Below are 72,089 nucleotides of genomic sequence, written 5' to 3'. Positions count from 1 at the left end.
AATCGACTAAGCAAACAGCTACTCTGGCAAGCTGATGGATTTACTGAGATATTTTATTCTTCCTATCCGCAACGTGAGAAACACTACCCATGGAGAGTCTAATGAGAGCATCGTCCACAACGTTGGCCTTGCTCGGATGATAAAGGATACTCATGTCATAATCTTTCAAGAGCTCTAAACACCTTCTCTGACGAAGATTGAGATCTTTCTGACAAAAGACATATTGGAGACTCTTATGATCTGTGAAGACGTCTACATAAACTCCGTAGAGATAATACCTCCAAATCTTTAAGGCAAATACTACAGCTGCTAACTCAAGATCATGAGTTGGATAATTCTTCTCATGGGGCTTTAACTACCTAGAGGTGTAGGCTATGACCGTACTATACTACATGAGGACACAACCCAAACCTACTCTAGATGTATCATAGTATACTACGAACCCATCTAAACCATCTGGAAGAGCTAGAACAGGGGCTGAGGTGAGTCAAGTCTTCAATTCCTGAAAACTCTTCTCGCAAGGATCTGACCATTGAAACTTGACCTTCTTCTGAGTCAATCTGGACATGGGGGATGCAGTAGAAGAAAATCCCTTAATAAACCATCTGTGATAGCCAGCCAAACCCAATAAACTCCTGATATCTGATGGAAAGACAGGGCGAGGCTAGTTTCTTACCACTTCGATCTTCTAAGGATCTACTCTAATGCCATCACTAGAAATAATATGGCCAAGGAAAGCTACTGACCTTATCCAAAACTCACACTTACTGAATTTGGCGAATAGCTGGTGATCTTTGAGAGTCTGAAGAACAATTCTGAGGTGGTCTGAATGATCACGCTCTATGCGGAAATAGACCAGGATATCATCTATGAAGACTATGACAAACATGTCTAAGTACTACTTGAACACATGGTTCATCAAGTCTATTAAAGTGGCTGGGACATTGGTAAGACCAAAGGACATAACTAGAAATTCAAAGTGACTATACCGAGTACGAAAAGCTTCCTTCGGGATATCAAATTCTCTAACTTTGAGCTGATGATAGTCTGATTTGAGGTCTATCTTAGAGAAATAACTAAGGCCCTAAAGTTGGTCAAACAAGTCATCTATTCTGGGAAGAGAATACTTGTTCTTGACTATAACTTTGTTGAGCTGACGGTAATCAATACACATCCTAAGAAAACCATCTTTCTTGTGCACAAATAAGATTGGTGTGCCCCACGAAGAAATGCTGGGTCTAATGAATCCATTATCTAAGAGATCCTTCAACTGATCCTTTAGTTATTTGAGTTCTACTGGTGCCATTCTGTATGGCGAAATAGAAATAGGCTGAGTATCTGGAATAAGGTCAATGTCGAAGTCTATTTTCCTTGTAGGAGGAATACCTGGAAGATCTTCAGGAAAAACATCTGAATATTTGTTAACCATTGGGATTGATTCAAAGCTAGGAGATTCAAAACTAGAGTCTTTAACATGAACGAGATGATAAACACATCCCTTAGAAATCATTTTCCTTGCCCAAAAGTAGGAAATAAGCTGACCCCTGAAAGATAAAGTACTACCCTTCCACTCAAGGACGGGCTCATTTAGGAACTGAAACTGAACTATCTTATTTCTGTAGTCGAATGTGGTATAGCAGGAATGAAGCAAATCCATGCTGAGAATGACATCAAAATCAGTTATCTCTAACTCGACTAAATCTGCTGACCTGGCTTTCTGAGATATCATAATCGGGCCATTTCTATATACCCGCCAAGCTATGATGGTTTTACCCACTGGAGTAGAGACTGAAAAGGGCTCTGCTAAAATTTCAGGACTAATTTTGAAATCGCCTGCTATATAAGGAGTAACAAAAGACAAGGATACACCTGGATCTAGCAAAGCATAAACATAAACATAAGAAATCTGTAACATACTAGTAATGATATCAGGAGAATTTTCCTAATCCTATCAGGTCTGAAGAGCATAAAGTCTATTTGGGTGTTGCCCACTAGTAGCACTAGAAGTGGCACCTTACTGATTTGGGTGACCGAACTGGGCTGTGGAACGATTCTGCTGACTTTGTAGACCTGACTACGGACATTCTCTAATCCTATGGACTGGCTTACCACAACCGAAACAAACATTGCTACCATCTCTACAGGTACCCTTGTGGTTCTTACCACAAGTCTGACATAGAGGATTAGTTTGGCCCAAAACTCCGCATGAGAAACATGTTTGCCCAAAGGATTTTGGGCTGAGAAGCGGGCTAGCTTCTTTTCTTTGGAGGCATATTCTAAAATAAGAGAAGAACGGATTAGACTGAGAGTTTAACTTGAGATTATGCTCACTAGCACGACATAAATACTGAAAGAAGGGAAACTGTTCTTAAAATATCTCATAGCCTCTTGCACATAAATATGGCACGCAACACACCCACGCACAAGACTTTACTAGATGTGGCTTTCAGACTTCCTAGGACTCTATTGAACCTTAGGCTTTGATACCAAGTTTGTGACACCCCGATTTTCTGAATCAGAATGCTACACAGTGCTTATGACCCTGAAAGACCACAAGCTAACCCATAACTGATATCGGTACTTATACACTACATAATATACATATAAAATACAGAAAACATGAACAATAGACCATAAGATTCAACTGAATAAAGTGTATAACAAAACATAACATTCATATGGGTGACAAATACCCTAAACAACTGAAGTCTGAATCAAATCTGAACTAAATCTGAAAGCCTCTAAATACTGTCTAAAATAAAGAGTTAAAGGAATATGTCTCCAACTAACTCCATCTAACAAAACTGAACTGAAATAATGAATTAAATAAAATAATATCATCCTCGGATGGATGAGAACTCACTTTCACTCTGGGTACTAGAATGCTACTGCTACTGCTGATCTGGAACTCGTGACTCTGAGCCTGTGGTGTAACATATAAGAAAGCACGATAGCAAAAATGCATCAGTACAACTAAAAGTACTGAGTATACGAGTAAGGTAGGCTAAATACAAAAGGGTTTACATGTATGAGCAATGCTAACTGACTGACTAAAATGAACGTGAGAGTGCAAGCATGCATACATAGTAATTGAGATCGTGAATACGTGAAATCTGGATCTGTACACTATTACATGGTTTACAGTTATCTAACATGACTGATACTGAAACTTTGATAACATGGATGACTGCGTGTAAAATTCCTGAATCTGATGGAACTACCTGAGTTCCGTACTGTAACTTAATTGACTGTAACTGATAGTCCTGGCATACTGAAATCTGAAAAACTATCTGAGTTCTTTTACTGAGACTGGGACTGAAACTCTGGGAGGTAGTTTCTTAACCGGCATGCCCTAATAACACATATATCTAGGTTGGGGTCCAATCTTTGCCCCGACTGGAAGGGTGTCAATACCGCGCCACTAGTAAGGACAGCTGTGAGTGACCCTTAGCTAGCAGGTACTTGAATGAGAATGGTGGGAACCATAAAATGATAGGTTAATCCAACTCATCAACCCTAATATGGCAGGTTAAGATATCTCAGCCTACGCTGGCTACGTAGTTCTGGAACACAAGGATGACTACTAAGAATTATACCCTAAACTGGCAGGTGAGTTCCTATCCTTGGGTCCACTCGGTGCTAACTTCTACTCCCATCTGAAGTGACTAAACATGATTTAACTGGTTGTACATGGACTGAATAACTGACTTCCGTTGACTAGTGAAATAGTACTACTATTTGAGAATTTATTGAGATCATGAGATTTCTGAGATTTCCTGAGTCACATGACTGACTGAGTTCTATAGATCATGGATTGACTGAGATTATCATGATAATGTGACATGACTCTAGTCACACAGCTATATTTTTTGGGTACTAGTACCCCCAGGACTTGATGGAAGGAAACTAACACACATAACTGACTTGATCATAAAATGGAGTCCACGATTCACCATATCATAAGTAGGGGATTTCAGACTAAAAATAGTTCTCAACATCTTACGTATGGAAGGGAAATTCATAAAACATGTGTATACTTGCATAGCTCTAATATCATTCTCAATCCATATCACAACAACGACGCATATCAATCACATGGAATTCATATGAAATCATAAAGCATAGAGCATGGACTTGTCATTTAAGAACTATTAAATCATGGGACATGAATTCTATCATCCTAGGCTTTTTATCAGACACTTTGCATGCATTCTTTTATCTTAGGTATGTTTTCATGAATTTCTCTATTTTAAACCACATAAAGTTCATGGATTTCAACTAACGAACACAGATACTTCATGAAGACACCTTTGGATATCATCTTGAAACTTAAACAATAATCATCAACATGTACATGGTCATATCACAACAAGAAAATCATAATATAATATTTAAAACATGGTTCTTGAGCTCTATGAAGGAAATGGATCCATAGATGAACACAACGCATACCTTAGATGAAAGATACTTGATGATTGACGGAGAAATTTTCTTGAACTTGAATCCCCAATTGAAAACCCTAATGTGTTCTTGAGAGGATTTTGAGAAAAAGAGTATGTTTTGGTGAAATAAGGGCTTAATTTTGTGTTTATGGAATATATATAGGGGTGGAAAGATGATCCAAATACCCCTCTAGATGCGTCATTTAATTTCTGTGAAAATTACCCGATTTGGGCCCCCAGCGAGATGCGAATATATCGCATTTCCCCTTGTTTGTGACCTAAAAACCCACCGCGATGTGGTGGAATCACGGAGAGACACTGGAAATTGACAAATGTTATTTTGGCTTATGGCGCGATGTGCCACTGACTGAAATGATGCTGCTGAAACTTTAAATCGCTATAACCTCTTTACCGGGTGTCCGTTTTAGGTGAATTCGGTATCGACGGAAAGATTATTCAATTATATACAATTTGGAGGGTATAAATATGCCAAAATATCACCTATAAACCAAGTTATTCTCGTTCAAAGATGACCTATATGAAATCACAGATGAAAACTTGGTGGATTCAAAAGTTCTTAGCTTAGCTTACTCTAAGTGACTCTTATGAACATGTTTAACACAACATAAGCTCTATTATCACTAGGATACTCATCCTAATTCATGTACTCCAATATGAATCACGGGATATGAGGTTTCATGTGTAGGAACAGCGGTTCATTTTCTAGCTTAGAAATATACGGGATATTACAGTGACATGGGAGTTTGAATCTTCAAGTATATAGGAGCATGAATCACATGGGTTAGAGCTATTTGCATGGATTGAATGTAAATTAATGAGGGAACATGTATAATTTTATAATTTCATTAAATATTACATGAGTACTTGAAATTCAAAGCATAAAATAACCTAATTTACATGGAACACACATTGATATATCTTGAATTTAGATTTACAAAAGTAAGCATAGATAACTTTATCCTGAACATGTATATTTTTATCAAAAGAAGAGAAATTCATACTTTAAACCAAAAAAGGAGATTTTTGGGCTCAATAGGTGGAAGGAACCCATTGATGAATACCCATATACCTTAATTATTCGAATCCATGAAGAAAAAGCTTGTAATTTGGACCTGGAATGCTTGAATCCTTGAGAGGAGGCTTGATTTTACGTTCTAGGAAAAGGGGATAGATTTTATGTATGATAACTGAAGATTTTTGTGGATAGATTTTTTGTTCTTAAAAAGATAGATTTTATGTATGATAACTGAAGATTTTTATGGATAGATTTTTCGTTCTTAAAAAAGGGGATTGATTTTTGTGGGTGAAACGATGTAGTTTTGGGGTTGAAAGAGTGGGAAAAGACCAAAAAACCCCTTAGGAACCTTCTGGAAAATGTCTGGAAGTCGTCCCGACGAGTTTACCCACTACTCATAAGGTCCGGGTATGAGTCGTGGCTTCAGTTATTATGAGGAACCCATATTTCGACCCCTACTTCTGTGACGATGACTCCACCTAAAAACTCATGGGGTCTGCTTACGAGTCATCATCAGGATTCATAACCACTGATAACAACTTTGACAGTGTTTCCATAATTTATTCATAACTTTTCACCCCGATATTGAATTAAGGCAAAATTGATATCATTGGAAATCTAATTCAATGATATATATTTTGGTAGGTCTTGAACTCATAAATTCTTAGTATAACAAAAGTTATGCTCGTTTGAAGAGGACTATAGTTATACGCATCCCAAGAATTTAATCACTAAAGGATAGTTTGACTTGTCTATAAGATAGGAGATATTTGGGGTCTTAATATATGTCTAAGTCACTTGTAAAACTATCAAAACATGAGGATTGATCCTTGTATCCTTTACTGGTAAGGATACGAGTCTTCATAATGACTTATATTAACTGGATACGAGTCGTATGCTGGACTCATAACCCTGGGTTGAAATTTTTCGGATTACATACTGTTGTGACTATGAATCCCTCCATATGACTCGTATCCACTGATTACGAGTTGTAGCGAGTAGTCGTAGACACTATAATTGAGTAGAAGGACTCACTTAAGTGGATAAGACTCACTCGTGATGACTCATGATGCCTTGTTATGACTCGTTACCTTGATTCGTAGCCATGGCAGTTTATCAGACCCTTAAGGGGAATCTTCCATAACTTTTTGACATAACCTCAGATTAAGACAAGACTTGAAGCATTGGAAAGCTAACTTAGTGGACTATTTTTAAGAGGTCTAGATTTTGAAATTTTTTGGGGGTATTAAAATATCTCCCCCTTGGGATCATTCATCCTCGAATGAAGACTAACTGATTTGAGGTACTAAGAAGTTGAGATCACAGATTGGAAACTTGTGAGCTAAATCATGATTAAATAACTAAATCTAAAACATGATACATGAACTAAACTACTTTCATAATTTCCATGGGCATGAATAAATTTCCTCATGGACTAGCCATGTTCATGAAACTTCAGATAGCAAGGCTATATGAAAAGATGTATAACTATAGGAACTTATCTGTCTTATTACTAAACTAAATTACTGGCTATACAGACTGGCTTTTACTAAAAGTTTTTACTTAACTTAAGTATTTCCTCAACATTCTTGGTAAGAAGTCCTGATAACATTAGGGAGCAAAGAATTTTAGAAATGGTCTAAGTGAGATATTTGAACAAGGGATCTCAATATGGCTATAACTTCTGTAACATGGAACATAGTCCTATAAAACATAAACTAGGATAGAATTACTAGGCCTTAGGCAATGCAACTGCCTACTTTAAGCTTAGCCATTCTTCTCACATACTTACATGTGTACATATAACTACTTCAGCTAAAGTGTGAATTGAGCTACATACTCTTACTATGTTCAAGCCTAAGTCAAAATTGAAAGGTTTTGCACATAACACCATAATACTAGTATGAACTACTGATTTAATACCCCATGCGTATTTCACAACCCTCAAGTCAAGAATGGTTCTTCTTACCACTTCAATAACTAACTTCAACCACTTGCTAGGAACTCACTAGCACACAATGCATTCATCCATTTATACACCAACATAACATTCAATCCTATTGTTATAACCGCATACGAACTTCTGGCAACTAACCCACTTAAGAAATTTTCTCATATTCTTAAGTATTTCTGTCTATAACAACTTCCATGCACTATCCCCGTGAAGACAAACATAGAATTCTCAACTAACCATGACATATACTAAAATTTTTGCCTCACTCTTTCTTCACACTTATAGCCTTTGATAAAACAAGCATACAACAATCTTTTCCTTAATAAGGAACATTTACTCTCTCCATTTAAATCATTGTTCATCTATCTTTATCACCACTATCTTTACATAAGAAAAGGCCACTGAAAGGTTAGAACATGAGGACCTAAAGCATAAAAGTATACTATACATAACTTTGACACCTAACTGAGGCCTGGGGAATAAGGTATCTACAACATGGATTTAGTAAAGAGATCTAAATTGAGGACATACATGACATAATCTGAATTTCAATGATCATTAAGAGGGTAGCATAAGTACCTAGAACTGAACATACTATAAAGCATGAGTATATGAGTCATGAGCTGCATGACCTGAGTTTTGAGTTCATGAATTCATAAAATATGATTTGTACTTTTGAGTGAACTAGAATTCCTCATACTAGGAATTAGAGCGTACATGATTTTATGGAAAATGCATGAATATGAGCTATGATCATGGAGATAACTTGTGAGGCTTGAGTAGATGTTGTGATGACTAAAGTATAAAAAATTGTACTGAGATAAGAATTGGTCGGGCATCTTCCTCCCCTGCTAATGTTCTATAATACACTAGCATCACTATTAGAATATGAGAGCCTAACTTGGTTCCTTATTCTATCATCTCCCTCTTAACTTTAAGCCATCATTCTAAGTCTGTGGAACCCTTTAATAAACTCTAAACTGAACTGCAACCACTTTACTCAAGAGTCCGAGATATAACAATACACATAAATAATAAACTCACCCTGAAAGACTAGACCTGAAAGTGTAAAACCTACTGCTAATACTTCATTTTGAGATACAACTCTTAACTTTCTATATACCCACTAGTCATCATATAATAACTTGAACTTTACTAACTTAGAATCTTCATGAGTATCACCATACCGTGAGTTCATACCATCTAGAATTTCAATTCTTCTTTCTATTAGTTCAATCATCCATGACTCAAACTTAGATTCAACATGGATATTCCCAAACTTTTTTTAATGAACTATACCAACTTTATTCTTGAACACTCCCATAATATATACTATCCTTAACTTTCTTTATCTTCAAAAATCGTAATCACATACTTATACTCTTATCGATAACATACTTGCCTCGCTAAACACGTAATCTACCTCTTTCCATTAATAGCCTACTAATATCAAGTCTCTAAACTTATATTTTTTTCTAAACCATGAGAATTACCATTACACTAACATACCCAACATCATCAACCTATATCCCATAACTTAGCTGGTAAGAACATCATATACTACATAGCCCCAGTTGCACTTAATAATTCAAAGGTACTATCTAAGGACACACACTATTAAAACTTAGAAAAAATACAATCCTATATCATGTTGGGTACACCTCTAGATCATACATACATCATCATACTTAATTTCAAATCAGTAAACTTAAACTCTTGCTTACATTATTTCAAGCCTACTGGTTCACTTTTCATACAACTAGCCCCATAGATACATAATCTACTAAATCCAGATAAACAATATCCCCACTTTACTACTGTTAAACTTCTAGGTTCTTGCTTCATAACTTTAGATCATACGTTTTAATAGGATTTTAAGAAGGGATCTGAGAGCACATTTGACTTTGGATCAATGCATGATTTTCATGAATAAGAATGAACATTTTCAAAGATCAGAACATAAGAGCACTGATGGGATCCTTTTAATCCTACATACAATCCCAAAACTGTCTATGAGGACTGTTTGAGAAAACTCTATCGGTAGGAATTTAAACTTGACTATTTTTTCTACCTAAAAAATAAGTCAGACTTGGCATGAATGGAGCAAGACAAGAATCTCTATAAGTTTCTTAGAGAACATATCTATAGCACGATCTGAGATATGAAAGAAGGGAAATATTTTATAAATGCCTTGAAGCCTCTCAAAGAAAAGTAAAGACGTCTTCGTACTATTCCATAACACTCTACTAGACACGGCTTCATAAATACCCTAGGACACTTGAATCTTATGCTCTGATACTAATTTTGTCATGACCCGAGACTACCTCCTAGTCATAACATGGTGCTTAGAACCATAAGTTATCCCAAGTTAACCCATGTACTGCCATGATACTTAAGCAACTGATTTAAAAATATATAATAGCTAAATTTGCTGAGCTGAGGCATACACATGAGATAATCTGAATGGATGTAATACTGATAAAGTTTGCAACCCGAAAAATCTAAAGAAAGAACTTAAATTACATATCATGACTATTGACTATCTATGAAGTCTATATTATACTGATTGTTGGTGGTTGGGACATGCCTCCAACTACTACAAATCAATACATAAGAATAATAACAATACAATACTTGAACTATAACTAACGGGAGTCCCCAAAACAAAAGAACTCATCACCTTCTGGCGAAAAGCTGAGAACTATCTGACTCTGGTGTGTGGACTACATCTGGTACCTATATCATGAAGGAGTATAGCCACAAATGCATATATGTGGTTAGTACTTTGGAATGTATTGAGCATATCGAGACATGCACTAAACCATGGAAATATTTAAAGCAAGCTTTAAAACTGAGGATATAAGTTGTTTGCTAAAACATACATTTGTAACATGGCTATATGTGAAAATTGTAAGTCCTAGTGAAGTTTATAAATCATGAGATAAAGACAATTTTATAAGCTGGGAAATGGTAGAAACATGAATGTTGTATGTAAATCTTATGTAAAGCTAGAAATGTTGTAAAATTGTATTGAGGATCATGTATGAATAATAAGCTTGAAAACATGAGCATGTAAAATTAATGCAAGATTGAGCAAAGCACGCACAGACATGATCTGAATACTAAATAATCTATAAAATTATCTGACTGAATAATTGGTAATCTGATTACTTGGTCAAGCAAACCTGAACTATATCAATTGAGTACTAACTAAAACTGTGGGAGCTAACATGTAACCGACATGCCCCAATTTGAGCTAATCGAGATCCAACCTGTAACTCCAGTTGGAAGGGTGTCAATACCTTGCCACGGATACTAATACATGGTTGTGTGGATCCACTAATATGGTGTCCTGAAGGACTAGGGTGTCACCCTCTATTGGTAGGTGCCTCAAAAAGAATACCAACTCTTTACCGGCAGGAAAACCTCTCAAAACCTATATTGGCTACGTAGTTCTGGAACTCAGGGACTGCTACTAAAGGTCACACCCTCTACTGGTAGGTGAACCCCCATCCTTGGGTTCACTCGGTGCTAAATCCTACTCCTAAGTGAACTGACCCAAAACATAACTGATACATTTACTGATAACTGATCTGCTCATATAAGGTGTTCTAGAAAAATACAGTTCGTGTATAATCTGAAGTAACCATGAACATGTAAACTGTGTATTTAACATGAAATAATACCGTTGATTTCATTATGAAAATGATGATCTGAATATGGTGATAAAATCATGATTCTGACTGACTTATTACTTGATACTCTAAAACAAAAGTAAACACATAGGTAGCGGGTGTTCATAACCCACTAGTACTGAATGATACAAAAATAAGATAATATCACTTAAATCATTGGTAGAAAGTCATAGTTTCAAAGTCCCAAAACATAATACATTTCATTAAACGAATAAGGTACATAAATTTGAACATGGGTATGAATTGAACTTGGGAGGATATGATGTTCACATAGTTTATGTCACAATCCAAGACTACCCCAGTCGTAACACGGTGCTTAGAACCACAAGTGATCTCAAGTTAACCCATGAACTGGCATGATACTTGAGCATCTGAATTAAATTAGTTATAATAAGATAAATTTGTTGAACGGAAGCATAATCATAAGAAACTTGGAATACATGTCATACTAAAAAGGTTTACAAAATGATAAATCTGAAAAACAAACTTGAATTACATGAGTGACTCTGACTAACTGTCTATGAAGCCTCTACTATACTGACTGTAGGTGGATGGGACATGCCTACAACTACCACAAATCAATACATTAGAATAATAGCAATATAGTACTTGAACTACAACTAACTGGAGTCCCCAAAACAAGAGAACTCATCACCTATTGGATGGAAGTTGCGAACTATCTGATTATGATTTGTGGGCTACAACTGATACCTATATTATGAGACAATGTATCACATAGACGTATATGTGGATCAATACTTCTGGAATATACTGAGTAAGTGGAGGTGATGCAATAAGTAAAACTGATTAGATACATAATCTTAAAACATGCATGCTAAGTACAAGTAGACTCACCAAGGGACTGAAATAAACTAAAAGTTGTAGTATCTTAAAACATGATTAACAAACATAATCTGATAATCTGGGTGAATCACTACACTTAGTTTCTTAAAATCTTTACTTTTGTAGAATAAGTAGAACTAAAGCTGGAAAGTGATAAAACATGAATACTGTATGTAAATCTCATGTAAAGCTGAACATGTTGTAAAACTGAACCGAGGATCATGTATAGATACTTAGCATGAAAACATAAACACGTAAAACTAAGAATACAATACCAAGTATAACATGTACTAATATGATCTGAATAACATGAATAATTTGTAAAACTGACTGGACAAGAAAACCTGAATTGAAACAAACTGAATACTGACTAAAATTGTGAGAGCTATCATGTAATCATCATGCCTTAATCTGAGTTAATTGAGGTCCAACATGTAACCCCCATTGGAAGGTTGTCAGTACCTTGCCATGGGTACTAACACATGGATGTATGGATCCACTAATCATGAGTCCCAAAGGACCATGGTATCAAGCCTAAACTAATGGGTGACCCCTGAGAGGAAGTTAAGCCTAAACTGATGGGTGACCACTGATATCCTGCGCTAGCTACGTAGTTTTGGAACTTAGAGACTGCTACTAACTGCTCTGCCTAAACTGATTGGGGAGTCGTCATCCCTGCATTCACTCAGTGCTAAATCCTACTCCCAACTGAATAACACTGGTATTATTAATGGTTTAACATGACATGGTACTGTACTGATAGGTGTTCAGCATGGACATGGTGATATGAATATAGTAATAAAAATCATGACTTGTTTGACTTGTAACTTGAAAATCTCCAGCACTGAATGATCATAAAATACGTAAACAACATTTAAAACAGTGGTATAAAATCATTGTTGAAAGACCCAAGACATAATACATTTTAATAATTGAGTGAAATACATGAACTTGAACATGAGGGTGAGTTAAACTTGAGAAAACAACATATTCACATGGATTAATGCATGAATTTAATAGCTAGCATGGAATCAATTAAGTATAATGTGGATTCTTCAAAGTTTAGAAGATAAAATAGATTAATTTTACATGGGCACACATATGGACATGGCTTGAATTCAAATTACAAATAAAAGCACAGATTAAATTTATCTTGAACATGTATGAATTCATACTTTAAACCAAAAGAGGTTTTTTGGGCTCAATGGGAGAAAGGAACCCATTGATAAATACCACACATACCTAAAGTTTCTTGATTTGTGAAGAAATTTTGAATCTTAGGACTTGAAGGATGAATTTTGGGTGAGGAACCATAATCTTGATGTTCTTTATATTCGTGAATTTGAATCTTGGGACTTAAAAGATGAATTTTGGGTGATGAACCCTAATCTTGATATTCTTGGAGATGAGAGAAAGAGAGAATGTGTTAAGTGATTGAGTATGGGGAATAAATAATGCCTCCTCAAGTTTTTAAGTGATGAGTTAGGAGTTTAGAGAGGATAAAAGTCTAAAAAAATCTTAGGAACCTTCTGGAAATCGTTTGGAAGCTGTCCCGACGTGTTTGGGTACGACTCGTATCTTCTGGGTATGGGTCATACCTTGAGTCGTCACCAATAACCTAAATTTCGACCCCTACTATTATGGGTAGGACTACCCCTGACGACTCATATGTTTTGGGTACGAGTCATACCCTACTGGCAGCTTTGATAGTGCTTCAGTAATTTGGCCATAACTTTTCACCCTGATATTGGATTAAGGCATAATTGAAATTATTGGAAAGCTAATTCAATTATATATCTATTGGTGGATAGTGAGATCAGAAATTCTTAGTAGAAAAGAATTTATGCTTATTTGAATATGACCATAGTTATATTCTTCATAAGAACTTAATCGCTAAGGGATATTTTAACTTGTTCATGGGCTAGGAGATATTTTGAGGACTTAATATATGTCTAAGTAACTTATAAAGCTATCAAAACATGAGGCTTGATTCTTGGATGCTTCACTGATCAGTCATACTTATGACTCGTAACAAGTCAATATGACTTGTAGCCACTACTCATAAACTGGACAGAGACTTAGGGAACCTTTATTGCTGACAATACAGCTTATATTTGTATGACTCGTACCTTACTTGACAACTTATAAGTTCAACTCATAATTTGAACAGAACTCAAATCATCCCATACTGACATGTATACAACTTGCTACATACGACTTACATCTAATGTGTACCACTCAATAGACTAAGTTGTGTGATGTACAGAAGCTTTCAGACATGGGGTATTACAATTTAATACATAAATTCAAGAATTTAATATGATATTGACTAAACATGATATGGGGGTTTGAAACTCCAAGTACATAGGAGCATGAATCATATGGGTTAGAGCCATTAGCATGGCTTGAATGTAAATTAATGAGGGGACATGTATAATTTCATAATTTCTTTAAATATTACATGAGTACTTGAAATTTAAAGCATAAAATAACTTAATTTACATGGAACACATATTGACATGGTTTTAATTTAGATTTACAAAGAAAAGCATGGATTAATTTATCTTGAACATGTATATTTTCATCAAAAGAGGAGAAATTCATACTTTAAACCAAAAAAAGAGAATTTTTAGGCTCAATGGATGGAAGGAACCCATTGATGAATACCCCACATACCTTAATTGTTTGAATCCTTGAATAAAAAACTTGTAATTTGGACCTTCAATGCTTGAATACTTGAGAGAAGGCTTGATTTTACATTCTTGGGAAAGGAGATGGGTTTTACGTATGATAACTAAACAGAAATGAGGAAAATAATGCCCCTGTTTGGGCTTTAACTCATGTATTGGGTGTTTGGTGATGAAATGACGTAGTTTTGTGGTTGAAAGAGTAGGAAAATACCAAAAAAACCCTTAGGAACCTCCTGGAAAACGTCTAGAAGCCGTCCCGAAGAGTTAGGCCAAGACTCGTAAGGTCTGGGTACGAGTCATGGATTGAGTCATTATCAAGAACCCATATTTTGACCCCTACTTTCGTGATGAATCCTCCTCCTGACAAAACTGATAGGGTCTAGTTACGGGTTGTCATTAGGAGTCATAACCACTAGCAGCTTTGAAAGTCCTTCAGTAATTTGTCCATAACCTTTCACTCCGATATCGGATTAAGGAAAAATCGATATAGTTGGAAAGATAATTCAATTATATATCTATTGATGGGCCTTGAGCTCAGAAATTCTTAGCAGAACAAAAGTTATACTTGTTTGAAGATAACTATAGTTATATACATCCCAAGAATTTAATTGCTAAGGGATGTTTTGACTTGTCTATAAGTTAAGAGATTTTATGGTCTTAATATATGTCTAAGTCACTTCTGAAACTATCAAAACATGAGGCTTGATCCTTGTATCCTTTACTGGTCAGGCTACGAGTCTTTATAACGACTCGTACTATCTGGATATGAGCCGTATGCTGGACTCGTAACCACTTGGTTGAATTTTTTTGGATTACATACTATTGTGACTACGAATCCCTCTATATGACTCGTAGCCACTGATTATGAGTCACAGTGAGTAGTCGTAGTCACTAGAATTGAGACGAGAAACTCACTTGAGTGGCTACGAATCACTGGTATGACTCATCACGAGTGGTTACGACTCATTACCTTGAGTCATATCCATGGCAGTTTATCAAACCCTTAAGGGAATCTTCCATAACTTTTTGACATAAACTCAGATTAAGACAAGACTTGAAGCGTTGGAAATCTAACTTCGTGGCCTATCATTTAAGAGGTCTAGAGATTGAAATTTTTTTGGGGTATTACAGTAATTTTTTTCTTTTGCTCTTGATTATTTGTAAGTTAGTGTTATTTCTATTTCATAGATATATAACTCAGATTTGTTCTTGATCACACTCACAAATTGTCTCGACTCACTTAGATTTGTTTGCTCTACTTACTTGCTCTGTTATGCTTGTAATTGACTGTTTCGTTTCATCATCTATATATATAGCTGCTAATAAATCGAATCTAAAACAAGGTTAAATCATAACGCTTGCTCTTGACTTACCTAAAATTTAATTGTACCAAATGATACAAGCTAAATTGATGTCAATATTTCTCGATTTGTATTTCAAGAAGAAATACAAAGGAACCAAGCCACAAGGATCATAAGGTCACAAGGATATGTGTAGAGGTTTCTTTTGAAGCTCCAAAAAGAACAAAATCACATATGAAAGATAGATTGAAGTCAAATGAGCCATTGAAGGGGTTGTCAGAAAGACAAGAGGAGCAAACAATGATCTGGAGCCATCTCCGTGGTGACCTAAGGCCACAAGTCACTCACCTGCGCCAGCATTTTACCACCTGCGTGGGAATATGGGCCTTGAGCGGCCAGCTTGCTCCCTTTTATAAAATTGAGCCACTTTTGAGCCTATATATGTAATAAATGACCCATGGATATAAATATTAGGAATTAGCTTTATTTTTACTTAGTTTATTTATATTATTGATTGAGAGACTCCTATGGATCTTGAGATCTTGGAAAATCTTTTGTTGATTACTTGTTAGAAACGTTGGTTGATCGGGTGACTTGACTACCCTTTTGGTCTTTATAAGAGGTAAGTGCTAGATTGTATTTTGAAAGGAATGTCTTAGAATTTAATACATTCTTTGGTTGTCCTTTCATCTATTCTCTTGTTTCTATCTATCCTTCTATCCTTTACTTTTCTTTATTTTTGCACTTTATTTCCCTCTTCCCATTATGTGGGTTATCATTTGGTGTCAGAGCTGCACTTGATTTTATTTTTATGAATTAAATCTTGAATTTTGTTATCTAAAAATCAAAAATAAAAATAGATCCAAAAGTATTTTTTCCAAAAGTTCCAAAAAGATTTTCATGTTTTTGAGTCATTTTTGTTGTTTCAACACTAGATTTATTCCCTCTAATGTTATTAGAGTCGGAATATTGAGTTTTTGAAATTGATTGAGTGTATTTGAGAAAACCCCATTGTTGACCCTGAATTTGAAGAAAGTGGGTTCTTATTGAACTTTGGTTTGGATTTAAGGATGAAAATGATGAAAAGGTGTATTCTACATTGAAGAGACAAATGTTGGTGCAATTTGGAGAGATTGAAAATTCTTCCATTTTTTGGGGTTTATAGGTTGAAGAAGATACAAGTGGGTTTGAAAAATATGGAATTTTTTGTGATGATTTGAGGATTAAAAGTTGTTGGAAAGTGTTCTCCATGATAAGGGGAAACTTGGTTTAAAATTTTGTGAAATTTTGAGTCAAAACGAAGAAGTTGTGCATTTTAAATCTTCAAAATTGTTCGTTGTTTTATTGGGTATATTCATATCTTCAAGGAAAATATTCATCAACAAGTGGTGTTAGATCCAAAATAAATAAAGATAAAAGAGTTTTGGTATTAGTACAAAAGGATATCCAAATAAAAAGAAATATTTCAGGAGAGAGAGAACCCAAAAGGACCCATACAAAGGTGAAAATTAAAGTTTTCAGGTGTTTTGTCTGGGCCACCTCCACATCCATCGGTGTGATAAGATGACCTTATCCGGTCATTCCAGTAGCTTCTGCTTTCACCTGCAAAGTCCACATGCATGGGTAGGTTACCAGATGCATCGATACACCTCCAAAATGCACTCAACCATCTCAAGTTCCATTTTACTCGGGTTCCAACTTCTTAGTTTCATTTCTTGATTATTTTCTTAAATTTTTTATTCATAAACTAATTAACAACAAGTAATTCACCTACTCAGTTGGTTAATTTGTTCTTGAGTCCATTTTCCTTCATAGTCCATTTCTTTTTATTTTTCTCTAGTTTTTATTTCTTAGTTATTTCTTCATTCAGGTCCTTATTTTCTTTTGAGTCATCCATCCTTCTAATGAAAATGAATCTATTTCGACCGAGAGTAGCATCAACACTTCATCTATCACCGCATATAACAAACCTTTAACATTAATTGCTCCAATTGTGAGGCATTCAAAGGTGAGATTTTTTTGAATGTTAGTGAGGAGTTTTGCTACTAACCTTGTTTGTTAGTTGTGTAGGTACTTGGAGTTATAAGGAGGTATTGTAGTTCCAAGGATTATAGCTATGATGGAGATGACCATTATGGAGGATATGAAAATAGCCATGATCGAGAGGCATGTGGGAATAAGATGTATTATTATGAAGGAGAAAATGATGGATATAACTCTTATGGTGAATATAGAGGGGATGAAGAGCCTTTTGATTGTTCTTATGAGGTTGATAAGGCATACAAAGAATCCTCCACTTCCTACTCCAAGCATAAAGATGATGAGAGTTATACCACCTGCTCCTATGCACCTTGTCCAACTTATAGAAGAAATAAAGGAAATCATAATCTCCTTAGAATACCCTTTCCTATTTTCAAAGGAGAGGGAGATCCCCAGGCTTACCTTGATTGGGAATGACAACGTGATCAATTTTTCAATGACTATAATGTGAGAGGATTCGAGCAAACCCCGTGTATCCTTAAACACCCTGGAAGGCTAGCAAAAAGTTATTTTTATGATATAGGCTACCCTCAAAGGCTTACAATTAATGGCTCCCTTCCACCATGGAATTCCTTGAAGAAGCTCATTAAAGACAATATGTTCCAAATAAATACTCTAAGATTTATAATGTTGATTCAAGAAGACAAGCTTGGACAAGATGAGTGGATATTTATGGAATTCCGAGATGCATTCTTGCCCTCGGTGATAGTTGCATGAAAAGTACATCATTTCTTTTATGATTAAATATTTAGGATACCTCGAGTGCGAAAACATCCTACATATTTCTTGGAAGGCTATAGAGTTACCAAAAGTGTGAAGATTTCTTTCACTCAGAAAGGATATTATGATGAGGTTTGGCCTAATATATTTCCCTTGGACTTTGAGCATTTTTATTTTAGAACCAATTGGTTTGATGAGCATGAAGTTCAAAATAAGGAAAATTGGCCCAAAATCATTATAGACCAATGGAGAAGTCATTTTTTTTATCTATCCTTCCTAATCATCAAGGAAATGACACTTACTCCACACCCAATAAAATAAGAGACAAAAAATTGAGAGGAGCAAGGGAGTGCAGAGTAGAAATCTAAGATAAGAAAAAGGAGAGGTTGAGATGAGTGAAGTAAGGGGTTTCCACAAACCCAATCTAGCTTTATTTATCCTTCTCTTAGTAAGGACATGTGTGTAGGTAAAATATGGCAAGCGGAAGGGAACAAGCACCCAAAAGGAGATTACCCTTGAATATTTGATGAGGATAATCCTAGATGTTTCCAAATCTTGCAAGGGATTTTCATCCCAAGGTTAAGAAGAATCTTCTTATGATCTTCAAGATAACAAAGCTAACTCTTGCACTTTAGTAAATGTGAATGATCATTATGAGGCTAGTATCCAATTAAGTGTGAGTAATAGCTTAACTTCATATGAGCCTAATAATTCTTTGCTTTGTAATAATACTATACAATTCGAGAGCGTGGATACACTAGTTGACTCTATTAATGACCGAATTGATTCTTCTTGTAAGATCAATTTGTGTCCACCTATGGTTGAAGCTGTTATGTTGAATGATAGTGCATTATCGTGTAAACATGGTATTGATTAACTTGCTTGTGAAATTAGCCTCCTACTTCAGGATGTTTATGATGTGGTTAATGTACCTCAAGTTAGTGATGTTGTTGATAATGTTGACCAATTGAATAGGAGTGAACCTTTGAGAAAGCCTTTAAATGAAGATCTTATTATTTGATTTGCTCATAGGGATGATCATATGTTTGAAATTCCTTCGAAACTTGATAGTTGTCTTTTTTACAATGAACTTACATATTCTAATCCTCCTTCTTAGATTGATCATTCTCTTTTTAAGTACAATATCTTGTTTGAAGATGATGAACCCATTATTTTGCCTAGTGGTGTGGATCATGTTAATTATGTGGCTTCTCTCAAAGGTTATACCCTATATGAGAACCCATTATGGTGTGACAATATTCTTCTTACAATAGAAATCTCTTCTTGGAAGATGACAGTACTCTTACGGGAAAAAAATATGAAGAAATGAAAGGTGATCTTTGTGTACCAATTTTTAATTCTTCTTTGAGTGTTCTAATTCTTGAGCATACTTTTGGAAATATTCATGTACATCAGAGTGAGCATGCACCTGAGGACATTTTAGATGAAATCAATTTGTGTGACACCTTTCTTTACTCTCAATTTTCCTTGGATAATATTATGCTAGTGTAAAGAGTATAAATTTTCTTATTGGTGGTGCCTTTGGGGAAGTAGAGTATTGTCTAGACCCTTTTCTATGGCCACTCTATCCGTTTGACTCCGATATTGATTTAGGAGTAATCCCTTTTCTCAAAGGTTGTTAGTGCATTGAGTGGCAATAAGGATTTTCATGTGTGGTTTCCTAATTATCATGATTCTCATAGTAAACCTATTTGTCAATATTTCTTTAGTAACCAAGTTATTTTTACTATGTGGGGTTGCAACTCTTTGATTGCTCATGTTGATCCTTGGTTATATGTTAAGTGTATGCCTTCTTGGCATGGTGATGCACCTGTTGTTACTAACTTCAACCCTCATTCCATGAGGATATTTTGGTTGATCATTTCCCTTTTGGTTTTGCGAGGTTCATATTCGATGTTGAATTCTTTTCAAGAATGAGAGGATGGTACAAGTCAAATTGACGTCAACCTTTCTCGGCTTGTATTTTAAGAGCAACTACAAAGGAACCAAGCCACAAGGATCATGAGGCCTCAAGGATATGTGTGGAGGTCTTTTTGAAGCTCCAAGAAGAACAAAATCACATGTGAAAGATAGCTTAGAGTTAAGGGAGTCACTGGAGGGATCATCGGAAAGACAAAAGGAGCAAAACAACGATATGGAGCCATATGTGTCGTATCCTGCAGTTGCAGGTCGCTCACCTACATTATCAAGTGCTCCACATATGCCAGCAGGTCATCACCTACGTGGGCATGTGGGCCTTGAGCTGCCAGCTTGCCCCCTTTCATGAAATTGGGTCACTTTTGGGCCAATATAGGTAATAAATGGCCCATGACTATGAATATTAGGACTTAGCTTTATTTTTACTTAATTTATTGATATTATTGATTGAGAAGACTCTTATAGAGCTTGAGAGCTTGGAAAATCTTTTGTTGATTGCTTGTTAGAAACGTTGGTTGATTAGGTGACTTGATTACCATTTCGATCTTCGTAAGAGATAGGTGCTAGATTGTATTTCAAAAGAAAGGTATTGGAATTCAATATATTTTCCAATTGTCCTTTCATCTATTCTCTTGTGTCTATCTCTATCCTTCTATCCTTTACTTTCATTTGATTTTGCACTTTATTTCTCTTTTTTCATTTTGTGGGTTATCACCAAATTCATACTAAACAATAATATTTGTTTGACAAAAAACTTTTTAAACACGTTTTAATGTTCAAGTACTCATACCACAGTAGTTAACTATTCACTTTTTCCTTACACTCTCTGAGAAATCATAAATAAGATGAGTTGTTTTACTAATTTACCCTTTATTCACTTTTTTTGAATTTTTTTTAGAACTTATTAACCTGTTTAAGCTATTAACTGTAGGGGATAAAATGAATTATTTTAAATTAATTTGTCTTGATTTAGTAAATGAATAAGTAATTAGAGATAACTATTTATAATAAAGTGGACAACTAATATGAAATGAAAGAGTAAACTCATACAATGGAAATGATGGAATAACTAATACTATATGAATAACTAAACCTTGCATGACGTAACTAATTCTTGCATAACTAATCTCTATATTAATAATAAATGTAACTAATTCCTGCATAACTAATGTCTATATTAATAATAAATGTATGTTTGATTTTAGTAACTAGTCATGTGCCCCATGTCTCCAATAAAATTGAAACAATACAGTGAAGATTGACATAACCCCGCACAAGGATAACACACAAATAGAATGACTAGTCATGTTGCAAACGAACTTGATACCACTGAAGGGAACCAACATCTCCATCAATTTCAAGTTCACATACAGATTTTACTAGGAATTCAACTGCATCATCAATATCTTCAAATCTTGCAAGATCTGGTGGCAGTGCTTTCCCTGGCCAATTTTCTAACCAACCCTTTAACTTGTCCCTTAATTCTTCCTCAGTAACAAACTCCTCTGACTTTCCAGGTTCCATTAGTACATAAGTGCCTGTCTCTATGTTTGATCTTCTCCTTCTTGTAGCCAATGTCTGATTTACTTACACAAATAAGCAGAAAAAGAGATAATAGATAATAGAAGCGAAGTTCTCAAAGAATTTTTACACTATCAGATCACATTGAGGGTGTGTGGGAACTTACTACATAATTTAGGCTTTGATTGAATCTAATGGAATTTGGTGGTTTAATGGAATGTAAAAATATTTTGTGGTTTGAAGCAAGGTAATGCATTATTAACATTATGTTTGCTACCCTAGAACTTCTAATTTAAATTGTTCAAAATGACACGTTAAGTTGTGTAAAAATGGCTTAGAATGTGATCTACGTGATGCCTTAAATTGGTGACAAAATTCATTACAATTTAACCAAGTTGCTTCTTAAATGCAACTTTAATTACAAGTTACTGCATAATTGAATTTAGGAACTAAATTGGACTGAATATGCTCTTAATGTGCATGTAATTTCAAATATGCCCTCATTTGTTTTCAAATTGTATTCTGTTTATAAATTTCGTTTAAGGATATTTCTTTCCCAATTAACGTTAGAGATATGATTAGACCTAACTATCAACAGAAGACAAATATTATGAATTTCGCGTACTTATCAATAGTAATACAAAGGGGGAAGACAAAGATACCTTTGTTCCATTGAGGTGGATGCGTCCACAGATCACACTGTGGGAAAATGAAGAATTAAAGGGCTGAAAAAGGGGTTGCTGCCAATTACTTGTATATAAAATTTGGAGTGGATGTTGAAGTCTCCATGTCTCTCGCCCTGCCATGAAATATAAGAGTAACTAAAACATTTTGAGTACTTTACTACAAGGTGCTTTTTCTTTTTTGGGATATTCACAAAGTGAAGAGTTATCTCAGATTATATGGTACGATAATAATTCATTTCATAAATTAAATTGGGGATTCTAGTACTCCAAACGGCATTCGAAGTATGAACAATTTAAAATGAATTTAATATTGGGTAACCAAGAATATATAGGAATGTGTCTGACATTAAAGAAAATGAATCTTAAGCCGAACTCAATTTTTAAAAGCTAACCATGAGCGAAGATCGCGCAAGAGACAATTAGTGGACCATGTACGTTGAATTTTTCTCAAGCGATATCAACATCGGAAGGAGTAAACAATTGAATAAATCATTACAATAACAAGGGTCATTTTTCATTTTATACTTGATGTTTTCATTTTATTTGTGATCTATAATCTATAAATGCCATATGTAGTAAAAAAATTGACGAGACAAGATCTATGACACAACTTGCACCAAGGCATATCTGTCTCTGGAGACAACCCCCATTTCCAAAATCAATGTGGACGTTCTAAGTTCTAACTTGTTGCATAATACAAAGTTACTCCACAGAAGAATTCACTGTTTAACTCGATAAAAACAACTACAAGGTATTTCAGTGGGAACTCACCTATACAATTGTATGTTTTATTGTACCACAATTGTGCTTCCATGCGTTGCTATTATTGATGTATAATAGGCAAATTAAACAACATATCAGAATGGTTGCATTTCTTAGATTTTGATGACAATGGTGGTGGATAAGATGATGGTTTTCAGCCTCATCTATATATATCCATACTTTTGCTGTGTGTACAGGCTTGGAAAATTCTGGGCCGTGTATTTAATCCGCATAACACAAATAACCACTTTTTGCTCATGTAATTGAAAATGTCACGAGCTCCAAATTTCACACGTCAAACTCCAACAAATTATCATGATATTTCACTAGTTGAATTTGAAACTCCATGCAGTGACTAATTTCCTAAGACATGACCAAAAAGTGGCCACTGGGTGCATTTTCTACTAAAACATGGAGTACACTTTATGTTAACCCGTCAATGGTTGGTTACATGAAAAAAAGAAAAATCAAAAAAATAAAAAATGCGCTGCTTCGCAAAAGATGAATTGAAGCAGACAAAAAAGAAGATACTTTGAAGTTGGATTGAAATTTTTTTTTTTGTTAAGGTTAAACTTATACTTCAATATTGTTTTTCTGCAACGCTGGTTCTTGCCGAAATTAAATGAGTCAGATTCAATGTGGTTGCATTATCAAAAATTAGGTTACATTCCTTTCAATTCAATAGCATTGACTAGGGGGTCACATGAGTAGGCTGGGCTAAACTGAACGAGTCAAAATAGGCCAAGTTTGGGTGACCATCCTTTTATCCGCTAATTTTGTCACCCTAGCATAGATAAATAAAAGAAATTGCAACAAAAAATGGTCCTATTCAACTCAACTGGTTGACCTGTCTTCCTTCTATGACGGTAATGATGAGACTTCAGCTGAAACACTCTCAAACTTTAGACTGCCAAGGTACGAACCAAATTGCATGTATGATGACAATATGCATATATGCTTTGAGTGTGTTGTGTGAATAAAAGAATAACAGTTCGTTGAATGTCAATGGCCCTAAAATATTACAACATATGACCTTACAAGTGTTAATAGCTCTAAGCACATTGCAAAGAAATGCAACTCCTAGCGAAATGGTGGGAGGGTGTATGCACAAGACCTGCTCTCTTCAATCCGTTTGATCTATAATCTGACAACTGAAACTGCACCAAAAATGACATCTCGAGAAACATATAATGCTCACGATGAGAGGTTGCTTCGCCCAAGATGAGAGATCCTAGTTGAAGGTATTAAAGGTGCTTCCTCATCCACCGTTGGATCTGAAGAACCATTCTTCGTACTGTTTCCCCCAAGATCGGCATTATCATCTGGCAAGTAAAGATCAGATGACATCTTCTCCATCTTAAGCTCCTGTAGAAGGTAAAGTACAGATAAGGCATACTTCCAATAGTACAACAATCTTCCCAAGGAAAATCATAAGAAAGTCGAATCACTCACAATTAACAAAGACGGCAGGGTTGTCAAAGGGAAAAAACTCTTAAGAAGGGCGAGGGTCTATGGGGTTTTATGCGCAAGATGCAGTTCAAGAGTGAGCTTTAGTTAAAAAGGGTGCAAGAAAATAAAAGTATATATGTAGTTCAAGAAAAAGAAAGTAGCAAATGAATTTATAAGGTTCTTCTTAACTAGCATACTTAGTCGTCAATTGTATTTGTTGCTTAGTATTGCTCGATTCAAGATAGAACTCATGGGTGATGAGGTGCACGACTTAGTGCCTGGCCTACACTGAACCACAGCGAATTAGTACCTGGCCTACACTAAACTGCAGCTTATGCGACACAAAGTGTCCTATCTGAGCTTTCTGAACTTCAGGACTTTAAATGATCCTTCGACACACTGAAGACAGACAATATTAACCAATCATGTCACCTTTTTTCCTAATAACGTTGGTTTCCACGCCAAGGCACATATCGTCAAATATTCAATAGTGCACCTCGACTGTTTCACCGGTACTAGGTACTTACTACCTACCACTAATACGTATACTGGAACCCATTGTACCAACATTAAGGCGGATAGGAAAGAAATCACCTAGTGTGTCTTTTGCTTAAATTTGAACTCAGATTTCTCATAGTTTTCACTCAATTGATTGCGATACTATATACCCTTAGATGTGTTGGGTTCGAAATCGTTAGAGCGTCATGCAGAAGCTAATAGTTACAAACCACCGAGATGATAAATCAAATGACAAAAGAAAAACAACTATAAAAAGACACTATGATATGATCTGGGTTTGGACATATTGACGTACATAGGCAAAATCTAATATTATAAAGGAAAAGGAAAACATAAAAACCTATAGAGAGAAAAATCTCTCCATAAACAAGACTCCCTAAAAGACTACATTGTGGATGTTATTGTGTTATGGTTGCAAATACCGGATTTTCAATTTATAAAATTCCAAAAGCTTTCCCCCAAGCAAGAATAAACCAAATATGGAAGAAATATTTTCCTACAAGGAAACCTTTTCCGCCAAGAAAGGTAATTCTAATTGTGGTAGAAAATCAGGTAAAGTAGGAAATTCGGGACAAACCCTAAAGGATGCATGTGATGTAATCAGATATATTTCTTTTCAGGTTCTTTCACTTCAAATATGACGAACACACCAAGCAATTGGGTTAGAAAACCTACCCTTGACCTCTCCACACAAAAAAAACGATAAGGCCTAAAAACAATAGAGCAAGCCAATAGCAATCTTGACCTCAACCAGGAAAAGGCAGGAGGGGGGAGTTGGAGAGCCTGAAGATGTACAGTAAGCTTATCCATTGCTGGTATTAAGTGTTATAAGCGTCTGCCACATTTGAAATATTTATAATGCAGCTCTTCTGTAAGCAGAATTTGTATTGTAAATGCAATAGGATGATAACTGGTTTATATTTCAGTTTTGATGCTTGAAACAAGAAACACCAACTCACTACGAAACAAAAGAAGCATCCAGATATGCCTATGTTCTCTTGAAAAATCAGAAAACGAACCACGAAAACAACAACATACCCAATGTAATCTCACAAGTGGGAAGGACCAGGAAAACAATGGATGAAATAAAATGAAACAGAAAAACAGAAGAAGAAGCCATAGTCTGGAAGTCCTAATGTAATCTGACCTTAGCTGTTCGATCTAAAACAGTATCTACAGGAAGCTGAGATGCTCGTACGTCCTTGATCTTCAAGTAGTTGTACATCACGACACCACATAATGCTAAATAAAAACAAAATTTCATCAATTGGTGCTTATTAGCATAAAGCTCCCATAAATAAGGAATAGTAAGCTTACCTATGGCATAGCCTGTAATGTTAAGAGTGGTAATCGTTGACTCCGGAAATATCAAAGTTGAAAGGGCAATTAATATCCAATCTTTCAAGACACCAGCCACGCGAATAGTTACGGCACCAGTTCTACCAATCACTAAGAAAATTGAGAAATTCAAAGCAAGTGCACAAAGTGCATTCGAAAAGAAAATCCAAAAATTGAATTGGATCTGTGACACTTCCATTTCAGGCTTCTCCAGAAGATACCATGGGATAAAAAGAAAGACAAAGCTGCATAAAAACATAAAAAATGATAAGAAATCAAGACAATATCACTTGCATGAGACTTTAGACATCAGAAGACTGAGATTTGAAATAAACGAAATTACTCTTCACTCATTGCGAACACAGAGTATGTTTGTCTTCGAAGCCAGTAGTTTATAGAAGCTATACCTCACTTTGGAGGAAATTGTAAGCAAATATGTAAAACGGCCACTGCATATCACAGCATACAGATAAACCTTCTATTTCTATCTCAATGTATAGAGGAAATCATTCACATTACAGTTACCAACACGGCCACAATCAAACTACCAAGTAGATATCCACCTTGTAAACATCAACAGCACTTTCTAGACTTCATAAATGCCAAGATAATATGTTTATGCATGGCATGCAGGAAAGATTTATACACAGGATTATATTTTAACAGATACAACAACAACAACAACATACCCAGTGTATTTCATACACTGGGAAGGGTAGAGTATACGCAGACCATACCACTACCACAGGTGAAGTAGAGAGGTTGTTTCCGATAGATCCCCGACTTAGAATTATATTTTAACAGATACTTAACGATAATATCTCTGGTTTCTTAAAAGTATATAATACAAGTTAGGATAGAAGAAACACAACCCTATTGCTGCAAGTCTATCCAACACAACGGATTCAGTTCTAAAGTGAATTAAGCAGTGTGAAACCATATCCTTCTAGAAATAAAGCAAGTAAATATTAGATGCCTTATTTCATCAAATATGTCCTTTAAGTACAATCCCGTGTAGATAATAGAAAACAGATGCGGAATAACAAAAAAGTTAGGAGGACTGCATATGATATATAGACTGGTAAGCATGCCAAGGTCACCCAGAAGCAACACACCCATGCTGTTTGAACCAGAGGATCTATCAACGTTTTTAACTTTGGCGTAGTTTATCAACACATATCTACTTTGGCAACACCAGCAGCAGACAACAGTTCATCATAAAATCCATCAATTCTCTATGAAACAGTTCCATACTCCATCTTTGTGTACAATTGTTTATGCAAATTGTGACAAATGAATGTTTTGGTACAATGTCAAGGTTCAATGTCTCTGTCAAATCTGTCTACGGCAAAACTAAAATAAATAAATAAGTGTATTAGAAGAATCCTTCCTCTAACCGCTTAAGTTTTTACATAATGTGATACATAGTTCAACAGACTTTAGGTGCAGTAGGATGATATGAATGTATCAGCAGTTACTGTAGTCGGAAGCAATCAAGAAGTTACTCCAACCCATTAAAAGATACCAATCTAAAGAAAGGTCCTATACCCTGCTGGAAAGCTGTCCTTTTCCTCCTAATTTAGAGAGTGTGGTAAACATGGGGAAGGCTCGGAATCATTGCCAGCTAAGTTCTAACTCATCATAACCTGAACAAAACACGGGCTTGAACGTAAACAGATAATTCAACCTTAGAATATGGAAGTGGAATACCTGCATGGAGCTATGTAATATAAACTGGTGATAGGATTGAGTGTTAATCCCTTCTTCTGGAGAAGAACTTGAGTTAACACCAGCCTAAGAGCCTCAGCAAATATCCCAGTCACCTGGTAAACTGTACCCACTATGTTGAAGTGAATTTCCCCATAGGAGGATATTACAACACCAATACTGACCAAAAACATGTTCAAGAATACGTCGCATCTTAGTTTGTCAGTTCCACAAATAACAGCCATGACAAAGGTGGCCACCGGCACTGTCATTTCAATACAGAGAAAGCTACATCCATTCAGTAGATTCTCAAGAACAGTAACTTGTAACTAGAAAAGAGTACAGTATACAGACATACTCAGAGCTTTAAGCATTTGGATGAAGGCCACAGAAATGAATAGATATGCGGTGTTGCCAAACCTGTGAGCACAAAATATGCACCTTTCAGAGATAGATAATTTTTACCTCATAGCCTCAACTCATTCATCTTCAATTGTAATTCTCTCCTAGAAATTAAGAACCGCGGAGTGTGAAGAACAAGAAAGTTAAAATCAATTATACTGCCAGCCAAAGAACAATAGATGGCAATTGCACAGGATGATACTTTTTTCTTTTCTTTTTGTCTTCTAACTCAGGGTACAATGGTTATGAAGAGTGATTTGTGGGGCAGGTAGTTCCGTACATTTTTTTGCCCGATACATAATCATACATTTCTTTATCTTTTAGAAAAAGATGCCTTGAAATTGAAAAGATTATTTGCAGGAGAAGATTTAGAAAAAATCAGAGAAAAATATCAAAATTGCAAAGAATAATTATTAAAAGAATAAGAAAATTTCACGTGGATTTTGTATGTTCCCATATGGGCTTGCAGGCTCAGCAGAGATAAGCAGAAAATTCTTGCTGAGGTATGAGGCTGGTATAACCATCTAATAGCAATCTCTAAAAAGGCACAATGACCCACAGATGGAGGTGTCCACCATCTTTATCATCATCCCTATTTCTGGCCTAATACGCTTCTATCTTTATTTTAGTACAGAAACAAGAAGTGCCAAAGAAAGGATCAAGGGAAGCTAACGTATCCACCCACCAACATAAACAAGCAGAAAGGTGTAAGATAATTCTGTAGTATGAAATCAGCTATTACTATTTACACCTACCTGAAATATGAAATGCCTACATTTCTGAAAACAGTTTTGGAAAAGGGCTAAAAGGATACCAAAAAAAGTACTTCTGTCATCAGCAAAATAGAATTAAACAATAACATGTGTTAGTAGATTAATTCCACTTGTATTGATAACAATTGAGCAGGTACGGGACTTTCTTAATTATAACTGTGAATTATTATTAATCATAGCATCCAGGAGATAGCCAGTACACTGTAATTCTCATTTAATTTCTAGGTCACTCTCAGCAGATAAAACAGTTCAGCAATTTCAAGCCAAAGATTCAAAATCTCATTGTACTTAATGTAGAACATTTCCGCTAGTATGAGCATGCCCGTTGTTCTTGTTTTGTGGGAGAAAACATGAAATGTGAGCTCAAGCAACCTCTAAAGGTAAGGAAATATCAATTTTAGGTTTGATCAGACAATGAGAGAAGCTGATCAGCCATGTAAAGAATGGAACAGCAGATACAAAAGCTTTCATAATTAGGGGAAATCTTCAATTAGTTCAGATTCTTGACCTCTGTTTCTGCCAGACCAACCCAGGGTGAAATAGTGATGTATCTACGTATGGAAGATCAATAGTCAAAAGTGTCAAACTTAAAAACAAAACATTGTTAGTAGCACATTATATGAAGCTCTAGATGAATATAAAGAAAAATATAACAAAATCCGTGTAACAGGAATCTACAACAACAACAACATACCCAGTGATTTCCCACCTGGTGGAGGTCTAGGGAGGATAAAATGTACGCAGTCCATACCACTACCTCCGAAGAAGTAGAGAGGCTATTTCCAATAGACCCCGGACGTCTAACAGGAATCTCTCCAATTTAAAACGAATAAATACTAACAAGTCACAATTGATCATGAATGACAGAACCCATAAGAAAAGCCAGTAAGTATTCTAGCTACTCAAAATAGAGAGCTCACCAGAGACTGGCAGCAAAGAAAGCACTGATTGGAATAACACACGTTGCATATCTGAAAATTCAATAATAAATGGAGAAATGAGAAAAAAGATGCGTTTCAGAGTAAAAGCAGTTCAAATCTGCAATTCTCACATTTCAAGGGTCATCTTGACAGGTGACACAACCTGCAGAAGATAATCAAGAATTAAAAGGAAAGCTAGATGATCCTTAATACCAGAATCAAAGCACTAAGATCAGACATGAAAAATTATAATTTGCCAATATAGACAAACTAAAAGATGAACCAAATTCAGAAGTTAAACCCGACAACACACCTGTAATCGTTTAGCACACAGAGACCTACAAGATTCTCAATGGAAGATCGTTTGCATGGCCACGAATGTCTCTCCAAGGCCACATGGCGGTGTAAAGAGGATAAATTTGCAACCGCACAGTACTTTACTCAAACAATTGAATTCATCAACAATGTTAAAGATCATGATGAAGAGTAACTAGGCATGACATTCAAAATAGACCAACAAGATCTCAGATGAATCTAACTTAGCCAAAATCTGTCCAAGAATTTTTCTTCCGAATTAATATACAGCACTAGAAGCCAAAATCTGTCCAAGAATTTTCTATCAAATTAGCATACAGCACTAGAATCTAATGCATGATTTCTTCAGATATTTTTTTTTTAATAGTAATTTCGTCGAATACTGTCACATACTTATTCTGTTCTGATGTTATTTAGTTGAAATTTTTGTATCTATAAATAAACCATGACCATGCAGCTTCCAGCCCCCACCCCACCCCACCCCATACTCCTTTTTGTCCTTTTTATCTGTCATTGAGCTAAAGAAAAAAAAAAAATTGGTTCAAAATAAAATATTTGTCACTTAGGAAAACTAGAAAGACATTAATTATCTTTCTTCCAATGGGGCCCTTACTACTACAATAAGACACACAGTCATTAATAACTCAAAGGGTAATGGTAATTTAGCCAAATACCCCTTACGATTAATGCTATCTATAGTCATCTTAATGTGTGTGTTAAAACCTTAAATGTCAAATAAGAAGTACTGTTAGGTTAATCATTTTTGTCTCTCTCTCTCCAATGCATTTTTGTTGCCTTGCCAGGATAGAAGTGCCTTGCCTAGTGTCTTTTCCGATTAAAAGGTTCATAAATTTTTGTCAAAAGCTAGTTAAAATACTTCGACAAGTTGAAAAACTATTTCCACTAAATATTTTTAGGGATCTAGATAATAAAGGTATATCTATAGCCTGGCAATTGTTTTACTCTGCATTGGCAGTTTGGTAGTCCTAATTAAATCTTATACAAGAATTTCTTCACATCACAACTCACATAATATTGTGCTTTCCTAATACACTTTAGACCTATAACTGGATTATTCCATAAAAAATACGTATGTAGTTTATATATTCCATCCAAAATATACAAGGTATGATTTAACACTAGACTCATTTTAATACTAATCCTTAGATTGGAAATGCAGGGTGGATTAACCAATTCTAGTTCTTATTTATGCTATCTAGCCTAAACACCGTTAAGATCAATCCTAACTTTCAATAACATCATTAACATTTATGGCGATGATTTTTACATTATCATTACATGAGCCAAGGGTCTATTAGAAATATCCTCCCAATCTTCACAAGGTGGGGGGGTAAGGCTTTGTAGATCGAAAACACCTTACTCCACCTACCCCACTTGTGGGATTACACTAGGTATTGTTGACATTAGGAGAATCTGTACGTGAAAATGAAAAATAAAACAAGAAATTTGGCATTTTTCTTTTCATTCCTTTACAAAGCATCATTAAAGACGAAACAATGAAAAAAACAAACTGTCGTTAAGGATAACAACACCATAACCCTTATTTTTGTAGTCTAAAACTTCTTAATAATGGATTACAACCGAAAACTAACAATGGACTTAATAACAAAGACAAGAATTGACCATATTATAAGACTCAATAGATGATAAATTCCCCTCCGAATACAAGAACTACAGTTACCACCTCAATGCCAATAACGAGTTCAAAAAACTCCCTTCTTGCTCAACCTTTTAACACAACTACTTCTTTCTTTTTAAAATTTTTCTGCCCGCAACTTAATTGCTAACAACAGCTCCAAACTGTGTTTATGCAACGGTATTTCTAAGCCAAGGTGCATGATCTTATTCTTCGTTGTTTTAGTTTCATATCCAATGCTTGTGATTCTTTACAAAGATCTTCAAATGCCTTAAACACATTCGATTTTCCCACATCAACATGATCGCGTTGGCGATCTTCTAGTTTCACATCAAAAAAATTATCAATTATTTTTTCAATACATGTGGTACCATAAGAACATGGTTTTCCACTCGAAAAGAGAATAACGTCAACAACCTCTTCGGGTCGAATTGAAAGTTCATTCTTTTTCTTGAACAAGGCCTTTTTTCTTTCCGAGCAAGTAACAGTGTATGCTTGCTCACACTCAATCAATTTCATTACAATCTTTTGCCTACCCTTTTTGGCCATTTTTACATTGCAAAAGCAAATAATTAAAGAAAAAAGCGAGATGGTTTGGCTGAATAATCCAGAGAGGAATTGGTATAGTTCACACACCTACTGCCACTCAAAATCTAAGTAGCACAAACTCTTCACATTTGATGCCACACACGGATAGAATTCTCCAAAAAAATACACTATCTTTAGAGAATCCGACATGCAACCGTTGATATTTTTGAAAAGTCCTAGCAATATTATTCAGCCAAATCATCTAATTTTCTTCTTTATTAATGAACGTTTGCAATGGAAAAGAGAATCGGAAAGGGGAAGCAAAAGATAGAAATGAAGTTGACTGAGTTGGAGGAAGCACACACGATTACTTTCTCGAAAAAGAAAAAACCCTTATTCAAAAGAAGCCAATTGGAGCAGATGCTGATGTTATGCTTTTTTCACCAAGTGAAAAAACATATTCTTATGCGTCCACAAATGTAGAAGAAGTAAATAATAAATTTTTTTTGAAGTGAGACTCAAGATAGCCAACGAGATCATGCTAAGGGCAAATCAAAATGTCTTTAAGGCAATTGAAGATCTCCACAAGGAATGACAACAATTGGACAAATGAGGAAAAAACGAATACTAATATATAAGATCATGCACATCGACAGAGAAACACCGCCAGATAACACATGTTTGAGCAGTGGTTGGCAATCAAGTTACGGAACGAACAAAGTTATAAAAGAAACAAGAAGTTGGGCAAAGGACGAGTTACACGAGATTGATTTAAATGTTGTTTGAGCCAGAAGAGGGGGAGAATGCTTAAACTCATAATTATCATGGAGGTGGTGGTAACTGGAATTTTTGAATTCAGAGGAGACTTTACCAACTATGGAGTTTTTTAATATGGTCAATTCTTGTCTTTGTTATAAAAATCGATAGTTGTTAGTCTCCAATCACTAGTCATTGTCCATTTATCGAAGGTTATAGACCAAGAGAAATAGAAGGTTATTGAGTACTTGTGTTCTTAAGTCAGTATTTTTCATTGTTTCATTTGCAATCTTTAATGATGGTGCCTTATGTTGTCTAGATTAGTAAATCAATTGAAATCTTTTTGTTGAGCAAGCGAAAATTGTGAAAGTGATGGATCAAAGACAACCAGTGTGCACTTATCCCCGTACTCTCTAAGTTCCCATCTCGTGCAAGGTTGGGGCACTTATTTTTTCTCCAAATTTGATTCAAGAAAAAGACCTAGACTATTCTAGCTCAATAAAACCTTATGATATGACTTTACATCGTTGATTAGTACTCCCTCCTTTCCATTTTATGTGTCGTCATTTGACCGGGCACGGAGTTTAAGAAATAAATGATGACATTGTAAAGTTTACAAAATTGCCCCTCTTAAAATTTACTTTTAAATTGTCTTTTCTTATAAAATAGGACCCACTAAGGATAAAATGGGAATGATACCGTTAAATAATTACTAAATAAGAAAAAATGAAATTCTTTTTGGGACGGACTAAAAAGGAAATGGCAACACATAAAATGGGATGGAGGAAGTAACATTTATTGTTACTATTTTAACCTTGATTAGCTTAATTAAAGTTGTTGAGCCAATTACTTCCATTTTTTGACATTTTTACTAGAACGTGTTATTCTCAAGATTTCCTCTTTTAAGTGATGTTGTACGCCCAAACATACTAAATTCACATAGTGCATACATCACAACTCACATAATATTGTGCTTCCTAATACACTTTAGACCTATACTTGGATTATTCCATAAAAATACATGTCTTATATATATCCATCCAAACTTCACAAGGTATGATTTAACACCTGATCCACTTCAATGCTAACCCATATATTGGCAATGCCTGTTGGCTTAACAGATTTTAGTTCTTATTTATGCACTGTTAAGATCAATCCATACTCACAATTGTATCATTAAGCTTTATGGCGATGATTTTTAAATTATCATTACTTGGAACAAGGGTTTATTAAAAATATCCTCACAAAGTAAGGGTAAGGCTTCGTAGTTCGTACATGCCGCCCTCCCCCGATGACCACTTGAGGAATGTAAGATTACATTGGGTTTTGTTGTTGACATTAGGAGAAACTATACGTGTAAATAAGAAATAAAACAAACAATTCAGCATGTTTTTTCATTTCATTAGAAAAAATCATTAAAGACACAACTACATAACCCTTCATTTTGTTGTCTAAAACTTCTAAGTCAAAGGATGACGATGGAAAACTAAAAATGAACTTAATAACAAAGATAAGAATTGACAATATTATAAGACTCGATAGGTGGTAAATTCTCCAAATTCAAGAACTTCAATTACCACCTCAATGATGATAACGAGTTTAAACACTCTCTTCTTTCGGCTCTGAGGGAACATTTAAATTAAACTTGAGCAGCTCGACCTTTAACACAATTACTTCTTTCTTTTTCAACTTTTTCTGTCTGCAACTTAATTGCCATCAGGTGCTTCAACCTGTGTTTATGTGGCGGTATTTATAAGCTAGGGTGCATGATCTTATTCATTAGTATGCATTGCTTTTCTTTCCATCCAACACTTGTAATTCTTTACGGAGATCTTGAAATGTCTTAAACACATTTGATTTTCCCACATAAAGATGATCGCGTTGGCAATTTTCTAGCATCAATTCAAAAAATCTATCAATTATTTTTTCGATATGTGTAGTACCATAGGAGAATGGTATTCCACTCAGTGAAAAGAGGATAACGACAACATCCTCTTCGGGTTGAATTGAAATTTCATCCGCTTTCTTGAACAAGGTCTTTTTCCTTTTCAAGAAAGTAACAGCGTGTGCTTGCTCACACTCAATCAATTTCATTATCTTTTGCCTACCGTTTCTGGTCTATTTTACATTGCAAAAGCAAATAATTAAAGAAGAAAGACGGTTTGGCTAAATAATCTAGAGATGATTACTAGTATAATTCCCACATCTACTGTCACTCAAAATCTAAGTTGCACAGACTCTTCACTTTGATGCCACATGCGGGTCAAATTCTCTAAAAAAAATACACTATTTTTGGAAAATCCGACATGTAGTCATTGACATTTTTGAAGAGTCCTAGCAATATTATTGAGCCAAATCATCTTGTTTTCTTCTTTAATATTGAACTTTTGCAATAGAAAAGGGAGTCGAAAAGGAAAAGCAAAAGATCGAAATGAAATTGATTGAGTTTGAAGAAGCACGCACGGTTACTTTTTCGAAAAGGAAAAAAACATCATTCAAAAAAGTAGATGAACTTTAAACTCGGATTGGAGCGGATGTTGGTGTTATGCTCTTTTCACCAAGTGAAAACCATGTTCTTATGCATCCACAAATATAGAAAGAGTAATTGATAAATTCTTTTGAAGTGAGACTAAAGATCGCTAACGTGATCATGTTGAGGGCAAATCAAAATGTCTTTGAGGCAATTGAAGAACTCCATAAGGAATTATAATAATTAGACAAAGGAGAAAAAAACGAATACTAACGTATAAGATCATGCACATTGGCGGTGAAACACCGCCAGATTAACACATGTTTGACTTGCTGGCAATCAAGTTACGAAACGAACAAAGTTATAAAGTAAACAAGAAGTTGTGTAAAGGACGAGCTACACGAGATTAATTTAAATGTCGCCCAGAGTCGGAAGAGCGGGAGAATTCTTAAACTCATAATTATCATGGAGGTGGTGTTAACTGGAGTTCTTGAATTTGGAGGAGACGTCACCAGCTATGAAATCTTTTAATATGATCAATTCTTGTCCTTGTTATTAAGTCGATAGTTGTTAGTCTCCAATTGCTAATCGGTGTCCAGTTATCGAAGGTTTTAGACAAGAAATATAAGGTTATTGAGTACTTATGTTCTTAAGTCAGTATTTTTCATTGTTTCATCTATAATCATTAATGATGCCTTATGTTGCCTAGATTAGTAAATCAATTAAAATCTTTTTGTTGAGCAAGTGAAAATTGTGAAAGTGATGAATCAAAGACAACCAGTGTGCAATCATCCCCGTACTCTCTAAGTTCCCATCTCACGCAAGGTTGGGCACTCATTTTTTCTCCAAATTTGATTCAAGAAAAAGACCTAGACTATTCTAGCTCAATAAAACCTCGTGATATGATGTTACATCGTTGATTAGTCAGTTATTGTTACTTTTTTTAACCTTAATTAGCTTAATTGAAGTTGTCAACCCAATTACTTCCCTTTTCTGACATCTTTACTAGTTTTCGTGTTACTCTCAAGATTTCCTCTTTTAAGTGATGTTGTATGCCCAGACATACTAAATTTACATAGTGCATACATCACAACTCACATAATATTGTGCTTCCTAATACACTTTAGACCTATAATTAGATTATTCCATAAAAATACATGTCTTTTATATATCCATCCAAACTTCACAAGATATTATGATTTAACACCTGATTCACTTCAATGCTAACCCTAAGATTGCCAATGCATGTTGGCTTAACAAATTTTAGTTCTTATTTATGCACTGATAAGATCGATCCATACTCTCAATTGTATCATTAGGCTTTATGGCAACGATTTCTAAATTAAAATTACTTGAAACAACGGTTTATTAAAAATATCCTCTCAATCTTCACAAAGTAAGGGTAAGGCTTCGTAGTTCGTACATGCCGCCCTCCCCAACCACCACTTGAGGAATGTAAGATTACATTGGGTATTGTTGTTGACATTAGGAGAAACTATACGTGCAAATGAAAAATAAAACAAGTAATTTGGCATGCTTTTTCATTTCACTAGAAAAAATCATTAAAGACAAAAACTACACAACCCTTCATTTTGTTGTCTAAAACTTCGGAATAATGGATGGCGATGGGAAAATAATAATGAACTTAATAACAAAGATAAGAACTGACCATATTATAAGATTCAATAGGTAATAAATTCTCTTCAAAATTCAAGAACTTTAGTTAATACCTCAATGACAATAACGAGTTCAAAAACTCTCTACTTTTGGCTCTGAGGGAACATTTAAATCAAACTTGAGTAGCTCGGCCTTTAACACAGTTACTTCTTTCTTTTTTAACTTTCTCTGCCCGCAACTTTATTGCCAACAGGTACTCCAATCTGTGTTTATGCGGCGGTATTTCTAAGCTAGAGTGCATGATCTTATTCATTAGTATTCGTTGCTTTTCTTTCTCATCCAACGCTTGTAATTCTTTACGGAGATCTTGAAATGCCTTAAACACATTTGATTTTCCCACATAAACATGATCGCGCTGGCAATTTTCTAGTATCAATTCAAAAATTCTATCAATTATTTTTTCGATATGTGTGGTACCATAGGAGCATGGTTTTCCACTCGATGAAAAAAGAATAACGACAACATCCTCTTCGGGTCGAGTTGAAAGGTCATTCGCTTTCTTGAACAAGGTCTTTTTCCTTTTCAAGAAAGTAATAGTGTGTGCTTGCACATACTCAATCAATTTCTTTACAATCTTTTGCCTACCTTTTCTGGTCTATTTTACATTGCAAAAGCAAATAATTAAGGAAGAAAGTATGATGGTTTGGCTGAATAATCCAGAGATGAATATTATTAGTATAATTCACACACCTTCTGCCACTCAAAATCTAAGTTGCACAGACTCTTTACTTTTGATGCCACATGCGGGCCAAATTCTCCTAAAAAATACACTATTTTGGAAAATCTGACATACAGTCGTTGACATTTTTGTAGTCTCCCAGCAATATTATTTCGCCAAATCATCTTGTTTTCTTCTTTAATTATTGAACTTTTGTAATGAAAAAGAGAGTCGGAAAGAAAAAGCAAAAGATCGAAATAAAATTGATTGAGTTTGAAGAAGCACAAATGGTTACTTTCTCGGAAAAGGAAAAAAACCTCATTCAAAAAAAGCAGATGAACTTTAAACTTGAATTGGCGCGGATGTTGGTGTTATGCTCTTTTCACCAAGCGAAAAACCATGTTCTTATGCGTCCACCAATATAGAAAAAACAATTGATAAAATTTTTGAAGTGAGACTAAAAATCACTAACGTGATCATGTTGAGGGCAAATCGAAATGTCTTTGAGGCAATTGAAGATCTCCATGGAATTACACCAATTGGACAAAAAAGAAAAAACGAATATTAACTTAACGTATAAGATCACGCACACCGGCAGAGAAACAACGCCAGATAACACATGTTTGAGCAGTTGTTGGCAATCAAGTTACGAAACGAACAAAGTTATAAAAGAAACAAGAAGTTGTGTAAAGGGCGAGCTACACGAGATTGATCTAAATGTTGCCCGGAGCCAGAAGAGGGGGCGAATTCTTAAACTCATAATTATCATGGAGGAGGTGGTAATTGGAGTTCCTGAATTTGGAGGAGATTTTACAAGCTATGGAGTCTCTTTTAATATGGTCAATTCTTGTCTTTGTTATTAAGTCGATAGTTGTTAGTCTCCAATCGCTAGTGGTTGTCCATTTATCGAAGGTTTTAAACCAAGAAATAGAAGGTTATCGAGTACTTGTGTTCTTAAGTCGGTATGTTCCATTGTTTCATCTGTAACCTTTAATGATGCCTTCTGTTGGCTAGATTAGTAAATCAATTGAAATCTTTTTGTTGAGCAAGTGAAAATTGTGAAAGTGATGGATCAAAGACAACCAGTGTGCACTCATCCCCGTACTCTCTAAGTTCCCATCACGCATAAGGTTGGGGCACCCATTTTTTCTCCAAATTTGATTCAAGAAAAAGACCTAGACTATTCTAGCTCAATAAAACCTCATGATATGATATTACATCATTGATTAGTAACACTTATTGTTAATTTTTTACCTTGATTAGCTTAATTGAAGTTGTTGAGCCAATTACTTCCCTTTTCTGACATCTTTACTAGTTTTCGTGTTATTCTCAAGATTTCCTTTTTTCAGTGATGTTGTATGCCCAGACATACTAAATCACATAGTGCATACATCACAACTCACATAATATTGTGCTTCCTAATACACTTTCGACCTATAATTAGATTATTCCATAAAAATACATGTCTTATATATATCCATCCAAACTTCACAAGGTATGATTTAACACCTGATCCACTTCAATGCTAATCCTTAGATTGACAATGCCTGCTGGCTTAACAAATTTAGTTCCTTATTTATGCACTGTTAAGATCGATCCATACTCTCAATTGTATCATTAAACTTTATGGCGATGATTTTTAAATTATCATTACTTGAAACAAGGGTTTATTAAAAATATCCTCTCAATCTTCACAAAGTAAGGGTAAGGTTTAGTAGTCGGTACATGTCGCCCTCCCTCGACCACCACTTGAGGAATGTATGATTACATTGGGTATTGTTGTTGACATTAGAAGAAACTATACATGTAAATGAAAAATAAAACAACAAGCAATTTGGCATGTTTTTTCATTTCATTATAAAAAATCATTAAAGACAACAACTAGATAACCCTTCATTTTGTTGTCTAAAACTTCTGAATAATGGATGACGACGGAAAATTAATAATGAACTTAATAACAAAGATAAGAATTGACCATATTATAAGACTCGATAGGTGGTAAATTCTCCAAATTCAAGAACTTCAATTATCACCTCAATGATAATAACGAGTTTAAGCACTCTCTTCTTTTGACTCTGAGGGAACATTTAAATCAAACTTGAGCAGCTCGGCCTTTAACACAATTACTTCTTTCTTTTTTAACTTTTTCTGCCCGCAACTTAATTGCCAACAGGTGCTCCAACCGGTGTTTATGTGACAGTATTTCTAAGTTAGGGTGCATGATCTTATTTCTTAGTATTCGTTGTTTTTCTTTCTCATCCAACACCAGTAATTCTTTACGGAGATATTCAAATGCCTTAAACATATTTGATTTTCCCACATAAACATGAACGCGTTGGCATTTTTCTAGCATCAATTCAAAAAATTTATCAATTATTTTTTCGATACATGTGGTACCATGGGAGCATGGTTTTCCACTCGGTGAAAAGAGAATAACGCTAACATCCTCTTCGGGTCAAGTTAAAAGTTCATTCGCTTTCTTGAACAAGGTCTTTTTTCTTTTCGAGAAAGTAACAGTATGTGGTTGCTCACACTCAATCAATTTTATTACAATCTTTTGCCTACCCTTTCTGGTCTATTTTACATGGCAAAAGCAAATAATTAAAGAAGAAAGTTAGACAGTTTAGCTGAATAATTCAGAGATGATTACTGGTATAATTAACACACCTACTGCAACTCAAAATCTAAGTTGCACAGACTCTTCACTTTTGCTGCCACACGCGGGTCAAATTCTCCAAAAAAAAATACACTATTTTGGGAAAATTCAACATGCAGTCATTGACATTTTTGAAGAGTCCTAGCAATATTATTCAGCCAAATCATCTTGTTTTCTTCTTTAATTATTGCACTTTTGCAATGGAAAAGAAAGTCAGAAAAGAAAAGCAAAAGATTGAAATGAAATTGATTGAGTTTGAAGAAGCACGCACAGTTACTTTCTCGAAAAGGAAAAAAACCTCATTCAAAAAAGCAGATGAACTTTAAACTCGGATTGGAGCAAATGTTGGTGGTGTTATGCTCTTTTCAACAAGTGAAAAACCACGTTCTTATGCGTCCACAAATATAGAAAAAGTAATTGATAAATTCTTTTGATGTGAGACTAAAGATAGCTAACGTGATAATGTTGAAGGCAAATCAAAATCAAAATGTCTCTGAGGCAATTAAAGATCTCCATAAGGAATTACAACAATTGGACAAAAGAGAAAAAAATGAATACTAACGTATAAGATCATGCACACTGGCGGTGAAACACCGCCAGCTAACAGATGTTTGAGCAATTGCTGGCAATCAAGTTACGGAACGAACGAAGTTATAAAAGAAACAAGAAGTTGTGTAAAGGGGAAATTGTCCAAGTCTACGTAAGGAAACCAATTACCCATCCCTTTTTTTATGTGGGACTCTTAACACTCCCCCGCATGCCCAGACCGTGTGAACAATATAATATGGGGGGCCAATATCTATAAACAAAGAATGGGACGGACCTGACGCTGATACTATGTAAAGAATGGATCTTGAGTCAAACTCAACCCCAAAAGCTAGCTTTTGGGGGGAAGATTGCCAATTCCATATAAGGATATCAACTATCCATCTCTTTTTTGATGTGGGACTCTTAGCTCTCCCCCGCACGCCCAGATCTAGTTAATTGAAGCGTAGACAATATATTTTGGGGGCCCAACATTGATGAACAAAGATTGTGATGGACTTGACTCTATACCATTTAAAGAATGGATCTAGGGCCAAACTCAACTCAAAGGCTAGCTCATGAGGGAAGGATTATCCAAATCCATATAAGAAGACCAACTACCCATCCATTTTTCGATGAGGGACTCCTAGCACTCCCCCACATGGGCAGATCTAATTAACTAGAGCATGGACAATATATTATAGGGGCCCAATATCAAAGATCAAAAATTGGGATGGGCGTAGCTTTGATACCATGTAAATAATAGATCTTAGGCCCAAAGCTAGCTTATGAGGGGAGGATTGCTCAAAGTCCATATGAGGAAATCAATTACCCATCCTTTTTTCGATGTGAAACTCTTAACACCAGGAGGTCTAGTGTCTTCCTAAACCCCAACTAGGGCCACTGTGAGTCGATTTCGCATGCATCTCCACGCAACGCCTAGGATGTCGTCACCTTCAGCGAGATTTGACCACGTGCTAGCACGTAAGCCTGCTCCGACTAGTTTTTTGGTAGCTCTCTTGTTTAAGATCTACACGTGTCTTGATTTTGAGATGACCCATATATTTTATAGCAGTTTTCAAAAATCTTTCCAGCAACAAATCGTCTTCTTGGCGACGTTTACTACTTTTTCAACCATTCTTTCCATTTGTTCTTTTTCAAGTGAGATCCCCCAAACGCCTCTACCAGTCCTTACTAATTTTCTTACAGATATCTTCACTAAGTCTCTCACTAGTCCTCATATTAATTAAATCTATAATAAGCTCAGTACAAGTGACATGCATGCATCAGCTTGAGGAGGAGGGTTAGAATTGGAGTATGAACATAAATAATTCATAGAATCTTACTTGGAAAAGGGTTTTAATATAGTGTCCGAATTGAAAGGGGATTGAAATGTACTGTCTATAAATAAAGACTCAGTGTAATATGTAGATACACAATTCAATAAAATCTACTCTTATATTTCTCAAAATACTGCCTAGCAATCTCAAAATAGCAACCATTTTGACAACAGTGTCAACAATAATTAGAGTAGCAAGAAGTTATCATCCAAAAGGCAAATATGAGAAAAGAGTAATAGAAAAATGTCAATGTAATCCAATAATTCTTAACTACCATACCTTGAAGACACAGATAAGAAAGAAAGCCACTAAGCCTGAAAAGCCCATATGTATCATGGTAAGTGTAATTGGAAATGGGAAATTGAAATACTTTGGAGAAAGTACCCACTGCAAAAGCATAAACAAATGGCAAAAAAAAAAATCATTAGTTTGTATTGATGATATTGAAAAGTAAAGGAATTACACCTAAGTCATAGATTAAATGTATCCAATAGAAACTTCTCCAAAGCTTACAATGCACAAATACAGACGGTAAAAAAAAGAAACACCCCACTCCTACCAAGACAAGTGTCACTTTGTTTTTTGAAGAAGTAAGATGTTTCATTAAAAAGGAATCAAGTAAATGCATAATTATAGGGGCATAACCACCAGTATTATCAAAAGCAAAAGAGCTCCTAAGTCCATTGGGGCTTTACACGCAAATAAAACATGCATTTAAATGAAAAAAAAGGTACAAAGGAAAAAGATAATATATATATATATAAGCATAATGACAAATATATAAACAAAGAAATTGAAAAAATTTACGATAAAGTGAAAATATCAAGCTTAAGCATGCTTTACACACATTTTGAGCCTCGCTTGCACATTAAGGGAAGCAAAGTGCTCCATTTGTTTTGAAACTCGCCTGCACATTAAGCGAAGCAAAGTGCTTTATATGTTTTGAGCCTCGCTTCAAGGCTTAAGCGTGCTTTAAGCACGTTTTGACAACACAGACAACCACAAGTAGGCAAAAATAACAACAACAACAAACCCAGTGTATTCCTACCTAGTGGGGTCTGGGGGGGGTAAGATGTACGCAGTCCATACCTCTACCCCTAAAGAAGTAGAAAGGTTGTTTCCGATAGACCCCCGGCTCAAGGCACGAGATACCACACAAACACATAGTAAAGCACAGAAGCAGATTACATAACATAAATACGGCACCCATAAGTAATATAAATCAGAGGAAAGCAGAGGAAAGCACACAGATTCGTAATAAAACATGGAACACGGAATCATAACAGAAATAAAACCCCCACCAAGTAATTCCCTACACTAGTGACCCAAACTGGCCCTAATCCTCCGCCCTAATTCGCGTCCTCCAGACCTTCCTACAAGTAGGCAAAAATAAATAAAAAAAATTGTTTTGGTTCCCTCTAAATCTAGAGTACTAATGAAATCCAAAAATTATGGAGTAGAAGGCATCAAATAAATACCACTTTATTTTTAGTTGTGGAGTAGAAGGAAAGATACAAACCAATCACTAGGATATGTCTTTAACAAATGAAGTTTGTAAGACAAGCCCTATTGTGTGTCACTCCTATAATGCATGATATTGGAAAAGCCAAGACACTAGTATGCTAATGTGGCAAGGGCACGTCGGAGTGAGGAAGTGGCAATTTGAAACATGTGCGCCTTATTCTACAGAACCAATATAGATTCATAGTTTATACATCACAAACAACAACAAACCCAGTGTAATCCCATAAAGTGGGGTCCAGGGAGGTAACATGTACGCAGTCCATACTGCTACCTCCGAAGTAGATAGGTTGTTTCCGATAGACCCGCGGCTCAAGATAAAGGATAGTAAACAAGAGCGTAATGAAACATGAAGCAAGATGGATGGCATAACATAAATAAGGAATAAGACATAATAAAATAAAAATCAGAGCAATACGACATAAGATAAATAAGCGCAATATGGAATAAGAGATAAGAAATAGGACATCTGAAATAGGACACCCACCTAGTAGCAACATATACTCAGACCAAAGACACCCATCACACCCAAACCCTCCTGACTAGGGGCTCCTACCTATGGACACAATCCTAGGATTACTAACCAAGCTATACATGAGCTCTTCTAACTACTTGCTACAACCAACGCACTCATCCTAGCCTTCTACCCTCATCCGCGACCTCCACACCTTCCTATCTAGGGTCATGCCCTCAGTAAGCTGAAGCTGCTCCATGTCATGTCTAATCACTTCCCTCCAATATTTGTTTGACCTACCTTCTATTACCAAATGGGACCACATTTGAATTAACAATACATAACGGTCACATCATTGGCTTTCAAATCTCCCTCATTATTTATTGCATTTTTATTCCCAAGATACCTCATGTGAGAGCTTTGCTCGCACTAACATCAACTTCGGATAATTTCTCAAATGAAAAACAGTGGTTCCTCATCCAGTTCCCTTCATGTTGTTTGGTTATTTAAATGGGAAATAATGAAATTTGTGTCCTTTGTCCCGTTTGGAATGGCTACGAAAGCTCGTTTTGGACTACTAGCAAATGGTTGCATGTTTTTACTACCTTACTTCTTTTAGCATCATAAGAATAGCAATAGGACTGAAAGTTGCGGATATTATCGTTTGACCCCGACCAGTATAATTGATATCATTTACTAATATTTTTACATAGATTGAAGCCATTGGAGGCTATTTGGTTGGTGTTCCACGCATTAATAGGTTGGAGAACTTGTCATCGGCGAGATAAGTGAGGCTTTAAGCTTTCAGTGCTTGCTTATCAAATATTGTTTTAAAATTGTGTTTTTGCCTGCCCGGTCCATGTGTTGGGACAAGAGTGTGCTTGCCAGAACTGGTACAAGGCCGGACGCATATACTTTATGTTCAAGAATACAAAAATTTCCTTTATAAAATATTTTGTGATGTGATGCATTTGTGTGCTATGAGATTGGAGCATTGTGTATGCTTCTTGGTTTTAATGGGGCAGTGTGTATGCTTCCCTTGAGCATTGTGTATGCTTTCCTTGAGCATTGTGTATGCTTCTTGATTTGATATGGAACATTGTGTATGCTTCCCTGAGTATTGTGTATACTATTGATATGCGTTCGGTACATTGTGTATGTTGCCTGGAACTCCTGGTGTTGGTTAATTACTTAATTATAAATTATGACAAGTACTTGGTGTAAATTGTATTGAGATATGTGGTGCTTGATAAAGGATTGTTAGGCCTCATTGGTCACCTTATTATGATATAATTTCTATGTGTAATGACTTTAGGTTCTTGGTGCTGCTGTATTTTCTAATATTTGTTCCAGGAGTACTTAAAGTAGCTGGCTGATGATCTTACTGAGTTATATTTATATATAGTTCACTCCTTACTTGCATACCTGCAGATACGGTTGCAGAGAGAGGCTCGTGGCTGACTGTCTTTACGTGTGAATTTTGTCGCTGAGGTGAGCCTTTGCATTGTTCGTGAAGGCTGTCATTCATCTTTGGTTATTTTTAGCTTGTATTTCCTTTCGTTGGGTTTGCATGCTCAGAAGTTGAACTCATGTAACTCTGTTTAGATGCTCCATGAACTTAGTGTGGAACTTGGGTTAGAGATTTGTTATCTAAACTATTGTCGTTTTCATAAATCGCTATGCGGTATCTTGTTGGATAATTACCCTGCGTTAATGATTATTTCGTGTATGTGGAGTTTTATATGTTTTCATCTCAGTGTTTGTAGATATTGTGAATGTATAGAAAATTGGCTCTCCCGACAAGTGGTGTTGACGGGAGCCAGTCACACCTAGGGGTTATTTTGGGACGTGACAGCTTGACACTTTGGTTGTTCTTCTCAGAGATGTCTGAACCGCAGATTAAATCTAATTATAGTTTTCTTTTTTCCCTTTTGTATTTTATTTCTTTTATATATGAGGTTGCTTAAATGCCTTGAAGCTATAGATATTAATGTATTCTAGCTGACAAAGAATTATTCATGAATCCAATGAAGTTGAAAACAATCACGAAAGACTTGGAAAAAGGCACATACCTTGTTATACAAAATAACTCCTGATGAAAGCACAATATAGACAAAGAGATAAAAGTAAGTCAATAAAAGTTGTTTGCTGATCATTATTGCAAGTCACGTGGTGATCCAAGTAGCTCCACCTCCCTATATTACAATGAAATTCCTCAAATCCAAAAATCAATCAACTCAAATCCATGAGATTTGTGTAGGTACGAGGTGAAAATTCAGTTCAACGGCTGTATTCATTCCTTAAAGATGATCAGAATGCACCAGCTTTGGTTTAGCATATGCCATCATAGAAACATGGGCTGATAAAATCTGGAGATAAATGTGTCACATATCAAATTTACAAATATCACAAGGAATCTTTATTAGCTAACGACACTATCAAAACAACCTGATAAATCAAAATTCAAAGTAAGCACTAAAACAGGCAAACTGGACTATTTGGACTTTCAAAAAAGACGTATATAACGTTGAAAATATAATTATTTTTTTTTCGAGAATGAGAAAATATAAATTTTAACAGCATGTAATTCCATGAAAAGGTAAAAAGCCTGCTGCAAGACAACTTATTAAATATGCATGCATAGTTACCTAATGCATGCATGAGATATTGCAGATGGCAAATACAACTTGGCAATCCATCAGATGCAAATTATAAGACTATCTGGCTAAGAAGGGGACTCCATAAGAAGATCCGGAAGAAGCTAATGTTTAGGAACAAATTGGGTTTAAGAAATAGGGTTCTCGATTTGCCAATCTACACCCTGCAATTAACGCAAAACTTACCAAACGAACTTGCTACGGAACATTTCAAAAAGCTCACATTCCGCAAATTTTCTTTTACCTTATTGTAGAATTAACAGAGTTGGACAAATTTCTAATTGGGATATCTGGTAACAAAGTAAGCAATAAATTATCACTCCTAAGTCATGAACGATCAAATTTTCTTGTTGATCATTGCAGAAACGAAAAGCAATATAAGCGAATTCAAAAAAATGCAACCAGTAACAAACAAAACTGAAAAAGAAGAAAAAAAAACAAATACCATAGAAAAACATATGAACAGCAAAACTAAACGAAGCCGCGTAAGGATGTGTTGTGAGCGAGCAAAACAAGCTACTACTACGAACAATAACAATAATAAAACAGAAAAAAAAAAAAGAGAAAGTAGTGATGATACAAGGAACATCGACACACGAAAATTAAGGCTGAAATAGTTGATTAGCGCAAAAGGAGAAAAAACATACACACACATATGTCTTATACACACAGGCGTTCAGATTAAGAATGCATACCGACAATGGAAACAAGGAGAAAGAAGTGGAAATGGTGAGATGGAGATCGGCTTCCGGCGAGATTGCCGATGATTTGTCGCCGTTGGATCTGATTGAATACTCTCTCGATTGCTCTGTTTGCCCTAGCAAAACGATTACCAGCTCCGTGTTCAGTATTCACAGTGATTGTGTGACCTGGATAACCAAGAGGGGATGCACAAGGATTGGGAAGAGGTGCAAGTGACTACCGACGGTCCTACAAATTAATTATACTCACTCCCTTCCAAAATAGTTGTCAAGTTTCGTTACCAAAGTCAATTTCATTAATTTTTAAATTTAAATTAGATTATATTAACTTAATATTTTAAAATTTAGAATTTAAGTATTCAACAATATAAAAAAATCATACTATTTTATTTTACTTGATTTTTATTAACTTAACGTATAGCTTGAAAAACTCTTATTAGATATTTATTTTATTAAATTAACTTTATTAATAATATTTTAAACTTTAATTTTAGTTAGTACTAATATTTTATACAGTTATTTAATGTTGAGGATAGTGCAAAAAAAAAAAAGTAATAAAACTCTCAAAATTGACAAATACTTCTTCCATTTCAAAATAGTAGGTCCTTATTTATTTGACACTCTTCTTAAGAAAAAATGTATTAAGAGTTTATTGTATCAGATTAACCTTATTAATTATATTTTGAAAATATAAATTTAAGTATATACATATTTTATTTAGTCATTTAATGATAGGAATAGTATTGGAAGAATATAATTAAATTATTTTGATTTCATAAATGAGACACTTAAATTGAAACAAATATATTTAGAAAGAGGGTCAATTATTTTAAAACAAAGGGAGTAAATTAAAACATCTACTTTACTATAAGGGTCAAGCAAAATAAAATCGAGGAGTATAGATTACAATTTTTCTTATATCAATATAAAAAAAAATATTTTAAAATATTAATCAAAATTTTATATCACAACACTCACAAAAAGGAACTTGTCACAAGTAAAAAAAAAAAAATTTAATGCCTTCTTTACTCGATGCAAAATTAATTGCTATAAGTAAATTAAATTATTGAATAGCTTTAAGTGACAAAAATGATTCTTAGTAATATATAAATTGTTACGTATTTCTCAGTATTTCTTTTAAAGTAATGACATTTTATACCATAATTAGTATTCATATCTCTTTTTCTTCTTCATTTTGCTTTGATTTTTAAAATACATTCATTAGCCTTCCTGGTATATTCTTTTTATTGAAAAGGGTCAAAAAAAATTCTCCATTTTCGTTTATTAATTAACTTTATCCTTCGTTATATGATTAAGCCAAATACTTTTATTGTTATGAAAGTATTTAAATGTGCCCCTATTTGAGATGGAATTCCCAAATTAAATAAAAATACAATTTTTTCTCTAAATAACTCATACCCCTCTTTTAATCCGATTTGATCAGACCCTCTAAATTAAATAACTTATATTGAATTAAATCTAATTATATACACCCTAATCCATTTTTTAGTTTTCCTCTATATTTATAATTGCCTTAAATTTTTATAACGTGATTTTACTTCAAGAAAATGAATCTTTTTTTGCTAAATTTCTTTTCAACTTTGAAAAAAACAAAGAGAAAGTTTTCCGACCAAAGTATTTATAACTTTTTACAAAAACTCCAAAATTGACTATAGAAATTTTTTAGCAAAGGAGCACCATTTTTTAGCAAAAGCAAGTGCCTCCCTTTTCTATGCAAGACAAATATGATTTGAGATATAATTTCTATCTTAACAAAATTGTAGTTCAAATGAACCACCAGAGTTGGCATAGTGGTTCAGCGCTATGTCCCTTAAGCAAGAGGCCGGGGGTTCGACCCCCGCCTCTGGCAAATGAAGTAAACTCTGTGGCCAATTTTCTACCGTAAAATGCGCTGATCGTGGAACGAAGGAGTAGTCTCATGGCTGCCGGCTGTGGGAATACTTTGGGAAACCAAAAAAATAAATGTAGTTCAAATGAACCATATTACTGATTTTGCACCTGAGAAGTGTTTTGAAGCCACTGTCGAGTTCATCAATCAGCAAGCATTAGATAACAAGGAAAAATTAATTAGAGTATTTATAATTGAGAATTAATTTGATATGAGTTATTTAGTTTAGTGGGTCGGGTGGCGTTAAAAGAGCAAAGTGAATCATTTGGAGGAAATTGGACATTTTTATTTAATTTTGAGAGACCTTTCTAAAATAAGGGCATATGTGAATATTTTCATGATGCTAATAACAAGGAAAAATCGATTAGAGTGTTTATAATTGAGAATTAATTTGATATAAGTTATTTAGTAGAGTGGGCCGGGTGGGGTTAAAAGAGCAAAGTGAGTCATTTAGAGGAAATAGGACATTTTTATTTAATTTTGAGAGACCTTTCTAAAATAAGTTTCATGATGTTAGGGGGTATATTTGACTCGATTGTATAACGATGGATAAAGATTAGATAATAAACAAAAGTAAATGAGTACATTTGATCCTTTTTCAACAACAACCACATACCTAGTATATTCCCACCAAGTGGGGTTTGGAGAGGGTAAGTGTACACAGTCTATATCACTACCTCAGATGTGAGATAGAGAAGCTATTTTCGATAGACTCCTACTCAAGACATAACAGTATCGAAAAGAATTTTTGTCACTTTTTTCTTTCTTTTATTTTAGAGCTCAAATTTTAATAGTGTCTTAGCACGCATTTGTTCATACAAACCAAGAAAAGAAATCACTTTATTTAAAACTTTTAAAATTGAGTTGAAGTTGTGTCTAACCACGCAATAAATTTTAGAATTTAAAAGTATTGCTTAAAAAATATATATATATATATATAATCTAGAGAAAAATGCTCTATTAAACCCCCCCCCCCCCGGTCAACCTTTAGTCGAAATCTCAACTACACACTTATACTTTGTGGGGATCCTATGACCCCCTTGAACTATTTTAAAGTGGAATTATTACCCCCCCTATACTCTGACGTGACAAGAGAATGTGTTTCACTCTTTTTAAAGAGAGTGAGAACGAATTTTTTTAATTAAAAATTTATTTTTAATAATTCTTTATTTTCTTTATTCATTTTTAATTATTCTTTTTCTTTATTCATTTTCTTTCTTCTTCTTAGAAACAATGGCATACAAGAACTCATCAATGACATCCAAAATTAACTTATCATTTTCCTCCTCTCCAAGCACAAAATCAATTGGTTTCGACTTTAAATTCGTCAAAAATTTTAAAAGGGGTATTGTTCATTATTTCCAACTTCAAGATTATCGTAAATTTTAAAATCGATATTGTCCATTATTTACGACTTCAAAGTCATCGTAAATTTTTAAATAGGTATTGTCCATTGTTTCCGACTTGAAGGTCGTTGAAAATTTTAAAATTCTCTATTGTTTCCGACTTTAAGGTTATTAAAAATTTTAAATTTGGTATTGTTCATTGTCTCTGGCTTCAAGGTCGTCAAAAATTTGAAATTGGTATTCTTCATTGTTTCCAAATTTAAGATTGTCAGAAATTTAAAAATTGATATTGTTCATTGTTTCCCACTTCAAGGTTGTCGAAAATTTTAAATTCAATGTTGTTTATTATTTCCGACTTTAAGATCATCGAAAAATTCAAAATCGATATTATCCATTATTTTCGACTTCAAGGTCGTCGTAAATTTTAAAATAGATATTGTCCATTATTTTCGACTTCAAAGTCTTGAAAATTTTAAAATTCTCTATTGTTTCCAATTTTAAGGTCATCAAAAATTTTAAATTCCGTATTGTTCATTGTGTTTGGCTTCAAGGTCGTTGGAAATTTTAAAATTGGTATTGTTCGTTGTTTCCGGATTTAAGATCGTCGAAAATTTAATAATTATATGGTCATTGTTTCCCACTGAAAATTATTAAATTCGATGTTGTTTATTATTTTCGACTTCAAGATCGTTGGAAATTTCAAATTCGGTATTATTCATTATTTTCCACTTCAAGGTCGTCGAAAAATTATTTGCATAGAAGTAGGAATAATAAAGTTTGAAAAGGAAAAGAGATGAAAAGTAATGGTGAAAAAAACAATAGAGAAAAATGATAAAAAGTGATAAAAATGGAAAGAAAGTAAATAAAAATTAATTGTAAACAAAAAAATACGTGTCAAAATGTTGTTGGCGCATGCATCACACCTTATCCAAAATGACTGGTTGTCAGGTTTTGGGGGTAATAATTCCACTTTAAAATAGTTCAGGGGGGTAATAGGACCCCCGCAAAGTATAAGTGTGTAGTTGGGATTTGAGGTAAAGGTTGGGGGGGGGGGGGCGCTTTTGATCATTTTCTCTATAATCTATAATTTAAATATGAAACCTAATCTAATGGTTATTTTATGAAAAATAAAAATTTTGGAACTTCTATGAGAAAAACTGAAAATAGAGATTTGGCTGGTTTCCAAACACAACTTAAAGTTGTATTTAAAATTTTCATTGTCAAATACTCATTTTTCAATAAACTAAAAAAAATTCAGAAAAAATTTAAACAAAAATACATGACCAAACGGATCCTTACAATTTATTATATATATGGATATACATACACACACACACATAAATATATGTATATATATATATATATATATATATATATATATATATATATAGTAGTATATATATATATGTAGTAGTAGTAGTAGTAGTATTAAAACTTTACTATAATGGCTAACTTGATTTTTTTTAAGTTATACTAACAACACGAGTGAATGAATCGTTTACGATAACATGCAAAACAAGCAATCTTTTCATGAAATTTCAATTTATGAACCAAAGTATCTTGAAGCACTATCATAGCAATAAAATCAGGTGGCATCTAAACTTGTTCATACACCTCAGTATGATCCAGGTCATCCCCATGAAACACATTTGGATCAAGAGATATTGTCCTATCATGACCCTAGGTGATTGTCGGTACTCGGCCTGTAACAGGTGCTGCAACACTACCTCTATCTCGTGCAACATTCCTAGCAATAAGTGTGGGTACAGGATCATGATTTCTGATCGCAGATGCACAACTCCTCACCATCAAAGAGAGAATGAGGCAACAGGATTAGAATTCAAATTGATGCAAGTGTACACAACAAGAAGTGAAAGAATAAGAGTTTCTTAACTGTTCTATAGTCTCTTAAAGACATGTACATAAATCATCGCATCAATTTGAAAGATTGTACTAGATATTGCTCTTGTACTTTTGAGATTGATGAACTTTTATAACTCTTACATCAAATTGTCACGATCTAAAAACACAAATATCGTGATGACACTCATGTTACCAACCAATAGGTAAGATAATTCAATGGATTTATCAATTTAATTACTGTCTGTTTGGGGTTGCTTTTTTTTTTTTTTTCAAAAATAGTACTTTTTTGTGGGGAAAAATGATGTTTAGTTAACTTACAAAAGTTCTTTTAAAAAAATGGTATTTGTTGGGAAGAAATGGAAAATTTATGCTTTTCAAAAAAAGCAGAAGCAAATTTAAACCATATCACACACACATTTATATAACCATCTCTCTCTCACACACTCACTCTCACACACACACAAATATATATATATATATATATATATATATATATATATAAATATAAATATCCCTAATTAATTAATTAGCATATCTTATAAGTTTGATTTTAAATTTTTATACTTCGTATTACATCATAATTCTTTATTTTATTTTATGATTTATATATTATTATTTTTTCCTCGCTACTTTTCTTTAAATAAAATCAAAATTATCATTGATTGTGATGATCGAATAATATATGACTCTTTATTTTTTATTATTAATGATAATAAATGACAGACGAATCACGTTGCAAGATCAAATGATATTTTGACGTCACTTGTAAATATTTTTTCTCAGATACTTAATCTTTTTAAATTAATAGTTCATGAAAACTGACATATTTATTCACATGTAGTATACATATGAATATGGTGGTTGCTTATTTTTAAAAATTTTGTCACGGTAAAAATATATCTTAAAAAAGAGGTAACAAATAACAGATAAAATCTTATTTTAAATATTTTTAAAGAAGTATATAAATATTGATTGAAATTTTTATAGTACGTACTTTTTAATTAAATAAAAATAAAAAAAGTTAATGAAAAATATTATAATAGATATTTAAAATAAATTCTCACTATAAAATGATTTTCGTAGTAAAAGTCCATTGATACAAGTCCTTTTTCATCATTTGTCTCAAACTTCTTGTAAAAGATTAGCCAAACACAATCTGTTATCAAAAACGCTTTTCAAATAAATTCGCCAAACAAAAATTGCTTTTTTTCAAAAGCACTGAAAAATATTTTATACAAGTGTTTCTTAAATAAGCAGTTTTCTAACAACAATCAGAAACGGGTTCTTAATCAATTAAGTAGACAAATATCGCCAGTTAATTACTTAGTTAGCAAGTAATTGAATGTAATTGGCAGAGGGCAATTACACTCACCAATACTCAGGAGAGTTGTGTATTGCTGGTAATTACACGATATAATCGCAAGGTTACTTTTTAAATTTCTTTCTTTTATTTTTATTTCTTTTTCTCTTAACTTATTTTTATTTTTATTATTTTAAATTATTTTTTTATTTTTATTATTGTCATGACCTAAAAGTTGAGATCATGATAACACTCATCGAGACCCAACCATGGTGAGTAAGCTGATTACCCCAAAAAGAAAGAAGATCGAAAAGTAACTGGAAATAGAAAATAGTGTGACTTCTAGAACTAAGTCCGGTCAACACATATACAAACACAGAGGAAGTCTGAAATAAATACCATTTAACCCCAACATCTGGTGTCATAAGTGTAAAGCATCTAAATACAACTCAGAAAGTACGAAAAATACAATATCTATCTCTGAAAATAAGTAAGGATATCTAGATAGATAAGAAGAGATTTGGAGTCAACTCTGGAACCCTAGAGCATGCCAGTACCTATATCACTGGCTCTGACAAGCACTACAAGAAAAACAATCTATAAGAAAGGGAAATATGGTCCCAAAAAGTCCAAATCTTGTCCCAATTGGTCTTTTAGGAACAGAAAAATCCGGTCGCGTCCCGTCCTAACAGACTTCGCCACTACAGATCATTAGTGACGAGCCCAATAAACCGGTCCTTAAGACCCTTTTGTGACGGCAAAAAAACTGGTCGTAATTGTCTTTTAGCGACGGTATATCTTGTCCTAATCGACTAACTACTTGGTCTTAATTATTCTTTTAGGACGAACAATATCGTCCCAAATAAATTAACTACCTCATCATAATTATCTTTTAGCGACGGTATTTCTTATCTCAAATAGACTAACTACCTCATCGTAATTATCTTTTAGTGACGATATATCTTGTCTCAAATAGACTAGCTACCTCATTGTAATTATCTTTTTGCGCCAGTATTTCTCATCCCAAATAAACTAACTATGTGGTCATAGTTATCTTGTAGCAACAAGAAAAATTCTTTTCTTAGATCAACCTTTAAGGACAAGCCATATTCTAGTTGTAGATCAACCATTAACGACGAGTAACATCTCATCCTAAATAAACATTTAAAGACGAGCAATATTTCTAGTCTCTAATTGACCACAAATGAACCTAATATCATAAAATAATAAATTTCATCAAATAAATACCAAATTGCTATCGAGAATCTCGATACCAAAATATGATATATATAATTAGAGACCAAAAAGCTTAGTAACATCCTATGATATTAGTTTCAATATTTGTTTCACAAAAAACATAGTTACCATCCCGACCGAGCTAGAGTATCATATCAAATTTTTCATAACATTTGAATACATAGCAAAAAAAGTAATCAAGTAACTCCTGTTTCTACTGTTTAATTAAGTCATCGACTTTCAATTCAAATTGCTAGCTTTCATCACAGGGCCAAAAAATAATCAAGTCCTCGACTTTCAGTTCCTATTGTTTCACCTAAATCAAGTAACTCCTGCAACAGTAAAGCAGAAATTTAGTACATTGCTTCACCTTATATGCTCAACATAAATCAAGTAAGTGAATATATCAAAGTATCAAATTCAATTTTGAAACACTCTAAGTGCAGAGAAAGATCTAGGAGATGAAGAAATAACCATTTGTTTAATGTAGACTACAACAAAGAACTTTGATAGTTTCATTATACTGCAACTATTCCGAGGACGCAATAACATCCATGAATACAAATAAAATATGATAGGTTCATTTATAAATTCTATGGAGGTAAAAGTGCAAACAAACACACAACCAAAGATGAGAAGGACAACAAACTTCTCAGAATGCAGATGTGTGTGCTCAGAAACAACAAGAAGAAACTGGAAAAGTGGTAAATCTGAATGCAAATGAAGTTGAACACAACAAGATATATTTGAGAACCACGGGTATTCTTTCTCCCCAACCCGTGATCCCGATGGTTGTGTGACTGGTTTCGTGCATGAATCTTGTGATGGTGTGATTGGTTTTGTGCGAGAATCTGGTGGTGTTGAGAAGGTTGTTAACCCCCATCTTGCCAATCTGAATCATGTGGTGTATGGTTTGATAATACATCCGAAGTAAAGGATTTGGGACAAGGAAAAGAGGTAGAAGTTGGGGTAGACAGTATTGCAGGTTCATCTACTGATGTGGTTAGTGCATCTACTGGTCATATAAGTAGGAAAATGGGGTTAAACATCATATTCCTAAATCCTGATGATATGGTTACTGGTGGTGAGAAAGATATGCCGGTACCAGTAGTCCATATTAGGAATGTTGTTGATTCTGATAATTTGCTTCAGTAAACTTTTCAAATTGCACAAATAGATTGTTCCATTAAAAGTTTAGGAGTTGCTAACATTATGCAGAGCTACTCAAGGGTTGGGTAAGAGAATCAAGCTGAACCACTGAGGAATCATTAATTAGTTTTAACATAAATACTCTTTCTAGTTGAACTATGCTCTCATGTTATGCCGGTTTGTGTGACGTATTCTTGTCGTTACCAGACTACAGATAAGATGAACCTATTCATAAGAGAGAGACTACGAAGCAGATAAAATAGAAGTCAAGAGGTGTTCTCCTTTTGTTTTTTTTTTCAGTAATAAAGGTTTTTTTTGTATCTCTAAAGGCTTCAAATTTTATTCTAGACACGATTCACTGTCCAATCAAATCTCAAGTAACTATTTTCTTTTGACACTCTTCTACAACTATATTTTTCATACATCACAACTTAGTTACAACTAAACTGAATGCCTGAATAATCAGGTTTTGAGATTGTAAAATTGTAAGATCCCGTAAAATCCTAAAGCTTAATTCAGTCCTTTAAGCTTATCAAGGGGTCCCAGACTTAGAAAATTCTAGCTAGGTTCCCAGACTTAGCCTATTATTGGCCTTCAAAAGTTGGCAATCTCATTTTTCCACCTTAACGTCCTTTAATGGTCCGTATTTTTATTAGTCATGATCAGGAAGGTCAATAGGTGTTTCCGGACAAGTTTTGAATTTTTTGGAACATGTTTAGATCATGTTCGGAGTCCCAAAATAATGGACCAATGTGATCATGGCATGCTGCATCTCCAATCACGTTGGTCAACATTTGTGCAGGCTGCCAGAGCCAAAACTTTTGAGGCTTGATGTGATCATGGTGCGACGCATTGAGTGTCGCATTGCAGCCATCAACGCGCCGCGTCACTCGCAGCGTCGACACCTAGTTTTTAGTCATTAAATGTCCACATTTTTAAGAGAAAAAGGGTTAATTTTACATCCTTAGATAAACCCAATAACACATGATTCAACCATATTTCACCCAAAATATAGAGTTTCTCTCAAGTTTCTCTCAAGAAAAAGTTAGGGTTTTCAATTAAGGATTCAAATTCAATACTCAAATTCAAGAATCTCTCTGTCAATCTTTATAAAATCTGGAACTAAGGTATGTCAAGTGTTGATTTATGGATTCTTTTCATCCATGAAGTCCAAGAACCCTTTTTCAAATTATAAAACATGATATGTATATTGTAAGTTATTTGTAACTATGTTTATCTTGTTGTATGATTCCCAAGTTGGAATCTTTATGTGTTTTCATGAAACTACGTTAGCATGTAAGATAAAATCCACGAATTAAGTTGTTTATGATGTGTAATTTGATGATTTTACCTATGCCCTAAGTTGTGCATGTAGGGTGTTTGACAAAATGGCTAGGAGGATAGAAATTGGGTATTATAGCTCAATTGGACTCAAATAATAACTGGATGCTTTACCCTTATGACCAAGGCTGACTTCCATGATATTGTGTGCATTATGAGTATTTGATGAAATATTCATGAGATTAGGTTGATGAAAGTATGACATGTCTATATGCAATTCCATCCATGTACAGCATTATGACAACCATGTGTTTCATGAAATCCCTAACTTATTGTATTATGAATTGTTGATATTGGTTATGTGTTCACGAAGTGTCAAGTCTTGTCAGTTTTATGCTATCGAGTCCTGGGGGTACTTGTACTCGACAATTTAGCTGTGTGCCTAGAGCCAGTGTCAGTTTTCACGATACTCCCATTCAAGCCATGATCGTTAGAATTCATTTAGTTACATGACTCAGGAAAACTCAGTAATCTCAATAATCTCAGTCAGTTATCAGATCTCAGTAGTATTTCGTTAGTCAACGGAATTTAGTGAACTCTATTCAAATCAGATAAATAATACTATCAGTAACAGTTCAGTTCAATTTAAACCAGTTCACTGTCTCTTCAGTTAGGAGTAGGATTCAGCACCGAGTAAACCCAAGGATGGGGAGTCACTTATTAGCCAGTAGAGGGTGTGATCCTTAAAAGCAATCCTTGAGTTCCAGAACTGCGTAGCCAGTTTAGGTTGAGATGTACCCTACGAGTTTAAGGATTAGACACCTCATTTGAGTTTTTCCCACTAGAAAGGGTTGACGGAAGAACTTCCTATCAGAGAGGTTTTACTCACAGCTTGTCTTTACTCGTGGTATGGTACTGACACCCTTCTAGGTGGGGTTACTGGTTGGACCCTGCTAGTTCAGTTTTGGGGCATGTCGGTTTGATGATTACCTCCCATGGTCTCAATTTCGGATCTAGTCTCAGTAATAGAATTCAGTTCAGTTCTACAGTTTCAGGGCTGTCTGATACAGTTGCTCAACTCAGTACGGAACTCAGCTAGTTCCATTAGAATCAGAACTATCAGACAAAATCACTTAGTTAATAGTATATTAATTATATGAAATTCATGTTACCAGTATTCAGATTTTAGGACTGTCAGATACAGTCAATTAAACCAGTTCTTCATAATCAGAACTGTCAGAAATAGTCATTCATTTATCAGTAATATGACATCAGTTCCTTAGTACTCAATAGACTTAGTCTTTCAGTATCCCAGTATTAGTACCCAGATATCAGTAAATCCATGTTATCAGAATTTATGAGTCAGTGTTATCATGATCTCAGATACAGTTACATATTCATGCATGTATTCTCACGTTCATATTATTCAGTCAGTTAGTATTGTTCATACATATGAACCATTGCATTCAACCTACCTCACTTGCATACCATTATATTCAATGTACTGACATATTTGCTCTATGGTGTTTTATACCATATGTTCAGAAACACGCACTCTGGAGTATTAGTATCATTCCAGTTTCAGCAGTCAGAGTCAGCAGTGAGTCCTCATCATTCTAGGATGTTATTATTTGATTATTTCATTCTTTCAGTACTTAGTTTATTTTAGCAGATGGGGTTAGTTGGGGGATTGTCCCATCAACTCTTTATTAAGACGGTTCAATTTTAGAGGCTTTCAGACTATAGTATGTTCAGACAGTTATTTCAGTTATTTTGGTATTGTAATACCATAATTTCAGTTAAGTATCAATATTGAACCTTATGGCCTTTCAGTTCATGTTTCTGCATTTACAATATTACCATTATTATTCAGGGCTTAGTTATGGGTTAGCTTATGGTCCTTCTGGATTATGAGCACCGTTTAGCGTTTCAGGTACCAGATTTGAGGCGTTACAAAAATTCAATCCAGAATGCTACATTTTATATACATTAACAATCTAAATAAAGAATATAACATTCAAGAAAATATGACAAGATCACAGAGATGTTTTATTTTAGTTTCAAAACTACAGCTGACAAGAAACAATTCAAAGAATAACAAACTTTCTAGGCTGACAAAAAACCAACTGAAGTTGCTAAAAGTAATACTAATTGTGTAAGTTCAAATCTAAGAACTGTATCTACATTGGAAGTTCAATTCCGAGAACTGTATCTACATTAAATGCATAAGATAGTTCCTCTATCCCAAAATGAACCACCTACTTTAGCAAGCACAAATATTGATTTTAGAAAGTCGGAATACAATATTATATTTTAATTTGTTAAGAGTATAGGAACTTATGATTGGAATACGCGAAAACACTAGGAGATCTAAAGATGTCAAAGCGAATCCCAAATAAAATAAAATACTACTATTATTTATGTCAATTAACTCGCTGATAATTGTAACTATGATGTTGAAGGACAAACGTCAATCAACAGCTTTAAACAAAATAAGAAGGAGCATAAATCAATTATCTTTTGATAGTCTTTCTTATTTCCAAAATGCTATAGGAAAAGCAGGGTGGTGGAAATGATACAATAGCACAAAGACTAATACAAGCAGGTGTTGTTCTGCGTATATCTTACCTTTCTCATTCTCCGGTTGTGGGATTACACTAGGTATGTTATTGTTGTTGGGTGTGAATACACCATTATACTTTTAATTTGTTAGAGTATAGGATATGATAACTTGAATTTCCTGTAAGATAGGCATTTAAAGATGCCAAAGTGAATTCAAATAATACAAAATAATCATTCTATTGAAGAGAAGATGTTAAACAAGGAGCATGAATCAAATAGCTATTCATAGCCTTAATGTGATTATCTTTATATTTTACCAATTAAAAATAGATAGTGTTAATGTTATGCTCAAAATACTACTGGAAAGGTGGTGGATTCCAACACGACTAATTACTCTCATGTCCCTCCAAGAATTTTTTGTAGTACATTTAGGATATATAAATCCGAAGAACCAATACACGCCAGTGCTTGCTGACAACTTAGCCCCCCAAAATGCTTACACACAGAAACAATCCTTGTTACTTCAATGGTCTATGTAATAATGTAAATCAATTGAATGTACAGTATGAAATATTAGGTCAAAATCAAGGTTTAAACAATATGTAACATGTATAATAACAGAAGACATTGGCTATAAGCTTCTCATAGGAGACTCGTTATCCGAATCATCACTTTTCCAGTCAGCTCCAACAGCCAAAGCTGCAACTTTTTTTGCTTCCTTTAATATTTCCTTCTTCCGAAGAAATTTTCTTGCTCTTGCAGATTTTGCCAACAGATAAATTATTTGGTCAGATATTACTAGCCACTGCTGAGATCTATCTTATTATATATCCCTTCTTTATAACTGCAGGTTGGATCCCAGGTAAATGAGTGGAAAAATGACCCAATAAATTCTGTCAAAATTCAGAGATCTCCTCATCGATGTCCTCTTCTTGTAATTGAGCTTTGAATACTCTGTATCAGCAAAAGGTGTCAAACATGAGAGAATATACAGGTGTCTATGTCCTCTTTTTTGGAGCCAAGACGCATGCCTTCCATAAACCAGAAGCCTTTCTTCCTGAAGTAGTTGACTAAAAATTATCTTTCATGCGATCAATATTGTGAGTTTATGAAGCAGGAGTTGTTCCATAACCTGAGTTATGTCACTATACTACTGGTTTTACATATGGATAACACCACGTGCTTAAGAGACTTGGGTACTTAGCATCATAGGGTGCAAAATTATGAAATGTTAGATTTGGAGATTTTTGTTCAGATATATTCTAATGCTCAAAACTGGTGAGGTGACATTATGACCAGATACTTCTTACCTGCAAAAGCTATGCAATACAAATGAAATACCAATAAAAGTGCAACACCTTCATCTATTAATAATTCAGAATATGATAAGGACATTGTTGTTGTTTCTGCAGCTCCAGTTGACAAATTAACAAAAAGTGCAAAGTAAGAGAGAGAGTCATCAAGGGCCAAGGCTAGAGCAAGAGCTAGGGAAAGAACTATGAAGAAAATCTGGACGCAAATTGAAGCACAAGGAAAACAGTTCAAAGTAGCTCAGAAAAGGAAATAACAAAAACACAGAAACACAAGGAAAACTGAATGTACATTGCACGTCATATTTTATTTTGAAATAAAGTTATTTTATCTTCTTTAGTTGACACATTTAGGCATCATTGAACCACTTGAGAATACACACAAGAGAACCACAAGATGATAAAGTAGGAATCACCACTTTACACTAGCAATTTTATAAATAAAAGGATGACATGCCAACATACTGCCGAGAGATGAGAACATTCTACTAAGCAATAGCCAATGATGCTACAACCATGCTTACCAAAGGAATAGATATGTTACCATTTGCTGTTCCATTAATAGGGTGAGACTCCGCCATAGTTGCTACAAATGACACCACAGCTACTCTTTCTATCATTGAAACCCAATCCAAATTAAAATATCCCAAGGCTGAGAAGTAATAGAGCATGCCAATGGATATCAGGAAACCAAAAAACAAAAATGGAGAGGCTACCAACCCAACTTTTCTGACCCAAACCTTCTTCTAACAATATTAGTGATTTCATCACCACATCACCATAGTTTTAAAAAGCTAAGGCTCTGTCGCATCCCACCCAGCCTCGTCTCACTTGGAGACTGGCCCATCCTACCCCGCGTAGCAGTAAACCAACCCCACTCTATACCCACTACACCCCATTGCTATTCATAGTAGCTAGACGATATAGAGACGATAACTGACCAACCACAAATTGACGAATTTCATACTGAATTACGGAGTTGTACAAATAAAAAAAATAACAGAATAAGAGTAGCTTGAACACCAAGCAATAAAACTAATTTAGAATAATTTTGAAAGAAAAGAGCAACTAGACAGAACAAAAATCATACCTCCAATTCGCGATAGAGATAAAATAGAGGTTAGGGCAAATTACTAGCTGTAATAACCCGTGGAATTGAAGAAGCAATTGAAAAATCTGATCCCTCACTGCAAAATTGATACGTATATTGATGGAACTCTATGGTAAATTTACGACCAGATTGAAAACGATGATGATGTACAGTACTTTATACGTATGCTAGAGGCGAGAGCTCTCAGAATTACTTTTTAATTTTTTGGAAGTAATTAATTATTAAAATTTTGGCGCGTATTAAGTTTAGTGCATTATTAAAATTTGAATATTTTACTTTGGCATTAATTTTTTCCGCTCAAAGCTCCTAATTAAAATTTAGGACCAGTTTTAAAAAATAGGGACCGAATTTTGTACCTTCACAATAAAATATAATATTAAGGATCAAAATTTAATCTCGTCCTAATAAGTAACTTTTAGAGACCAAATTATTGACTTGTCCCTAAATTTTGGTCTTAAGTAGACCTTTTTCTTGTAGTGAAGCACGAACTCAGCTCCCGCTCCTTGTACTCATACTATGTTCTGCACCAAAAGAACATAATATGAGTGAGTATGATCCACTTGTATTAAGTAGGTATCATAGGCTGACTGAGTAAATAGAAAATAATATGGTAAAGAAATACTATAAACACTTCACCTGCAAACATAAAATTTTTTAAACAGTAGCTCACATTTTCTCCACCAATAGTTCTAATATGTAAGCAAAATCAAATAGAAACTGGCATTCACGAAGTTACATAGAAATTGATTACACATCAAGTAGTACATAAAAGAAACACATAAGATGTATTTGCAAATGCAATGAATGATGAAGTGAATAATTTGAAAGTTATTGTATGACTTTCTGTATACACCTATCGAGCCTCAGTGCTTCCAAAATATGACGCATGGGGGGTTCACAATCTCAAAGTCTCTACCCACTTCTTCGACTTGAGTTCACGGATCAAGGTATCACAAAAATATCTCATTTTATTTCTAAAAAATGTCCCTCAATGTACTGATATCTCATGAATCTATATCTATGAAATAAGGATATAATGCTCATAATCAAATCTATATGAAGTTAACAATTTCATTCAATATGTGTACAAGTGTGCCCAGAAATTAACTCAATATGCCATCATTTCATGATATAGTTCTAGCTTGGCATCATTGGAATAAATACACATGTAAGATAATTAATATCATATCAAACCATAACACGGAATATTTCGATCATGATAAAGAGAAACAATGTTCAATAAGGCTTATGATATCTATTCAAGCCCCCACACGAACATCAAATTAATAATAAAGTCATTTAAATGCTTAAATAAGGACAATGATGTCAAATAAAGCCCTCACACAAGCAACACGCAATATATGTCATCACAAGTCAACAACAACAAAAATATAAGTATCCACACGGGCACACAACAATAATAATAAACTCAAAATACAATTTTCATATTTATTTTTTCAACCTGTAGCATGCTTTACTTATTTATTAACTATCCCGCCAGTTTGAAGAAAGTTCATCCATAACCTACCTTAAAGCGCTGAAATCCCAGACTAAAGTCCTTCAACAAGGAGTCTTTCTGTTTTGAACGGTTTTGGAATCAACTAAAACACACAAATATAGCATCTACGCATTAAAAAGGCTAATGATACCTATGTTGATTATTTCTAAGATGGGTCCAAAACAGATTTGAAAACGAAAGAGATAAAATAGGAATTTCATTTTAGAAAAAAGTTTTTCAAGGTTATAGGAATCTACAGTTGAAAACCCACACGAAGATGATTTAAATACAATGTTCGAATCAAAGAAAAATTATTTTTAAGCTTTACCAGCAAAACCCCAATTATCCTGTAATACCTCATATATTTCTAAGCTACAAAATGAACCATTGTTCCTACGTATGAAACCTCCTATCCTATGATTCATATTTGAGTACATGACTTACAATGAGTATCCTAGTGAGAACAGAGATTATTATGTGTTAAGCGTGTTCATAAGAGTCACTTAGAGTAAGGTAAGCTAAGAGCTTTTGAATTCATCAAGTTTTAGTGTTTGATTTCATAAGAGTCATCTTTGAATGAGAATAACTTGATGTATATATGATATTTTGGCATATTTAGACTCATCAAATTGTAAATAATCAAATCATCTTTCCAACGATACCAATTTTACCAAAATTCGACACCCGAGTAAGAAGTTATGGCTTTGCAAAATGGAGTGCATCGCCTAACAAATCGCCTAAGGCTACTGGAATGGTTATGCCATAAGTTGTGCGACGCACAACCTAACTTATGCCATAAGTTATGATGCACAACCTAACTTAGGTGGTATGTTGTGCGCCACACAACTTAGCTTCCGCAATAAGTTGTGCGCCGCATATCTTATGGCCCAAGTGACGTAAACACCCAATTTTTGAGTTATTTTAAGGGTAAAATGGGTATTTCCTACCCCTATATAAACCTATAACACGGGATTTATCCCCAATTCAACCAAAATATAGTCATTTCTCTCAAAATTCTCTCAAGAACAAGTTAGGGTTCTCAATTGGGGATTCAAATTCAAGAAAATTCCACCATAAATCTTTGTAGAATCACGTACTAAGGTATGCATAGTGTTCATTCATGGATTCCTTTCGTCCATGAAGCCTAAGAATCAAGTTTTAAACTATGGATTATGATATTCATGCTATGGGTTGATTATGTTCATGTGGTTGTTGTTGTATGATTCCCAAGTTGGAATCTTTATGTGTTTTTATGACAATATGTCAACATGTTAGTTGAAAACCATAAATTTTAGTTGGTTATGATATGTTAATTTGATGATTATGCTATGCCTTAAGTCATGCAACCTAAGTGTTTGATAAAATACCTAACAGACTAGAAATTATGTAATATAGCTCAATTGTGATTTATGTGATGGATTCATATTTTACCCTTATGTTCAAATGACTCCCATGATATTGATGTGCAATGTAGATGTTGGTAGGAATACTCATGATGTTAGAGTATGAAATTTTGACATTGAGTATATGCATTCCTACCATGTACTTCATGAAATCCTCAACTTATTGTATTATGGATTGTTGATGTTGGTCATGTATTCAAGAATGTCATGCCTTGTCAATTTTCTTCTATCGAAGTCCTGGGGGTACATGTACCCGACAATTTAGCTGTGTGCCTAGAGCTAGTGTCATGTTTTCATGATATCCCCAGTTAAGCCATGTTCAGTAGAATTCAGTCATTCATGTGACTCAGGAAAACTCAATTAATTTAGTAATCCCAGTAATCTCAGAAAGTTCAGTAATTCAGTAATCTCTGTAGTATTCTGCCAGTCAACGAAACTCAATGAACTCAATCCAGTTTAGTTCAGTTAATCATGTTCAGTGTCTATTCAGATGGGAGTAGGATTTAGCATCGAGTGAACCTTAGGATGAGGACACACACTAACAGTTGAGGGTGTGATCCTTAAAAGTAATCCTTGCATTTCAGAACTATGTAGCCAACATAGGTTGAGATATCAACACTGATAGATGAGGGATGATGAGGTGGATAAACACTGTCAGATGAGGGTCCCATCATTCTATTTTGGGGAAACTGCCAGATGAGGGTCGCCCACAACTTGTCTTTATCAGTAGCGCGATATTGACACCCTTCCAATTGGTGTTATTAATTGTACCCCAACTCAGCTATAATGCGTTATTTGGGGTATGTCAGTTAGATGACTACTTTTCATAGTCCCAGTCTCAGTAAAAGAACTCAGATAGTTCTTCAAATTTCAAGACTGTCAGATACAATTAACTCAGCAAAGTATAAAACTCAGCTAGTTCCATCAGAACCTAGACTGTCAGATACAATCACTTAGTATCAGTTATATCAGTTATCAGTAACTCATGTTATCAGTAATCAGACTCAGTAGCCAGTACCATCACGAATTCAGTTGTAGTCACTTATTCATGTATGTATTCTCACGTTTATGTTATACTGTCAGTTAGCATTGTTCATGCATTTGAACTTTTTACATTCAGCCTATCTTACATGCATACCAATACATTCAATCGTATCGACGTATTTGCACTATGGTGTTTTATTCTATACCATAAGTTCAAAAGCACGAGCTCTAGAGCATCAGTAGTATTCCAATTTCAGCAGTCAGAGTTAGCAGTGAGTCCTCATCCTTCGAGGATATGATCATTACTTTATTTCTTCATTACTTAGTTTATTTCAGTAGTTAGAGTTAGTTGGGGGTATGTCCCATCAACTCCTTATTCAGATAGTTCGATTTTAGAGGCTTTTCAGACTATAATATGTTCAGATAGTTTTGTTTCAGTTTGTTTTGGTATTGATATACCATACTTTCAGATGTTATATTTTATCAGTTTTGAACCTTATGGCCTTTCAGCCTTTATTTCCACATTTATATAATATATTATGCAGTGTTCACGTACAGATATCAGTCATGGATTAGCTTGTGGTCCTTCAGGGTCATGATCACCGTGTAGCATTCCGAGTAATAGATTTAGGGCATTATAAACTTGGTATCATAGCCTAAGGTTCAATAGTGTCCTAGGAAGTCTGAAAGCCACATTTAGTAAAGTCTTGTACATGGGTGTGTTGTGCACCACATTTATATGCAGGAGGCTATAAGATTTTTTTGGAATAGTTTCCCTTCTTTCAGTATTCATGTTGTGCCAGTGAGCATAATATCAAGTTAATCTCTTAGTCTAATCCTTTTCTCTTCTATTTACAAAATATGCCTCCCAAGAAGAGTACTGGAAATCAGTCAACCGCTTAGTCCGAAGATCCTTTAGGCAAGTATGTCTCTCATGCAGAGTTCAGAGCTGCATTTAATATTCTTGCTCAGTTAGTTGCAGCTCAGAATGAACGACCAGTTGCCATTTTAGCCAACCCAGTGGCCAATTCAGCTGCAGCTAGGATTCGGGACTTCACTCGAATGAATTCTCTATCCTTTTATGGGTCTAAGACAGATGAGGACCCTCAAGAATTTCTTGATCAAGTTCAGAAGGTTATAGATATCATGGGGGTTACTTCTAGTGAGAGTGTTGAGCTAAATTCATATCTGTTGTAGGATATTGCTCACACTTGGTTCAAGTAGTGGAAGTCAGAGAGGTCAGTTGATGCAGGATCCATAGAGTGAGAGGAGTTTGCCACCGCATTCTTAGTTAGATTCTTTCCCCAAGAGTTGAGAGAAGCTAAGGAATTAGAATTTATCAACCTCAGGCAGGGAAATATGACAGTGAAAGAGTATTCTCTTAAGTTTACTCAATTAGCCAGATATGCTCCCCATGCAGTGGTAGACAGTAGGGCCAAGATGAGTAAATTTGTTTCTCGGGTAAATGATAGTGTGGTCAATATGTGCAGGTCTGCGATGTTGAATAGTGACATGAGCATATCTAGGATTATGACCCATGCTCAGCAGATAGAAGAGCAAAAGATTAAGATGAGGGAGAAGCAGAATAAGAGAGCAAGGACAAGTAGTTTCAACTTTGCTCAGCCTAAATCAGAAGGAGGGAATTGTTCTTAATTCCATCCTAAGTCATCCATTCCAACTCCTTCTTCATCTAGTGCTTCAGTGCCAAAATTCAGAAACGGCAATAGAGATAGCAGGCCAGGCTCTAAGTCTCAAGGTAGTGTCAACAATGCCCAAACTAATCCCCTTTGTCAGACTTGTGGTAAGGACCACAAAAGTGTTTGTAGAGCTAGCAGTGGTGTCTGTTTCGGATGTGGCAAGCTAGGCCACATAGTCAGGGATTATCCCTAGTTAGGTTATCAGGGTCAGCAGAACCGTTCCTTAGCCTAGTTCGGTCACCCAAATCAGCAGGGTGCCACTTTCAGTGCTACTAGTGGGCAACGTCCAAATAGACTTTATGCTCTCCAATCCCGGCAAGATCAGGAAAATTCTCCTGATATGGTTATTGGTATGTTACCGATCTTTTACTTACATGTTTACGCTTTACAAGATCCAGGAGCTTCCTTGTCTTTCGTTAATATTTACATAGTAGTTGATTTTGGAGTCATTCCTAGAATTCTAGCAGAGCCCTTTTCAGTCTCTACCCCAGTATGAAAAACTATCATAACCCGATGGGTATACAAGAACTGTCCGATTATGATATTTCAGAAAGTCACCTCAGTAGACTTAGTCAAATTAGAGATGACTGATTTTGATATCATTCTCGGTATGGATTGGCTTCATTTCTGCTATGCCACAATCGACTGTAGAAATAGAGTTGTCCAGTTTCAGTTTTCGAATGAACCTATCCTAGAATGGAGGGGTAGTACTTCAGCTTTCAGAGGTCAGCTTATTTCCTACCTTCGGGCAAGGAAAATGATATCTAAAAAATGTGTTTATCATCTTGTTCATGTTAAGGACTCTAGCTCTGAGACTCCCAGTATTAAATTAGTCTCAATCGTGAATGAATATTTAGATGTATTTCTCGAAGATCTTCTAAGAATTCCTCCCGAAAGTGAAATACACTTTGGCATTGATCTTCTTCCAGATACTCAACCTATATCTTTTTTGCCATACAGAATGGCACCAGCAGAACTCAGAGAATTGAAAGAGCAGTTAAAGGATTTCTTAGATAAGGGATTCATCAGACCCAACATATTCTTGTGGGGTGCACCAGTCTTATTTATACGCAAGAAAGACGGTTCTCTCAGAATGTGCATTGATTATCATCAGTTCAATAAAGTCACGATCAAGAACAAGTATTCACTTCCCCGAATTGACGACTTGTTTGACCAACTTCAGGGTGCCAGTTATTTCTCAAAAATAGACCTCAGATCTGGCTATTATCAGCTCAAAGTCAGAGAATGTGACATTTTAAAAACAGCTTTCCATACTCGGTATGGTCACTTTGAATTCCTAGTCATGTCCTTTGGTCTTAGCAATGCCCCAATAGCTTTCATGGACTTGATGAACCATGTGTTCAAACAGTACTTGGACATGTTTGTCATAGGCTTCATAGATGATATTCTGGTCTATTCCTGTAGTGTGTGTGATCATGCAGACCATCTCAAAATCATGCTTCAGATTCTTAGAGTTCATCAGTTGTTCACCAAATTCAGTAAGTGCGAATTTTGGCTAAGGTCAGTAGCATTCCTTGGTCATATCATTTCCGGTGATGGCATTAGGGTTGATCCTCAAAAGACCAAAGCAGTAAGAAACTGGCCCAGACCTGTCTCTCCATCAGATATCAGTAGTTTCTTGGGTTTGGCTGGCTATTCCAGATGGTTTGTTGAGGTATTTTCTTCTATTTCATCCCCTATGTCCAGATTGACTCAGAAGAAAGTCAAGTTTTAGTGGTCAGATTCTTGCAAGATGAGTTTTTAGGAGTTGAAGACTTGACTCACCTCAGCTTCAGTTTTGGCTCTCCCAGATGGTTCAGATGGGTTCGTAGTGTATTTTGATGCATCCAAAGTAGGTTTGGGTTGTGTCCTCATGTAGCATGGTAAGGTCATAGCCTACTCCTCCAGACAGCTTAAACCCCATGAGAAGAATTATTCGACTCATGATCTTGAGTTAGCAGCTGTAGTATTTGCCTTAAAGATTTGGAGGCATTATCTATAAGGAGTTCATGTAGATGTGTTCACAGATCATAAGAGCCTTTAGTATGCCTTTTCCCAAAAAGATCTCAATCTTCGTCAAAGGATGTGGTTAGAGATCTTGAAAGATTATGACATGAGTGTCCTTTATAATCTGGACAAGGCCAACGTAGTGGCCGACGCTCTCAGTAGACTGTTTATGGGTAGTGTTGCTCATGTCGAGGATAGTTAGAAAAAGTTAGCTTAGGAAGTCCATCAGCTTGCCAGACTAGGTGTTCGCTTAGTCGATACATAAGGGGGTGATATATGGGTTCAGAGTAGTTCAGAATCATCTTTAGTTTCCGAGGTGAAAGAAAAGCAGGATAATGTCCCAGCCTTGTCAAGTTGAAAGAGTTAGTCAAGGACTAAAAAGTAGAGGTTTTCTCCCATGGGGGAGATGGTGTGTTGCGTGCCAGGTGTAGATGACTTGAGGCAACGAATTCTTGTAGAAGCGCATGGTGCGCGCTACTCTAAATTTGAGGTTCCATACTCAATGACAATGTCAAATATTCAAAAAAAGGATTGTTTTCAACAAATTAACCTTCAAGACCCCTAAAAGCTTATTTAAACTAGTTTCTAATAGAGGATCGAAATGCAAGCTAAAGGTTCCAAACTCGAACCAACCCCGCTATCAATCTAAATCGATGTTTTGAATCTTATCCAAGTCGCCATCCAGGACTTGGAACATCAAATATTGACCAAAGTCATACTATAGGTTTTTAAAACCTCTAAGAGTTTCAAATTCTCCCAAATCATTTTTGAATGCATCGGGG

The 72,089-nt window shown here is 34.9% G+C and overlaps 2 protein-coding genes and 1 non-coding gene across 7 annotated transcripts; 1 reads left to right on the top strand and 2 right to left on the bottom strand.

Moving 5' to 3' along the window:
- Nucleotides 1-21,813: 21,813 nt before the first annotated feature.
- Nucleotides 21,814-23,818, bottom strand: LOC107858754 (protein CHLORORESPIRATORY REDUCTION 7, chloroplastic). Of its 2 annotated transcripts, none has more exons than XM_016703530.2 (3): nt 23,638-23,818; nt 22,843-22,979; nt 21,814-22,237 (listed from the first exon to the last, which is right to left on the bottom strand). In XM_016703530.2, the coding sequence occupies exons 1-3, from the start codon at nt 23,678-23,680 to the stop codon at nt 21,959-21,961; spliced, it is 459 nt and encodes a 152-aa protein (XP_016559016.1). In that variant the 5' UTR covers nt 23,681-23,818; the 3' UTR covers nt 21,814-21,958. The 2 variants fall into 2 exon arrangements, with proteins under 2 accessions (XP_016559016.1, XP_047262368.1); XM_047406412.1 differs by having other exon boundaries at nt 22,843-23,001; nt 23,638-23,789.
- LOC124896346 lies at nt 21,872-21,970 on the top strand. The gene has a single exon (XR_007052705.1). It is a non-coding gene; the product is annotated as a U6 spliceosomal RNA (small nuclear RNA).
- Nucleotides 23,819-24,529: 711 nt separating the features above from the next.
- LOC107858756 (probable sugar phosphate/phosphate translocator At3g17430) lies at nt 24,530-48,876 on the bottom strand. 4 transcript variants are annotated; one of them, XM_016703531.2, is made up of 10 exons: nt 48,646-48,876; nt 47,366-47,662; nt 43,598-43,705; nt 30,868-30,899; nt 30,737-30,787; nt 29,000-29,061; nt 28,645-28,906; nt 26,914-27,179; nt 26,744-26,838; nt 24,530-24,993 (listed from the first exon to the last, which is right to left on the bottom strand). In XM_016703531.2, the coding sequence occupies exons 2-10, from the start codon at nt 47,447-47,449 to the stop codon at nt 24,823-24,825; spliced, it is 1,131 nt and encodes a 376-aa protein (XP_016559017.1). In that variant the 5' UTR covers nt 47,450-47,662; nt 48,646-48,876; the 3' UTR covers nt 24,530-24,822. The 4 variants fall into 4 exon arrangements, with proteins under 4 accessions (XP_016559017.1, XP_047262365.1, XP_047262366.1 ...); XM_047406409.1 differs by lacking the exon at nt 48,646-48,876 and adding an exon at nt 30,325-30,367 and having other exon boundaries at nt 47,366-47,661; XM_047406410.1 differs by lacking the exons at nt 47,366-47,662; nt 48,646-48,876 and adding exons at nt 30,325-30,367; nt 31,050-31,171.
- Between the last annotated feature and the right edge of the window lie 23,213 nt (nt 48,877-72,089).

Source organism: Capsicum annuum, chromosome 2 (assembly GCF_002878395.1).
Source record: "Capsicum annuum cultivar UCD-10X-F1 chromosome 2, UCD10Xv1.1, whole genome shotgun sequence".
Taxonomy (NCBI): Eukaryota; Viridiplantae; Streptophyta; class Magnoliopsida; order Solanales; family Solanaceae; genus Capsicum; species Capsicum annuum.
This window is presented reverse-complemented; position numbering and strand designations above follow the sequence as displayed.

Excerpts from the sequence above, each read along its gene's own strand:
- LOC107858754 (XM_016703530.2), bottom strand. The coding sequence starts at position 23,680 with ATGGAAGCACAATTGTGGTACAATAAAACATACAATTGTATAG. Across the intron at positions 22,980-23,637 it reads TAAAACATACAATTGTATAG|GGCGAGAGACATGGAGACTT; the intron begins GTGAGTTCCCAC and ends ATTTCATGGCAG. Across the intron at positions 22,238-22,842 it reads TCCACCTCAATGGAACAAAG|ACATTGGCTACAAGAAGGAG; the intron begins GTATCTTTGTCT and ends TAAGTAAATCAG.
- LOC107858756 (XM_016703531.2), bottom strand. The coding sequence starts at position 47,449 with ATGATCAGCAAACAACTTTTATTGACTTACTTTTATCTCTTTGTCTAT. Across the intron at positions 43,706-47,365 it reads GAGTTATTTTGTATAACAAG|TGGGTACTTTCTCCAAAGTA; the intron begins GTATGTGCCTTT and ends ATGCTTTTGCAG. Across the intron at positions 30,900-43,597 it reads TTCTTATCTGTGTCTTCAAG|GTTGTGTCACCTGTCAAGAT; the intron begins GTATGGTAGTTA and ends TATCTTCTGCAG.